At 43.1% G+C, this 65,082-nt stretch overlaps 3 protein-coding genes across 3 annotated transcripts in view; all 3 read left to right on the top strand.

Annotated features, from left to right (window-relative positions):
* The window catches only part of pgap4 (post-GPI attachment to proteins GalNAc transferase 4), a 2,577-nt gene extending 1,253 nt beyond the window's left edge, over positions 1-1,324 (top strand). Inside the window, exon 2 of the mRNA XM_063194398.1 lies at positions 49-1,324. The gene's annotated coding sequence lies outside the window, so the exon portion shown is untranslated. The remainder of the gene's footprint in view (positions 1-48) is intronic.
* Positions 1,325-6,753: 5,429 nt separating this feature from the next.
* tpcn3 (two pore segment channel 3) lies at positions 6,754-33,589 on the top strand. The gene is made up of 19 exons (XM_063187031.1): positions 6,754-7,217; positions 7,817-7,899; positions 8,010-8,127; positions 9,263-9,391; positions 10,648-10,764; positions 12,693-12,811; positions 13,326-13,427; positions 15,333-15,459; positions 16,076-16,277; positions 18,591-18,735; positions 20,385-20,570; positions 21,829-21,893; positions 22,465-22,549; positions 22,978-23,047; positions 24,956-25,175; positions 27,343-27,433; positions 28,078-28,191; positions 28,950-29,062; positions 32,678-33,589. Exons 1-19 carry the CDS (start codon positions 7,119-7,121, stop codon positions 32,797-32,799), a joined length of 2,307 nt encoding a protein of 768 aa, XP_063043101.1. The 5' UTR covers positions 6,754-7,118; the 3' UTR covers positions 32,800-33,589.
* Positions 33,590-42,451: 8,862 nt separating this feature from the next.
* Positions 42,452-57,710, top strand: ttbk1a (tau tubulin kinase 1a). The gene is made up of 13 exons (XM_063217683.1): positions 42,452-42,535; positions 43,585-43,732; positions 44,455-44,528; positions 44,940-45,080; positions 45,725-45,829; positions 46,894-46,959; positions 47,383-47,475; positions 50,674-50,799; positions 51,006-51,163; positions 52,567-52,759; positions 52,952-53,097; positions 54,357-54,918; positions 57,166-57,710. Exons 1-13 carry the CDS (start codon positions 42,467-42,469, stop codon positions 57,475-57,477), a joined length of 2,193 nt encoding a protein of 730 aa, XP_063073753.1. The 5' UTR covers positions 42,452-42,466; the 3' UTR covers positions 57,478-57,710.
* The last annotated feature ends 7,372 nt before the right edge of the window (positions 57,711-65,082 follow it).

The raw sequence follows: 65,082 nt of genomic DNA, 5'->3' as shown, positions 1-65,082 counted from the left end.
CGTGACGTCTGGGGACCAACCTTGTTCACCCCAAACTCTTACCGTGAGGTCTGGGGACCAACCCCGCACGCCCCAAACTCTTACCGTGACGTCTGGGGACCAACCCCGCACTGCACGCCCCAAACTCTGTTCGTAGATTCACCTCTTCCTGGTTCACTTTACCCATTAAAGGACCAGTTCAGTCAATTTCAATATGCTGTTGTATTGCTCACGCTATCCTTGACTTGTCAGTGCCCGGTGATGACACATTTTTCGGCTAAGCCCTTTGCGAGTTATGAGCTATTCTAATGGGGGCAGCGTTGGTTTACATTTTTTAAAAAGTTAACATAGGCCTACTTCAAATGTTTTCCCAAAAGGTACCGCTGTTTGCTAGTTGTCTGCTGATGTTGTATAACCTTTTGGATGTTATTGGGAATAAATAAAAATGTTTTTTTTAAAGGTAAACAAAGCGCTGCCCCCATTACAATGACCAAGATCTCGGAAAAGGCTGAAGAAGAAAAAGAAGAAATCTCAGGTACTGACAAGTCAAGGGTAGTGTGAGCATTACAACTGCATGTTGAAATTGACTGAACTGGTCCTTTAACCACGCTCTCTTGGATTACTCCCCTGGCCAAGCCTTTTGGAAAGCTTTGGGGTTGATTTGGTTTTATATATTACCGGTATTGGTATCACCATTCCTATAACCTTGGAAATATAGCATGTTTTGTGTGAGCATTGATAACATGTGGCTGCCCAGATGTTATGTGTGATGGGGTGAAGAATGTATTCATATAATGGTGTTATATAATCAGTGATGGGTGAGCTGAACTCATTAGTTTACAATCCAATGCTGTTCCAATGCTAGCCCCCCCCCACGCCCCCCCCCGTCATTGTGTCCTTGAGTGAGATACTTAACCCCAACTTGCTCCTGGTGGCAGAGTGGTGCCCTGCGTGGCAGGCACGGCCATCGGTGTGTGAATGTGAGTGTGAGTGGGTGAATGTGAGGCATACAATATAATGCGCTTTGAGTGCTCGAAGGAGTGGAAAGGCGCCATATAAATGCAGTCCATCTACCATCTACCATCTACCATCTATTCCAAATGACCTGCTCTAATGACCATGACCTGTTAACCAGGTGAGTATTTCAACTAAACTCAATTAAACTAATGAGACTAACGAGTGCAGCTTGCCCATCACTGTATATATAATTGGGGAACTGGCTACTGGCTTCTGGTTTGGTTTTATGTGTCTCTTCATCTGTGGGAATCCTAAGACATTTCTTCCATGATTTGCACTGTCATCACTATTTTCACATGTCACACCTGAATAAATAATATATCTCTTATATTTGTCTTTTTTGTTTAATACCCGGCCTAAAATATCTAGGCCCTACATCAATTATGGTTAAAAAAAAAATCTCAAAATGTTAAGGTACTTTTATAGTTCCTCAGTCCTTCAGAAATGAAAAAAGCGTACAGGGGACAGATGGTTTAATGATGACTGCAGAGGGGACAGTACAGGTGACAGATGGTTTAATGATGACTGCAGAGGGGACAGTACAGGAGACAGACAGCAGGTCGCGAACTACAGCAAAGAAGTCGGGCCTCGGCAGCGCGTCGTCCTCCAGCACCACCACGTTCCTCGGCCGTCTCATCTCCCAGCCTTGGCGGAGGCAGTACACGTAGTCCTGCTTCTCTCGCTCGAACGTGTTCAGCCTGGCTCTCCTGTTCGACTGCTCTCCGGCCGAGCGTCGCACCACCAGGAACTGTTTCTCCAGCAGCGCGGCGTCTTCGTTCAGCGCGGGGCTGGACTCCACGTCGCACACCAGCACCTCGGCACACGGCCGCTTCCCGCAGTCGCCGAGCAGCGCCAGGAGCTCACTCAGAGTGCATAGTCAATGTAATATGAAGTTTTCAAAATGGCAACAGTCCACCAGTAAGTGACTTGAAAGTAAGTTGCCACTGCGGATTGTGCTCACTTGTTAATGATCTCAATAGTTAAACTTTACAGTTTACACTTCACACACAATTCTCTGAACATCTCACCCATTTCCCAACTCCCCTAACCAATGTCACTGAACACTAAGCACAATTCCTTCTTTACACTCACATTTCAGTTTTAAAACACACTCTTTTCAAACCACTACACACAATTATCTGGATTACACACAATTTTCATTAAGAAAATCCCTGGTTGTCGCATTGAACACACTGTCATTCAAAACACTAAAATCAACTGCCATACTATGTTCACTTCCTCATCACATGGGCAAACTCTCTTCATACCGGTTTACAATCTGAAATCATCACCCCATAAGGACACACATTGCATGTGATATTGATGAAAACATGAGTGGATGCAGTGAGAAAACACATTTGTTTAGTTTTTGAACTCCAAAATATGTTATACAAGAGATCACTTTCATGTGGTTACCCAATATTTTACAGTGAATTAGTGTTTTTTTTTTCAATTTCAGAAAATTATGTGAAATGTATTTTTTTGCCACATATCTCTGTACTCTGAGTCTAAAAACAATATTTCATTATTTCCCTACAGAAAAATACCCTCTGTAGTTAGTAGAACACTGAAGAAAATAAGTTTCTACTGTGTGTCAAGTTGAGTATAGAGTTCTACCTTGTGCATATTAGTGTTCAATGGTTCACATAAGAGTGTATTAAAATGACTGCTTGTGTGTGTCATTTGAGAACAAAATGACCTTTTTTCTTTGTTTTGAGACAAGACGTGCATTTTTCAGAGGTAGTGAGGAGTTTTGCCCACTGTGTGTGAGGTATGGAGATTTGTGTGTAGAGTTTTGAGAATTCGAGAACTGATTCCGAAAATTGTGTGTAAGCAATCGAGAAAAACAGTAAAGGGACACTGTAGAATGTGGCCAGAATGGGTACTTCAAGTATGCTGCTCAATGTGGCTAGAATGGGTACTGCAACTATGCTGCTCATTGTGGCCAGAATGGGTACTGCAACTATGCTGCTCATTGTGGCCAGAATGGGTACTGCAACTATGCTGCTCAATATGGCCAGAATGGGTACTGCAACTATGCTGCTCATTGTGGCCAGAATGGGTACTGCAACTATGCTGCTCATTGTGGCCAGAATGGGTACTGCAACTATGCTGCTCATTGTGGCCAGAATGGGTACTGCAACTATGCTGCTCATTGTGGCCAGAATGGGTACTGCAACTATGCTGCTCATTGTGGCCAGAATGGGTACTGCAACTATGCTGCTCATTGTGGCCAGAATGGGTACTGCAACTATGCTGCTCATTGTGGCCAGAATGGGTACTGCAACTATGCCTGCTCATTGTGGCCAGAATGGGTACTGCAACTATGCTGCTCATTGTGGCCAGAATGGGTACTGCAACTATGCTGCTCATTGTGGCCAGAATGGGTACTGCAACTATGCTGCTCAATATGGCCAGAATGGGTACTGCAACTATGCTGCTCATTGTGGCCAAATGGGTACTGCAACTATGCTGCTCATTGTGGCCAGAATGGGTACTGCAACTATGCTGCTCATTGTGGCCAGAAGGGTACTGCAACTATGCTGCTCATTGTGGCCAGAATGGGTACTGCAACTATGCTGCTCATTGTGGCCAGAATGGGTACTGCAACTATGCTGCTCATTGTGGCCAGAATGGGTACTGCAACTATGCTGCTCAATATGGCCAGAATGGGTACTGCAACTATGCTGCTCATTGTGGCCAGAATGGGTACTGCAACTATGCTGCTCATTGTGGCCAGAATGGGTACTGCAACTATGCTGCTCATTGTGGCCAGAATGGGTATTGCAACTATGCTGCTCATTGTGGCCAGAATGGGTACTGCAACTATGCTGCTCATTGTGGCCAGAATGGGTACTGCAACTATGCTGCTCATTGTGGCCAGAATGGGTACTGCAACTATGCTGCTCATTGTGGCCAGAATGGGTATTGCAACTATGCTGCTCATTGAAACTGTGCTGCATATTACCAATTTGATCTTTTCCTGAATATTTACTAAATAATGAAAAATGTCTATTTCTGGAATGGCAGAAGATCCTCTTTTTCATGTATGAAAAGTGCCATTTTCCCAGTCATAATGAATACGGTACTTCAAATTTGATGGTGGTGGTAAGTATTCATGAAAAATGGGCTGCATGAATTATGGAAATAAACTACAAAAATATTACACAGTGCACCTTAAATGAAACCTCAACAACGGAACTATTAGAAAATTAGACATGCAGCTAAATCCACATTATGAACGAAAAATGAAAAACATTTTTTTTTTTAATTCAGCAATGATTTAGGTGGAATTTCAATGAGGTCTGAAATGTCTGGACAGCAGTCTCATGACGTCTCCCAAAGCAGCTCATGAGGCAGCAGCAGCCTGCACTCTGCACTGGGGTCAAAGACGTCCAGAGAGGAATTGTCATCCAGTGTAACGGACCTTCTGCCGACTGTAACTGTAAAAAAAACTTGACTTTTAAATTGTTTCAAGTGAATGGATGACAGCCGAGGCTTTCATGAATTCACTTGAAAAAAAAAAAAAAAAAAGCGTTGTGTTTTTTACAGTTACAGTCAGCAGAAGGTATCCGTTACACTGAATGACAATTTCATTTTGCACGTCTTTGACCCACTGGCAGAGGACCAATTAGAAAATGGTGCAGCAGTCAAGTCAAATGAATGGGGTGCAAGTCAGGTGAATGGGGGGGGGGGGGGGGGGGGGGGGGGGGGGGAGTCAAATGAATGGGGGTGAATGCGGCGCTTCATGGTAGTTCAGTTCATTTTATTCCATCATCCACCAGTTGAGGCATTGAGGCATTATAGTGAAGGCAACAGTACATTCGCACAGTCCAGTGACCAAACAAGTAAGTTAATGTAATAATTGCCCATAATATAATACAGCAATATATAATATGATATAATGTAATATAATATATAATGATGCTGGTCTAATTTGTGTTTTGATTTCAAAAGCTGTCAGATTCAATCCATGCAGTCGTTAGAAATAGCCTCCCAGTTCCAACCACAGCCCACAGGGGGCACCATTGAGCTAAGAGGGAGGGATGACTGTTGTGCTTAAATGAAAACTTATTCTCCATAACAGCATATTCTCCAACTCTATAGCAGGGGTGGAGAAGGGACGTCTCAAGGGACGCTTGAAGCCCTTGAGGCCATTTGAAAGCGGCCATTTTATCTGGCCCCAAATATAATTTTAATGTTATGCAGCTTCACATAAAATATGACATATTTTGTAAAGGAATCTTAGAATTTACATTTGCTGTAGACCTACAATTAAGTTATATTCAGGGGACCTAGAGAAGGTAAGGTCTGTTGTAAAGGTAGCTGCCTTCAATATAGGCCTATGGTGGAGGTGGAAGTCCTTAGTTTATAGTCATAGTATGACCCTTGGAGGACTTTTACAGCCCTTGGGGGAATTTGAAGTGGTCCCTCGAATGAAAAACGTTCCCCAGCCCTGGTCTATAAGGTTCCCCACCCCTGCACTAGAAGGTTCCCCACCCCTGTCCTAAAAGGTTCCCCACCCCTGTCCTAAAAGGTTCCCCACCCCTGTCCTAAAAGGTTCCCCACCCCTGTTCCCCAGCCCTGCACTATAAGGTTCCCCACCCCTGCACTATAAGGTTCCCCACCCCTGTTCCCCAGTCCTGCACTATAAGGTTCCCCACCCCTGGTCTATATGAAAAGGTTCCCCACCCCTGGTCTATATGAAAAGGTTCCCCACCCCTGCACTATAAGGTTCCCCAGCCCTGCACTATAAGGTTCCCCTCCACTGTTCCCCAGCCCTGCACTATAAGGTTCCCCACTCCTGTACTATAAGGTCCCCCCCCCCTGTACTAAGGTTCCCCACCCCTGTACTAAGGTTCCCCACCCCTGGTCTATAAGGTTCCCCTGCCCTGGTCTATAAGGTTCCCCACCCCTGCACTATAAGGTTCCCCAGCCCTGCACTAGAAGGTTCCCCAGCCCTGCACTATAAGGTTCCCCAGCCCTGCACTATAAGGTTCCCCACCCCTGCACTATAAGGTTCCCCACCCCTGTTCCCCAGTCCTGCACTATAAGGTTCCCCACCCCTGGTCTATAAGGTTCCCCAGCCCTGCACTATAAGGTTCCCCAGCCCTGGTCTATAAGGTTCCCCAGCCCTGGTCTATAGGGCACTGCAGGCTACATTGCATTTCTGGTCTTGGACATGCTGCATTCGACCAGGATATGCTCAGGGGTGGTTATTTTATGGGCTGAGAAATTAATTCATTAGACAGGCTACTTCCATAACCACCAAAAAGACACGAAATCAGGTGTCAGAGGTCTATCAAAAATGGTTCAAAAAGTCAGAGAATGCGCGCACATATAGCACAGGTGCTGAACCCAACATATGGTAGAGGTCCGCAACTGTTACATGCTCCCAAAATGTAATGGCACATCAAAAATAGGCCTATAGATGTGTAGGAGCTTAAGAATCCCTCCAGACGTAGGCTCCCTTTTGGGAAAGCCTATAGGCTACTTGGTTAAAGGACTGAAAACCAAACTATTTCATCATGCAGGTAGGCCTACGCATATAGCCTACCCATAATGCGCAGTAGCCTATTTGTGAAGAAGTCTATGTAGTTTCCAAAATATTGAATTAATTTCCTGCAGTATCGCAGCATTAATATAGGTCCTACTGCAGAATCGCAGACACCCCTGTGATGCTGCAGATGACCTAACAGAGCAGCAGGGTTTTTTTTTTCAAAAGGGATGTCTCAACTTTTTTTTTTTTTTTTTTTACCAACACATGCGCCCGTGCCATAAAACAGCCTATCCTTGGTCTATTCCGTTACACGTCACATGATGGAAATCACAGTTCAGCAGACGGCACAACACTACTAGACTCCCGTTTGTTTCTGCGTTTTAAAGGGATTATAGTGCGGTATGGCTGTGCTCTTTTTGCGCAAATGAGTTGCGGGACGTTTTTATTGTTTCAACTTTGAAATGCGCAACATTTGTAAGTTCGCTACAATGTAACAAATCGACAGTGCGGCCAACACCGAGAGGAATGCTCATGGATCCCATCGCTTGCAGATTTTGAGGCGTCGGCAGTCCCGTCAACTTTGAGAGGAGTTGCACTCAGAGTGCTTAGTCTAGTCTGAAGAATGTCTTCGATTGAGGAGGCCAAAAAAGTCAGCTCCGAAACTCCAGAACACCAACCCGTTAACGGTGACGCTACAGATGTCGGCTCCAAGACAAAAGATGTGAGTACACTACGATCAGAGTTACTCGCGTAGCCTAAACATAGGATATCCTGCTTTTTTGCTGTATGCGCATCTCTGTCAAAGACTCTGTTAAACTAAGACGAAGACTTTGCTAAAGTAGATGTTGATGTGCGTTACCGTTACCGTGACATCTAGTTTCCACTCTCCTTGGCAGCTCCGATTGTGTTTTAGGTCTGCTTTCCTTCAAGTGATTTCGGTGCATTCTTTTGGTTCAAATGAACTCACCTCCTAAATCTTCCTGCGCGTCCTGAAAAAGGAAACGTGCAAAATAAACAGCCAGCGTTCCATGTCGCCCAGAGTCTACTTCTTAACTTCAGCCGGTCTCTGCGATTTTAGTGTCTGCTCTCTATAATGTTCAGCATTCTCATGCCAGAGCAAGCATTTGGTGAACACAATCTGTTCATCATTAGATATGGAGATTTCCTAGACTCCTCTTGTCCCAATATGCACTGCTTTGATGATTGATAATGCAGTTGAAGTTTATCAGTAGGTGCAATAGGCCAAATATAGGCTACATCCTTGGAGTTTGTGTGCAAGTGAAGTCTGAATTCTATTTCTTGTTTCTTTGTATTTGTCAGGATTTTGACCTTGCCGCTGCATACGTCTCCGATGCCCAGTATAATCGGAACACATTCTTTGATACCTCTCCTCAAGCTGTCAGGTAGGCTATGACGCAACACCTGTAGACTACAGTTGGAAAGAGTCATTACATTGCTGTGAGTGATTATTTTATTTTATTTTATTTTATTTTGTCCCTGTGCTGTCTGTCAGACTGTACCAGCTGTACAACCACCGGGGCATGAAGCTCTTCATCTATGTCTTCATCATCGTGGATCTGGGCTTAGCTGTGTTTGAGGAGCCCGCTCTCATCCCTGATATGCCAATATGGGTAGGCCTAGCATAACTCTATCAATTACATTACATTACATTATCACATTATATTGCATTATGGGTAGGCCTAACTGTACACATCGACATTACATGACATTATATTACATTACACTGTATACATAGACATTACATTATGGGTAGGCCTAACTGTACACATCGACATTACATTATATTATATTATATTACACTGTATACATAGACATTACATTACATTACATTACCAAATATTACATTATGGGCTGGCCTAACTACATTCCATTATATTGCATTATGGGTAGGCCTAACTGTATACATTGACTTTACATTACATTGCAATGGCAACGCATAATCATAGCCAACACCACTTGCAGGTAAAAAGGTGCATTGGAAATACCTCTATAGGCCTACCTACATTGGAAATACCTATAGGCCTACCTACATTGGAAATACCTATAGGCCTACCTACATTGGAAATACCTATAGGCCTACCTACATTGGAGATATACCTATAGGCCTACCTACATTGGAGATATACCTATAGGCCTACCTACATTGGAGATATACCTATAGGCCTACCTACATTGGAAATACCTATAGGCCTACCTACATTGGAAATATACCTATAGGCCTACCTACATTGGAGATATACCTATAGGCCTACCTACATTGGAGATATACCTATAGGCCTACCTACATTGGAAATACCTATAGGCCTACCTACATTGGAGATACCTATAGGCCTACCTACATTGGAAATACCTATAGGCCTACCTACATTGGAGATACCTATAGGCCTACCTACATTGGAAATACCTATAGGCCTACCTACATTGGAAATACCTATAGGCCTACCTACATTGGAGATACCTATAGGCCTACCTACATTGGAAATACCTATAGGCCTACCTGCATTGGAGATACCTATAGGCCTACCTACATTGGAAATACCTTTATAGGAAATCCCTCTACAGAACAATAGGTGTAGATGGCCATCGGGGTTAGAACAAAACATTGAATAACACAACAACACTGAAAAGTGCATTGCATTCAATCAAATACATAAATAAAGAAGCGGTTATTTTTCTGTTTCTCAAAGCTACTTTTCTGACATTGATCTGATCTGACACCCCCCCCCCCCTCCCCCTCCCCTGCAGGCCACCGGCGTGGTGGAGCTGGTGTGCCTGATCGCCTTCACAGCGAGACTTGTTCACTACGCCAAAGTCATCCCACACGACAAGTTCTGGATGGACCCAAAGAACATTTTCATCATCGTCATCATTTCAGTAAGACAAAAAAAACCACATCACTCATATTTTACCCTTCTGTGAATATTTAAGTGTGTACATTGTTATTAAATAACATCACAATGCATAGACTTAATAATATATGAGTGAAAAGTTAGCCTAGTTGTTTTACAAGTGAATTCACAAGTTAATCTCTCTTGAAGTGCTCTGGTTTACTTTCAAAATTCTATCTCCAACAAGTGTTGTAGTTTGTTTTGACTGCTTTATTTCAGCCACTTGTACCATGAAAGAAATGAATCAAGTTATTCGAGATCCTTTTAACCATGCAACCTTGTGGAGGCAGGACAGAATATTACTCCATGGGCCCCTGGGCCAGGCAATAAGAAAGGCCCCCCCACAATGCGTGTTGCTAATTTGCACAACGATTCAGGGTTTAGTCCAGGTATGAAAGTCTATGTTGTAGGGGGGTGGGGGGTGGCGAGGGGTATCCCCTGAGAAAAGGTGAAAAAACACAGTTGTTAAAAGTGTGATCTTTACGCAATATGAGAATGGAAATCTAGAGGCTTTGGCTTCAGGGCCCGCGTGACTCTTGTGGGCCCCTGGGCCTGGGCCCGGTAGGCCTGTGCCATATTCTGCCCCTGGGTGTGAGGGCACAGGAAGTCTCAGTGCAGACAGATGAAATGTGCTGAGGAGAGCAGTGTGCTGAGGAGAGCAGTGTTGCTCATTGTTGCAAAATGAACTTCGGCCTTTTGTTTCAAGCATTCAGCATTTTCTACCAGTTTACAGGCAGAGTGGCTTGTGTTCACTAGAGGTGTGTCAGTCAGTTTGTTTGAATTTCACTCTTTTTCAGTGAATGGAGTAGCCTGATTCTCACCGACGGTGTGTGTGTGTACACAAACTACCGTCTGGTAGCACTGCCGTTAACATGCTCTTCTCGAGTCCGAAAATAAATGGTGCACTTATTGCAACTCAACACTAACAAATTCCTCTAAAAATGTTTTCTGTTCATCTCTAAAGTGCCACTATAGTCTATAATCTGCCCTGTGACTCATCAATGCGAGCTGCCGTTGATATTTAAGCAATAAATGCTCCGTTTATTTTCTACTCAAGAAGAGCATGTTAATGGCAGCGCTACCAGATGGTAGGGGGCTCCGTAGCGGCACACATGTACAGTCGATGAGAACCAGGCTATACATGGAGATGATTGGGGTTCAATATATGTATGTGTGTATATATGTATATACAGTATATATTTAATATTCCTCTTCATTTCTTTCTCTTGCTGTGCTCTCCAGCTCTCTCTGGTTGACATGATCACGTACGTGGGGCTGAAGACGGCCGGACACTTTGGAGTCCGCTGGTCCAGAGTGCTCCGACCGCTCCTATTGGTCAACATCACTGAGGGCCGACAGGTTGGGAAAATACACTGTCCTCTCGAGCAGTAATACTTGTCATGCTTGTTAAAGGAACACTGTGTGAGATTTGTAGTTGTTTAGTGAATGGGCAGCATGAATTCTGCTGCCCATTCACTAATGTTACCTTTTTCATGAACACTTACCACCACCATCAAATTCTAAGTATTCATTATGACTGGGAAAATTACACTTTTCATACATGAAAAGCGGGATCTTCTCCATGGTCCGCCATTTAGAATTTTCAAAAATAGCCATTTTTAGCTGCAAAAATGACTCTACTTAGACCATACTAGATAATATTTGTTTATTACTCAGAAAACTTTCATGTAAAGATCAAATTTGGCAAAAGGCAGCCCAGTTTCAATGAGCAGCATAGTTGCAGTACCTTTTTTGACCATTTCCTGCACAGTGTCCCTTTAAGTATTTAAAGAGTTTAGATGTAAGCCCTGTCTAAAGCCATTACAAAAATGATCCATTATAAAAAAAACCTTTTTCAAGTAGGCTAGTATTTTACCATAGCCTAGTAAACCAGCGCCTTTGGCTGGACGCCGACATTTTTCGGTTGCGAGTGGTCTAGCCATAGCCTTGCGAGCCATCCTACGTACTTCCGCCAAAGGATTGGCTCCACTACTGTAGTCTGGCCGTGCTTCTCTGTGGAGTGCCTGGAGCAGTAGAATTTTGATCGCAACGCCCCCCCCAGAAAACAGCCAATAATCGAATACGCCCCCCACGTGGGGGCGAAAGGGGGAGGACGCTCGTGACAATGACGTACACATCTGCGCCAGAGCCATTGGTCTGCGCTATGTTGTTTTTGAGTAACTGCCAGCGATTGGGTGAGAGGTGTCCAATAATTTCAAACCATAACTGAATGCAAGCTTCCTGCTTCCTACAATTGCTTCAGAGCAAACAAATGCCAGACCATAAATACGAAATGAAATGGTAGTATTATGGGATGGTCTGGACCAGGCTAGTCTAGCCACGGATCGGTCGTACATTTTGAACACATTGCCCTGAGTCTGGCAGACCAATCACAACACAATTTGTTTTGAATTTGGGTAGCGTCAGATTACGGACAATTCAGCCTGGGAGAAATGTACGTTTAGCGCTGCAAGGGTTTATTTCAGTTCTGAAGAGGGGGGCGTGGTGGCTGTTTGGGTGCGTGATCTGCCGCCATCCCCCCGCTGACAGTACGTGTCCTGCAACTGAAGGAGGAGTCTGAACCAGGCGTAAGACTAATTCCATGGCTGTGGTGTCAACTAGTGGTGTTAGACTGTTGTACCACACAGGGCCAACGGCAGCCTTGGCAGGCAGGGCCTGAAGTTCTGTTGGCCTCTTCATCAAACAGCCAAAACCAAACCCCTTCTCCTGAGGGGTGCGGAGCCAACACCCTTCTGAGGAGTGGTAATGTAGTGCATTGTAATGGCTTGGTAGCTTAACTCGATAGATAGATGGATTGATGGATAGATAGATAGATAGATGGATAGATAGATGGATAGATAGATAGATAGATAGATAGATAGATAGATAGATAGATAGATAGATAGATAGATAGATAGATAGATAGAAATGTAATGGAATCCCAATTCATGTCATGAACAGAACAGTATATTTTAAAGAGTCGAGTAGGCCTAAAGTTGTGTTGCCATATCTGGCGTGTCCTCAGCTGTAATAAGCGTTGAGTTGTGTTGTGTTGCCATATCTGGCGTGTCCTCAGCTGTAATAAGCGTTCAGTAAAGTTGTGTTGCCATATCTGGTGTGTCCTCAGCTGTAATAAGCGTTCAGTAAAGTTGTGTTGCCATATCTGGTGTGTCCTCAGCTGTAATAAGCGTTGAGTTGTGTTGTGTTGCCATATCTGGTGTGTCCTCAGCTGTAATAAGCGTTCAGTAAAGTTGTGTTGCCATATCTGGCGTGTCCTCCCCCTGCAGCTGCGCCGGGCGTTCAGGAGCATCCGCAACGCGCTGCCCCAGATCATGTACGTCTTCTTGCTCTTCATGTTCAGCGTGCTCATGTTCTCACTCATGGGCCTCAAACTCTTCGGGAAAAGGTAAGTGTGGTGCAGAATGCACACATGCAGAATTCACATGTACACACACACACACACACACACACACACACACACACACTCACACATACTCACACACACACACATACACATACACACACACACACACACACACCAGGGATGGAAATAAGCAACCGTCCACCTGCCAATGACGGGTACATTTCAGTGGTGACTGGTACATTTTTCAACCCACCAGTCACTTTAACTGGTAAGAGCAGTGCATTTTGAAATCTACCTGCCACCGTGACTGGTGGGGAAAAAACTCAAGTTCCACCCCTGACACACACACACACACACACACACACACACCTTTTTCAACTTTTCAATATAATCCATTCTGGTTTTCTTGATAACATCCCTTTCAGTATCAGCACATTCATTGCACGCATTTCTGCTTTCAAGGAGCATCACAGAAAACTAATGTATTATTATTATTATTATTATTATTATTATTATTATTATTATTATTATTATTATTATTATTTCTGCTTTCAAGGGGCCTTAAAACGGTGGAAGGAGCATCATATTTTACAAACTATTTGGAGATCGTCTTTGACCTCTACGTTCTCGTCACCACTGCCAACAGTCCGGATGTCATGTGAGTATTGAGAATCATCTTTTTAATGCATCAATGGTTCTCTACTGCAGTGGCATCAATGGTGTTCTACTGCAGTGGCATCAATGGCGCTCTACTGCAGTGGTCCCCAACCTGTGGGTCGGGACCCAACCGTAATGCATCAATGGAGCTCTACTGCAGTGGTCCCCAACCTGTGGGTCGGGACCCAACCGTAATGCATCAATGGGGCTCTACTGCAGCGGTTCCCAACCTGTTTTAATGTATCAATGGCGCTCTACTGCAGCGGTTCCCAACCTGTGGGTCGGGACCCAACCTATGGCTCTACTGCAGCGGTTCCCAACCTATGGGTCGGGACCCAACCTTAATGCATCAATGGTTCTCTACTGCAGTGGCCCCCAACCTGTGGGTGGGGACCCAACCTTAATGCATCAATGGCGCTCTACTGCTGTGGCATCAATGGAGCTCTACTGCAGTGGCATCAATGGCGCTCTACTGCAGTGGCATCAATGGAGCTCTACTGCAGTGGTCCCCAACCTGTGGGTCGGGACCCAACCTTAATGCATCAATGGTTCTCTACTGCAGTGCCCCCCAACCTGTGGGTGGGGACCCAACCTTAATGCATCAATGGCGCTCTACTGCAGTGGCATCAATGGCGCTCTACTGCTGTGGCATCAATGGTGTTCTACTGCAGTGGCATCAATGGCGCTCTACTGCAGTGGTCCCCAACCTGTGGGTCGGGACCCAACCTTAATGCATCAATGGTTCTCTACTGCAGTGGCCCCCAACCTGTGGGTGGGGACCCAACCTTAATGCATCAATGGCGCTCTACTGCTGTGGCATCAATGGAGCTCTACTGCTGTGGCATCAATGGAGCTCTACTGCTGTGGCATCAATGGAGCTCTACTGCTGTGCCCCCCAACCTTAATGCTCTACTGCAGTGGTTCCCAACCTTTTTCTTCTGGGACCCATATTTTTACCATTGTAAGCTTTGGTGACCCAATCGTGCGAGCCACATGATACTCTGTTTCCTGCGAAAACTCATTTGTTATAATTTTCTTCCTCAATTTGTCTTCGGTTACATATAGAATAGCTGTTTAATGTATCACTAACATTTTGTTGCTTCTATGCATATATCAGTTTAAATGCTTTGTCATTTATTCAACGTGGGCTATATATGATATTCAAATTAAACCCCTTAAAATCAAGAGGGCTTCGCAACCCACTGTGAATCTTTGGCAAGCCAAAGGTTGGGTCCCGACCCATAGGTTGGGAATCACTGCTCTACTGTATATCGAGACATGAACTCTAAAATCATGGCAGTGGGAGTTTTTACATGCAAAACTCATGTATAAATGTGTAAAAACTATGTATCAATACATATTGTAGCCTATATATACACAATACTATATAATAAGTGATAAGTATATGCCTTGATATAAGCACAGTGTATAATAATATGTAAAAGTGGATAGAGAATGCAAAATATTTGACATTGATAAAACCTAGTTGAATCATGTGCATTTTGATGTTGGCATCACCATTTGGTTGCTATGGCTATTGTGGTTCACACGAGACTTCAGTCAACACTGCTCTTTTTATTCATAGGATGCTATGGCTATTGTGGTTAGCACTGCTCTTTTTATTCATAGGATGCTATGGCTATTTTAGTTAGGACTGCTCTTTTTATTCATAGGATGCTATGGCTATTGTGGTTAGAGACTTCACTCAACACTGTTTTTTCACTCCATAGGATGCTATGGTTATTGTGTTTCTTCACTCATCACTCCTCTTTTCACTCCACAGGATGCTATGGCTATTGTGGTTAACTAGAGACTTCACTCAACACTGTTTTTTCACTCCATAGGATGCTATGGCTATTGTGGTTAACTAGAGACTTAACTCAACACTGCTCTTTTCACTCCACAGGATGCCAGCGTACAACTACAGCAGTTTCTTCGCCGTCTTCTTCATCGTGTACATCCTGATCAACACCTACATCTTCATGTCTGTCTTCCTCGCCGTCGTTTACAACAACTACAAAAAATATTTGAAGGTAAAAAGAACAAAACGATGTGTATTATGGCCGAGACAGTGTTAATTTTGTCAGCTTTTTAAAAATGTAATCGTAGTCTTAGTCACAATGACGAAAATCAATTTTAGTCTGTCATATTTTAGTCATTGCCTTCCCAATTTAGTCTTAGTCTTTGTCTAAATGACGAAAATCAATTTTAGTCTTTGTCAACTTTTATTCATTTTAGTCAACACTGTACATAATAGAACTTCTCCACACACTGCTTCTCTTTTTAACATATATCATTGACTGTACAGAATAAACCGTCTTCACACACTGGTTCTCTTTTTCTCTATTTCATTTAACACCAGTGTTAATTTAGTACTTTTTTAAAAAATGTTGTCGTAGTCTTGGTCACAATGACGAAAATCAATTTTAGTCTTAGTCATATTTTAGTCATTGCCTTCCCAATTTAGTCTTAGTCTTAGTCTAAATGACGAAAATCAAAAAAGGGCTTTGACGAAATATTTTAGTCACAGTCATGGTTGACGAAATTAACACTGGGCCGAGATGACATCACTTCCAGCCAGTAACTGTGGTAACTGCAGTGCTGTCTTTTAATCAATCTGCACCCTTTCCTGTGCTGGCCCTTCCCCAGGAGGAAGTTCGGCAGCTTGTGAAGGCCAAAAGGAGGAAGATGTTGCGAGCGTTTGGCGTGCTGCAGTCGGGTGCGGGGCAGGAGAGCAGCGTCAGCAAGGCCCACTGGACCCAGCTGGTGTGTCTGGTCCAGCCCGGAATCAGCAGCGGACACAGGGAGCTGCTGTGGAGCGTATCCGACGACGACAAGAAAGGCTCCATAGGTCAGTGGTCTGGAACTACGTTGTTCCTGCGCTGTGTTCACTCATTTTATGCCGAACTCAGCTAGTTGGCACTCAGCCCCCTAAACCTTACTCCCACCCGGGTCACGGCACCAGTGTAACTGAGGTGATCCTTCGCTAGTTCGCTACTTGGGACTCGAACCCACAACCTACCAGTCAACACTCCAGTTGGGGCATGGGAGGCACCGCACGATTACCGCTGAGATAGAGGGCCAGGCCAATAGCGGGGCTCTACCGATACTGTATGAGGCCTCAGGAGGGAGGTTTACTAACGTTCTATTGATACTGTATGAGGCTTCAGGAGGTTTACTAACGTTCCACTGATACTGTATGAGGCTTCAGGAGGGAGGTTTTTAACGTTCCACTGATACTGTATGAGGCTTCGGGAGGGAGGTTTACCAACCTTTTACTGATACTGTATGAGGCTTCAGGAGGTTTACTAACGTTCCACTGATACTGTATGAGGCCTCAGGAGGGAGGTTTACTAATGTTTTACTACGAGCTCTTCTAGTTGGCACCTGTTGCAAGTGCACAGGAACACTGTAGTTAGTATTTAGTACAGCCTTTGTATGTAACTTTTCACTTGGTTTGGTCATTCAGTATTCTTAAGACTATCCATGTAAAAGACCAGATCATATCGTCCATATCAAATCAGTTAATTACAATATACTGTACATATAATCGAAATCAGTTGCCCCTGATGGAGAATTGTGAAGTATGGTAAATACCAAAACAAATAAATCATGCTTACATTAGGCCTACACATGGCATTCTTGTGTGGCTTCTGCCAAAGAATTTGCGTTTAATGGTGCAAAATGATGTAGTGATTAGTAAGCCTCCCTCCCGATACCTGTATACAGATGCATTGGCGACTCAGCTGATGGCCTGGCCATTTAGCTCACAGGTTAACGTGTTTGCCTCCCGTGTCTGCCTCCCGTGTCTTCTGCCTCCCGTGTCTGTCTCTCCTACTTCTGTAGCTCGGAGATGTTTCGTTTCTCTGAAACGGACTTTGTCCATTCCAATTCTGGACCCCGTTTCTCAAAAGTGTCATTGCTAACTGTTTAGCAACTTGGTTGGTTGCCGGTGGGAAATTGCATCGCAGCTTATTTAGCTGTGGTGGAGAAACACGCCTCTGATGTGGCAACGAGGGGCAGGGGCACCGCTGATGAGGCCTGCTACACTATGCACTTCAGGAGCGAAGACTTGTCCTCTCAATGAAAGGTCTTTGAGCTGCACAAAGCTCTCTACAGCTAAATTGTTTTGACTGTGAATATTAACATACATCTTGTGGACGCACCTTACTGTAAAGGGCAGCATCATACCAACTAGCTGTTTAGCAGAGCATGGACATGATATTCTCAGTCTAATGTGGTTATTCTCACATTCATTTTCTTTTTTTTTAATCGCTGGTTGCAACAAGTGCAACTGTGGCAACCACTCAGCCCAATTTTTCGATGACGCGACTAAAAATAACTATGTGGTCAAGTTGGTCGCACTGAGTAACGCTTAAAAAAAACAAAAAATCTAGTTTCTTCCTTTTTTTCAAAGCCTGATGGAACGACTTTTGAATTTGCTTTAGATTCCAATGTGTAGCTGAGCTGCGACTCAGTTATTTTAAGTACAGGGTATTGGTGACAGTCCCTGGAGCAGTGTGGGGTTAGGTACCATGGTCAAGGACACCTCAGCCCTGGAGTGAGATAGGGAGTGGTAAGGGTGGGTTTCGAACTTGCAACCATCTCCTTAGTCACTAGGCCACAGCTGCCCCCATTGTTACTTTTTGCTTTAATCTATGGACGGAGGCCTACTGTAACATTTAGTTTAATCCAACTCCTATGACAAGAGCTCCCGCTTACTTTAAGGGTCACTTGCTTACCCTGACACACACACACACACACACACACACACACGCACACAGGGACATGAACACAACACATACACAGACTATTTTTTAAATGTTTTTTTTTTTTTTAATTACATTTTAATATCTCATAATTTATACTCAGATAACTGTTGTTTTCTGTGTTGTTTGTGTAATTTCAAAGCCATGACACACACACACACGCACGCACACGCACACACACACAAGGACAAGGACAAGGACACAGACATAGACTATTTTTAAAATGTAGTTTTTTAAAATTCAATTTTTTACATTTTAATGTCTCATAATTTATCTCACTTACTGGCATGAACATCTGCAATTACAAAACCCTTAAAATCAAGTTTGTTATTTCTTCTTCTTGTTCTTGTCATTATTCTTATTATTGTGGTTCTTTTCCATCGCCCCCTTTTTAGGCAAGATGGCGTTTGTCCAGCTCCCGGATCTATTAAACATCCAGGTGATCACCATGAAGAGTCGTCCGCACCCGTTAAAGATCTGGCTACCGGGACTCTACAACTCCGCTGGAAGCCGCCTGGTCCGCCGCATGGTGCAACACAGGTCAGGCTGCTGCTGGGACCAAAAAAACAAGAAGACATTAAAACAATAAAAATACATTGCATTGTGGGGTCAATAAATAGTACATCAGTATACAGTTCATGAAGAACAGATGGAGATAAGAATACAGGCTGTAATGAGAATGTGTGTTGTGAGTGAATGTGTCAGAGCTGCCTCATACTCATGTCACTTATGTGAGTGCCATGTTTTTGGAAAATGTGTGCAATTCACAGATCATGTACATATCATTACAGTATGTCTCTCAATGTGTAGAGATCTATAGTGCATTTGTTGAGTATACGTGAATGGTTTCATTATTGTGGTTGTGTTTGCAGGGTGTTTGTGTATATCTATGATGTTGTGTTTGCAGGGTGTTTGTGTATATCTATGGTGTTGTGTTTGCAGGGTGTTTGTGTATATCTATGGTGTTGTGGTATTGACATAGAGGTAGAAAATAACACTAGAGAGGACCCCGCCCCCCTTTTTACGGCAATCTGTAGCAGCCATTATCTGTAGGTAGATCAGAGAAATGGAAATTAACGGAGAACGAGGCTCACCTCTGTCAAAAATGGCTTAATCATGTGAAAATGTCCATCAACACACTATACAAGGACAATAGTTGAAGTGTGTTGCCAACTATGTTCATAAAATACATTATTTGATTTTTAAATGTATTTTATCGACTCATATGATTTAACTAAATATTTAGCCCGACATTTCAAATCTGGTCTTTGATTAAAGTGTTACTTCATATTTACACAGTTTTAGTCAATTTCTTGACAGGGGTGGGCGTGTTCTCCATTGACTTGCATTGCCTACACTACCTACGGAAGTTGGGAAGCTCCAGCTGCCATTTCCCAGTGCTGTCGCAAATTGCTGTGTCCTCTCTAGTGTTATTTTCTACCTCTATGGGTATTGATTTCAGGGTGTTTGTGTATATCTATGGTGTTGTGTTTGTGATTTCAGGGTGTTTGTGTATATCTATGGTGTTGTGGTATTGATTTCAGGGTGTTTGTGTATATCTATGAAGTTGTGTTTGTGATTTCAGGGTGTTTGTGTATATCTATGAAGTTGTGTTTGTGATTTCAGGGTGTTTGTGTATATCTATTATGTGGTGGTTGTGTTTGTGATTTCAGGGTGTTTGTGTATATCTATGGTGTTGTGTTTGTGATTTCAGGGTGTTTGTGTATATTATGTGGTGGTTGTGTTTGTGATTTCAGGGTGTTTGTGTATGTCTATGATGTGGTATTGATTTCAGGGTGTTTGTGTATATTTATGATGTGGTGGTTGTGTTTGTGATTTCAGGGTGTTTGTGTATATCTATGGTGTTGTGGTATTGATTTCAGGGTGTTTGTGTATGTCTATGATGTGGTGGTGTGTTTGTGATTTCAGGGTGTTTGTTTGTGTATATTATGTGGTGGTTGTGGTATTTATTTCAGGGTGTTTGTGTATATTATGTGGTGGTATTGATTTCAGGGTGTTTGTGTATGTTGTGTTTGTGATTTCAGGGTGTTTGTGTATATTATGTGGTGGTATTGATTTCAGGGTGTTTGTGTATGTTGTGTTTGTGATTTCAGGGTGTTTGTGTATATTATGTGGTATTTATTTCAGGGTGTTTGTGTATATCTTTGATGTGGTGGTATTGATTTCAGGGTGTTTGTGTATGTCTACGACGTCATCATCCTGGTGAACGCGGTCTTCATCGGGCTGGATGAGGAGAACCCGCTCATCTCCAACGCTGAGTGGATCTTCTTGGCACTCTACCTGCTGGAGATCGTGCTGAAGCTCTACACCTTCGAGCCACGAGCCTTCTTCAACAAACACGAGTTCTGGAACTGGTGAGTCGAGAGCCTTCTTCAACAAACACGAGTTCTGGAACTGGTGAGTCGAGAGCCTTCTTCAACAAACACGAGTTCTGGAACTGGTGAGTCGAGAGCCTTCTTCAACAAACACGAGTTCTGGAACTGGTGAGTCGAGAGCCTTCTTCAACAAACACGAGTTCTGGAACTGGTGAGTCGAGAGCCTTCTTCAACAAACACGAGTTCTGGAACTGGTGAGTCGAGAGCCTTCTTCAACAAACACGAGTTCTGGAACTGGTGAGTCGAGAGCCTTCTTCAACAAACACGAGTTCTGGAACTGGTGAGTCGAGAGCCTTCTTCAACAAACACGAGTTCTGGAACTGGTGAGTCATGCTACGCTATGGTGATGACGAAACGATACGATACGATAAGATATAATACGAGTTTTGGAACTGGTGAGTCTGCCTACTATACTGTATGGTGATAACGAGTTCCAGAACTGGTGAGTCTGGCTAACGAGTTCCGGAACTGGTGAGTCTGGCTACAGTATGGTAGCGGTGTCAACAATGATCGATTCGGCGGTGCAATCCAATTGCGGGGCATGGATGATCCCAGTAAAATTGGCTGTAACACAGAGAGTAGACATCTTACATTCAAATACATTTACAGTGTTTCTCTTAAGTACCATTTGGTAATATTTTCAGAATGTTTTGAGACCTAAGTGCGCGGGCTCCTGTTGATTTGATATGGAATGACACTTTTGTGGGTATAAGATTCACACCCCTAATACATACATTACACACAACCTCCATAACTTGAGGACATTACCACCATGGAGTGATTACAGTAGGCCTACATACAGTCTAAAGACTGCAGATTCAACAGAAGAATTGTTTGATGTATGAAGACATGTTTAGGTTGCTATTAAAGTTGCTGAGTAATGCAAAATTCTTGTCAAGTGAAATATTTAGTACTCTCTTTGTTTATGTAATGACAGAATTGTACATCAGCATTTAGTATTTAAGGGAAGGATGATCATTAATTCCATTTTGACCGTAGATTTGAGAAAATGTTCTGTACATGAAACATGCAGAACCCCTATCCTAGAGCTATTTCTGTTAAGAATGCTCACTAGCACAGCTCAACAAAGATGTTTTTCCAGACACAAAACAACACGCTTTATAAAGTATTCCACTATTTGATAGAGTACACAACAGCCTAACAGAAGGCATCATAGCATGTGTGGCTAATCGAGGCTAATTTCCAAAGTGCTAATGATCCTCTTTCCCCTCTTCAGGTTTGACACGATCATTGTTGTAGCCGCCCTGATCGCTACGATTGCAACCAGTGCTCTGAAGTCATGTGAGTTACTCTCCATACTCTACTCTTCTGCTGTTTTCTACAACTCATAGTATGACAGTGTAGGCCTATGCCGTGCCAAACTAACACTGTAGGCCTATGCAGTGCTGAAATAACACTGTAGGCCTATGCAGTGTTAAAGTAACATTGATCTAATGTGTATGACATTGCAGGTCTATGCAGTGTTGAAATAACATTGTAGGCCTCTTCTGCTGTTTTCTACAACTCATAGTATGACAGTGTAGGCCTATGCCGTGCCAAACTAACACTGTAGGCCTATGCAGTGCTGAAATAACACTGGTACATTGCAGGTCTATGCAGTGTTGAAATAACACTGTAGGCCTATGCAGTGCTGAAATAACACTGTAGGCCTATGCAGTGCTGAAATAACACTGTAGGCCTATGCAGTGTTAAAATAACACTGTAGGCCTATGCAGTGCTGAAATAACACTGTAGGCCTCTTCTGCTGTTTTCTACAACTCATAGTATGACAGTGTAGGCCTATGCAGTGTTAAAATAACATTGTAGGCCTATGCAGTGTTAAAGTAACATTGATCTAATGTGTGTTTTATAGCTGGATATACCAGTCGCGAGATCCTGGATATTGTATTCATCCTGCGAGTTTTCAGACTTATACGTGTAGTAGACAGCATCCAAAGGTAACGTAAAGACATGTTGCATTAAATCATTACCGTTATTGCATTTTAACCTTCACTCCTACATCCAAAATGAAGGCTGTTAAATGTGTCATGTTTATGTGCAAAAACCATTATAAACCATTTATACAAAATACAAGATGAATAAGCACAGTATGATAGGGTTGGAAGCGTAAACCTTTTGCACATTTTGTAAGTTTCTCACTCAAATTTTAGATGAATCGATATAACTGTTAATAGTCTCTAGAAGCCTGGTAGCTCTGTAGCCCTTTCAGAACATTTAGTAGCTTGCTTACTCTACTTGTTTACACTAGTGTATTAGAGTATTGAATTAATCATGTGATTTTACGACTTTATTAAGAAAGGATTGAGGTTTTGCAAACACTCATGTGTTATATCTGGTCTGTATTATATATTTTGTTCTCTTCTAGATTTCGAGCTATTATTAATACCCTCATCAAGATTTGGCCGACTATTCTGACATTTGGTCAGCTGATTTTGGTAAGTATTTCATCTTCACAACATGTGTTAGAGATACACTTGGTAACCAAAAGTAAAACTTTTGTTTAAACTGTAGCAGGTAGCATTACTCATTTCAAATAATGAAGACATAGTAGGGCTGATAACAGAATGAATAACATAACGACATGGCTAGTTCCAGAATGAATGGCATAACAACATGACACATTCCACACCTGTACGGTGATCTTCATATTTTACAACAGCTCGGAATGCAATTCAGCCAACCGCCGTAAAATAACTAAACAAGCGGTTTTATTACACGGCCGGCTGTTTTATTACACGGTAGGCGACACGGGTAGCAGACGTATCCATGACTCTGATGGCATTGCTTTCACCACGCCACTTGCAACCACACCACTTGTATCCACGCCACTTGTATCCACGCCACTTGTATCCACGCCACTTGTATCCACGACTCTGATGCCACCTGCATTGCTCTCACCACGCCACCAGTGTTGCCAGATTGGGCTGTTTCCACGCCACTTGCACTTAATTCTCAGCACCTCGCATACCGCATCTACACTACTTCACATGACCACTTGATTACACTTCTTTTGGTGTGCATGTGCGTGCGTGCGTGCGTGCGTGCATGATTGTCAATGTGTTATGTATATGTTTAGTCTAACTGCACATTGGAGACTGGTCATACACAATTTCTTCTGTAATTACCTTGTTACATAGGCTTTTGTCAATAAAGTACACTTTACTTGGCTTGACTTGACTTGAATCAAGAAATGTAATTTCAAATTCTTTGTATGACCAGTGCATGTAAAGAAATTGACAATGAAACCTATTTGACTTGGCTTGACTTGACTTGAATCGCGTTTCAAGCCGTAGTAAAACGAAGATCACACAGGCCTACAGGTTGCCCTGATAATATTTCATCTCAAAAGTAAATGTAAGTTAATTATTCATATCGTTTACAACTTGAGCTATTCATTTTTGAAATAGCCGTTTCACTTGCACTTCCTGTGGTTGTGGATGAAAGCCGCTGTAAATGGAGCATAAACACCTAGTCCACAGCCATGAAGTCAAACGGCAATTTCAGAAATGAATAGCTCAAGTTATAATGTGCACAACCACTTCCCCTTAAAGTAGCCTGGGGTTTCTCAACGGGGTGTCTGCGGCCCCTTGGGGGGGAGGTATAGAGCCTTTGGGGGGCGTGGTAACATGACCGCAGAAGGGGAGGGGCATAGCCATATTTAACATGGCAGTGGAAGTCTATTTTACCAAATAAATTATCAAATATACTTATGAAGGTTACGCCCTGATGAAGACCCAGTTTGGGTTGAAACCGGTTGGCGGTTTTACCAGTGTTAACATGCCCCAGATAAAATAAAGGGTTTTTAATTATAACTTCCTTGTCGACCTGTGAAATCCTTCTTCTTCCATACTTGTGAAGCACTTTAAAATGAATGTAAAATTCACCAGAGTGCAAAACGGTTATTTAATTCTGCCCAGTGATAACTTGCGGCTTGATGATAATGACACAATTTACTTCCAATGATCATGATAGTCTATGTGAATAATGTCAAGGACTGAACAGAGAGGAACATGATATGCACATTACTTGGAAATATGTGAACATCGAAAAAGGCTGGACTGTTCCTTTAAGTGTGGGGTTGCAGGTATGACATCACGTTGGGGGAACTCCCCCAGGATTCTAAGGTTCTACATAGACTCCTATGAGCCTGCGGAACCCCCAACGTGATGTCATAATGGTACATTTTCTAAAAATGGTTAACCTGCCACACCACCTTTAAGGGTTAACTTATTTGTTGGCAGAAAAATACTTGTCTGTTTATTTCTATAAAAAATGTAAACACTTTTCAAGGCCAGAAGTGGATGTTGTTGTTGTTTGAAAACTTCCCATGCTCCTCTCCACAGGTGGTGTACTATATCTTTGCCATGGTGGGTATGGAGCTGTTCAAGAATAAAATCCAGTTTTACGGCCCCAACTCCACCAACCCACATAAAGACTACTGTGGGAATCCGCTGCTACAAGGCACCGCCTTCGCGAAGAACAACTATTGCAAGAATAACTTTAACGACGTGGCCTCGTCCTTCGTCCTGCTGCTGGAGCTCACCGTTGTCAACCAGTGGCACGATATCCTTTGCTGAGTCCCATTAACATCTATTGTATTGGCACGATATCCTTGTTTGAGTCATGTTTTTAATAGCCTGGTTCTCATCGACGGTGTGTTTGTTTAGTTCCGGAGCCCCCTGGTGGTGCGGAGCTGCACAGACTAGCGTCTGGTAGCGCTGCCATTAACACGCTCTTCTCGAGTAGAAAATAATCTGAGCATTTATTGCTTAAATATCAAGGGCTGCTCGCATTGATGAGTCAGAGGACAGAGTCTAGACTATATTGACTCTTTAGAGATGAACAGAAACGTTTTTGGAGGAATTTGTTGGTGGTGAGTTGCAATAAATGCACCATTTATTTTCTGACTCGAGAAGAGCATGTTAACGGCAGTGCTACCAGACGGTAGTTTGTGTACACACACGCACCGTCAGTGACAATCAGGCTATGTTTTCTTTTTTAATTTTTTTGTTTTTTATTTTAGGCTTTCAATGAAAGGATTACATGCCGGTATGTTGTAGATTTTACTGGTGAGGCCTCACAATGGAAAGACAATGAATGATTGTATTGAGAAACCATTCGGTAAGACAAGGCTGCCATATACAAACCCCAACTCCGATGAAGTTGGGACGTTTGGTAAACAGTGAATAAAATCGAAATGCTATCATTTTCAAAACATTCAATCTATTCATTAGATGGAGAATAGTGAAAAGACAACATATTAAGTGTTAAAACCGAGAAAAAATATTGTTTTGGGGGACATATGTACTCATTTCTAATTTGATAAATCCAACACGTCTCAAATAAGTTGGGACGGGGATCAATGGAATTTAGGAAACATCCAAATAAGATCAAACAACACAGAAGAACATTTCAAAATGAATTGTACTGACGGACAATATAGGTGTCCAGGTATAAGATCATCACAGAGAGGCTGAGTCACTCAGAATTAAAGATGCAAAGGGAATAATTACCATAGTTATTGCATACATTTTTGAATTCCCTTTGATTTACCACGATTGAGTGTATATAAGACATATTTTCCTTACTAAAACCATTGTATAGGTTCATGACACCATGAAATATATATTGGCTGTAGTCTCACTCTAATTCCTGGAGTGCTAGAGCTATTGAAAATTGACCATATTAAGAATGCTTAATGCGTGCAAATGATACAGGGGTGTAACATTCTCCTAAGCACCTGAGCTCACTTGAAATAAACCCAGAAGACATGGGAAACTGTCCTTTGCTTACAGAAGTCAGCAGAAGTTGTAGAAGTCCATTCTTTTTGACAATAATAGAGCATTGCACATCCTGTGCTACAGTGAAAATGGACCATCCAACTTGTGTTAGTGCTAACTTCAAAGGTCAGCCTCCATGATGGCATGCTGGTGCAGTAGTGCATTGGTTAAGATGTTCTCACTCATCTGTAGAGTTAAATACAGTGCTGAATGGTATAAATGGGTTTTAAACAGCATGAAAAGCCACTCATGCATTATATTTTGAAGGGAGATCTTCGATTACTGCCACATAGTAAGGTCAAATTGCATTCTCTACTATGTTTTAACAGTTTGGCTCCATCATAAGGACCAGCAGGTGATAAAATGTTGGGCTTTTGGTCAAGACCTGTCACACTGTAAGCACTACAGAAAGGAAAACATTGCAAAACATGACAAGGAATACACCCACCATTTAAGATGGTGAAATCATGTCCAAGATAGGAATTAACACTGTTTTTTTTTATACCAAATCATCTCATTGGTCAATGTATTTAACTGTTAAGTGTTGTCTTTTGTTTTGCTGCCATTTATTGTCCCCGTCCCCGTCCCCGTCCCAACTCTTTTGAGACGTGTTGGATTTATCAAATTAGAAATGAGTACATATGTCCCCCAAAACAATATTTTTTCTCGGTTTTAACACTTAATATGTTGTCTTTTCACTATTCTCCATCTATTGAATAGATTGAATGTTTTGAAAATGATAGCATTTTAATTTTATTCACTGTTTACCAAAAGTCCCAACTTCATCGGAGTTGGGGTTTGTAGTACAAGATGAATCCCTTTTCTAGAACCTGTTTATACACATGTATGAGGAGAGGGGTTATCAAGAACAACAAGAATGCCACTGTTAGCTGCTGAAATGAGAGAAGAGTTCTGGTGTTGGGAATTGACCTTCTTTAACACGTTCATACTTCTGGCGAGTGGCTTCACGAGTGTGACTCACATGTCCGCACGCATCTTCTTTGTGCTGTTCCACATCGTGGTCGTCATCATAATCATCAAGTACGTGAAATACAGAGTTTCCGGTAACTCTTTATTTTAGGGATACATCTATAAGCACTAATACATACAATGTTAATGCCTGCATAAGTAACTTGTAATGCATGTACTAAGCAAACGCTAAGGCCTACTAGGTCCTTACTAAGGTTAAATTGGTAATAAATCCCTTATTGTGCATGAACAAGACATTTGCGATTACATGCCTAACAAATGTTTGATTTTGCTTTGTACATGCCTTACAAGTTACTTATACAGGCACATTGTATGTATTAGTGCTAATGGATGTATCCCTAAAATAAAGTGTTACCGAGTTTCTTTATAAACACCCACTGATATGTTTCAAAAGGAAAAAACGTTTACCTCACACTTGTTTGACTTTATGTTCTTTTATTCAGAGCGAACAACGCGTTTCGCCTCATCAGGTTCGCTCAGGCATGCCGCACAGAGGTGAAACGCGCTGTTCGCTCTGGATGAAACGGCATTAAGTCAAACAAGTCTGCGGTAAACTTTTTCTTTTGAAATATTGCATATTCCTGCGTCTACCAGCACCTAGAAGCTGTGCAAGGATCTTTGAACTTTTTCACCCACTGATGTGTTGTCAAGTTATGTGCTGATTTGAGAATCTAATACATGCTTTTCTTTTGTAGCATTTTTGTGGCTTTTATTCTGGAAGCCTTTTTTGTCGAGTACACGTTGGACAAAAGTGACTTACAGACGTCCTTGGAGAAGAAGATTGAGGAGCTGGAGCTGAACTTTACATTGTGAGTCTCTCGCCGTGACATACTGTACTATGTACCTACCTACGATACACCCAGGCGGCCCCTCGGGGCCCTGCTATGAAGCTGCTTGTTTTCCCTCCGTAAGCTCCACCCACTGTATGTAGTCGCTAATCAATATGTCTAATGACTGGCTGTGATTGGCACCGCACGACCAGCGGGTGGAGCATTTAGTGCAGCACCTAACTGCCAAAATAACCCAGAATAGTTCACTTTGGTATGCAAGGATGGACATTGGCACAGATGTTCATTGGAATGTACAAAGTACATGCAGCTTCATGGGCGGGCCAGAGGTGCCGACTAGCCCTGTGTGTCAGATGGCACACTTATGGCAGTGCACTGACTGTTAGTGCATAGTGCTCACAGTGCACTGGGGGTCTTTAGTGCATCGTGTTGTGAAAAGTCTGTCAGTTAGATTAGCATTAGCTCGCCAATATTTTTTCGAGCTAATGCTAATCATGGCAGTTACTTCCTGTGAGGGCACAGTGCATAGTGCTCAAACTCTCCCACGACACTATGCACTAAAGACCTCAGACCTGTGTGAATTATGCATTAACCGTCAGTCCACTATCAAAAGTGTGCCATTTGAGATTATTGAGTTGATAGATTGCATTGATTGTGTTTTGGTTGCTGGTGTGTGTGTGTGTGTGTGTGTGTGTGTGTGTGTGTGTGTGTGTGTGTGTGTGTGTGTGTGTGTGTGTGTGTGTGTGTGTGTGTGTGTGTGTGTGTGTTGTAATTAATAGGGATGAAACCGAGGGCAACTTGGTGGATGCCATGGAAACGAATCATGATGACTTGGGACCGTCACAGGCACCAAAGGAGAAGCCTTCCCTGGTGTTTAAAATCGCTTCAAGAAGTGAGTCGTGCCAATTCACCATTTGGACACAAATGTCCCATCCATGAAAAATTCTACTTTTTGAAAAGTTCATTCCAGATTCATTCAACTTGTAATCGCATGCATATTTGAATGGTTATCATCCTCGCATTTTGCATTTTTATTGTTCGGTGCTGATCATGAAATAGTCAAACCATCTCAGAGCCATGTGGGCATTTTATCATTTTCTTTATGGTTGGCCTTGGCGCTGCCTGTCAGTAAAGGAGGCATCCCTTTCCCCTGGTCCTTCTGGAAAATCCTTGGTCGCCGTTATGAATCTTTGCATCGTCCATTTAATTATATGTACTGCAACTATGCTGCTCATTGAAACTGGGTTGGCTATCACCAAAATTGATATTTACATGAAAGTTTACTAAGTAATAAGCAAATATTTTCTAGTATGGTCCAAATAGAGTCATTTTTGCAGCTAAAAATGGCAATTTCAGAAAATTCAAAATGGCGGACCATGGAGAAGATCCCCCTTTTCATGTATGAAAAGTGCAATTTTTCCAGTCATAATGAATACTTAGAATTTGATGGTGGTGGTAAGTAGGCCTATTCATGAAAAAGGTAACATTAGTGAATGGGCAGCATGAATTCTGGATATAAACAACTGACAATCTCACACAGTGTCCCTTTTAATTATATGAAGAAGCCTACATTGAACCCTGCTCATGTCGAAAACTACAGACCTGTCTCACTGCTTCCCTTCCTATCCAAGACGCTAGAAAGGGCAGTTGCAAAGCAAGTCACCAACTTCCTAAACCAGAACGGATTACTTGACCCAAAACAATCTGGTTTCAGAAGTGGACATTCAACTGAAACTGCGTTACTCTCAGTGACTGAAGCTCTAAGGACTGCAAGAACGGAAGGACTATCCTCGGTCCTCATACTACTAGACCTATCTGCAGCCTTTGACACAGTCAACCACAAGATCCTCCTGAGGATACTCACAGCCATGGGAATCACAGGCGTTGTCCACTCATGGTTCAACTCCTACCTCTCTGGACGCACCTTCAGTGTGTCATGGCAAGGGAAGCTGTCTACGACTCACACCCTCTCCACAGGCGTACCCCAAGGATCAGTGCTGGGACCCCTTCTGTTTGCAATATACACGTCCTCCCTGGGACGTGTCATTCAAACACATGGGTTCTCCTACCACTGCTATGCTGATGACACCCAGATGTACCTGTCGTTCCGTCCAGAGGACACCACGGTTTCGGAACGCATCTCTGCCTGCCTCACCGACTTGTCAACATGGATGAAGGACCACCACCTACAGCTGAACCTGGCCAAGACAGAGCTCCTGGTGATCCCAGCAAAAGAGCCGCTCAGTCACAACATCAACCTCAAGATAGGCTCCACCATCGTGACCCCAAGCAAAGTCGCCAAAAACCTTGGCGTCATGATTGATGATGAGCTGTCATGCTCCAACTACATCAACTCAGTCACCCGGACCTGTCGAATCCAGATGTCCAACGTACGGAATATCAGACCTGTGCTGACACAATATTCTACACAACGACTGGTCCAGGCCACGGTCCTGTCCCGCGTTGACTACTGCAACTCACTCATGACAGGTCTACCTGCTTGTGCGCTAAAGCCTCTGCAGATGATCCAGAATGCGGCGGCACGGTTGATCTTCAATCAACCCAAAAGAACCCATGTTACTCCTCTATTTATTGAGTTGCACTGGTTACCGATCGCCGCCCGGATCAAGCACAAGGCATTGACCCTCGCCTACAAAACCATCACAGGAACGGCCCCAGCTTATCTGAAGGACCTACTAACGCCTTATGTTACTGGAAGAGATCTGCGCTCATCCAGCACAAGCCGTCTGGCTCTGCCATCCAGTCGCTCTAGGTACTCCCAGTCAAGATTGTTCTCCGTGGTGGTTCCCAAGTGGTGGAACAGTCTCCCAGAGGCAGCAAGACTAAGCACCTCTCTTGCAGCCTTCAAGAAACAACTAAAGACATTCCTCTTTCGAGAGAATCTACTAGACTAATGATTGAACTGGCCTTGCCCCAGGGCAGAATCCTGACATTATGTTTAGTTTAGTTTAGTTTGTGAGTGTGTGTTTGTGTGTGTGTGTTCTCATTACTTCCTCTTTATAAAAAAAAAAAAAAAAAAAAAAAAAAAAAAAAAAAAAACTAACCCCTCTTTGTAATTGCACTTGTTGTTCTGTATATCTCCTGTGCACTTTGTATTTGCTTGTGATGTTGGCTTGATTATGTCCTCTTCTGAAAGTCGCTTTGGTTATAAAGCGTCTGCCAAATGCAATGTAATGTAATGTAATAATATATGAATGTTTCCAAGTGTGTTGTGATGGTGGGCAGCATTGCATTGCCTTGCATCCCATTTAGCAGAGCCATGGAATTCAGAGTTGTGACAACTTTGGAACTATTTGAATCTACTGTATGGAACTATTTGAATCTACTGTATGTGACTCATGTCACGAACCAACTTCCTGTACCCGCCAGAGGCTTTCTTTCTTTTCGCTAGAGACTAACACAGAACAACTACATAACCAGCAAAGATGACATAAAAATGAATTACATTTACATTTCCTGCACTTCCTGGAACTATTTTGGAACTATGTCAATGGAAGGTGAAAAAGCGGATTTCACTCGGGTTCTTCTTTTCTTCTTTTTTATTTTTTATTATTTACATAGCGGCAGAAGTGTAGACAAGCACAAGTGGAGACAGTCATGGCAACAGCCGAAACATTTGTCTACACTTCTGCTGCTATGTAAATAATACAAAATAAAAAAGAAGAAAAGAAGAACCCGAGTGCGATCCACTTTTTCACCTTCCAAGTTATTCAACTGGAGACGCACCACACGGAAGAGCGCGGCGTATCTGAACTACTACTTCTGGAACTGTCGATGGCAATTGGTGTGTAAAAGGCTCTGTGAGCTTCCGTATTTGTGTAAAAAGGAAACATGGAGGTCAATGGGATCCGCATAACTCTTACTTTCATGGCTCTGAGTTGTGGTAGCACGTAGCAGGGCTGCTGACCGCTTTAGCCGGGCTCGGGACAAAGTCATTTGAAGTGGCACCCCAACCAAAACATATTTGCTCGCATTTGAAGTGATACTGTCCCATTTTTGGAAATAAGCTCATATTACACCTCCCCTTAAGTTAAATGATTGAGTTTTTCCTTTCTCCTGTGCTTCCAACCGTTCTCTTATGGCAGTATAAATTTTACCTCCATGCTAGCAGTTAACTGAGTTCCATGAGACCAGCTAGCCGCCAGATGGTCTCATAGGACTCGGTGGTAATTGCTAGTTTGGAGGTAAAATGTGCACTGCTATATTCAGAGAACGCCAGGAAGCACAGGAGAAAGGAAAAACTCAATCATTTAACTTATTCGGGGGTGTAATATGAGCTTATTTTCAAAAATGGTGCAGCATCACTTTAAAGGCTTTATTTTGTTTTCTTTTGGAGGACTTGGTTTTCTCTTCTTGGTGTCAAAAAGGTGTTGCCAACGATGGTGCTTAGTGCCAACGAGGCAGAAATCATCGTTTTAGTGTCTGCTGTTTTAATCGCTATTATTGTTTTTATTTGTCATAATTGTCGTCATTTGTGTTTCCGTAGGATACAAAACGGTGGACGGGCTTTTGCAGCGCATGTTCGAAGCGGACCTCAGTCTAGAAGACATCGATGAGGAGGACGAAGAAAACCCCAACTTTCCAAATCCAGTCTTTGGGGCCGTATAACCAGGGCGGGAAAAAAGTCTTAAAGCGCTTTAATTATCTCAGAAGTAAATCCTATATTTTTGCACCATATTTTTTATGCATTTGGTGAATGTGCAACATGTAAACAAGATGTTAACCACTATATACCTCCTCTTTTCAACTATTTGTATGTGTAAGAAAAGGCAGTCATGATGTAAATACTGTGTAACCGCACAAATACACCTAGCGCGACAAGAGCGAGGCGAGCGACGGATGTAATTGACTTTGTATTGAGTCGCGCGACAAAAGCGATTCTGGAGACTAGAGGTGATTCGCACGCCGAGAGCGACAGTTTGAAGTTGAAATCCGTTCAACTTTCTATGACTCGGTTCGGCGACCAGCTGCGACAGCCAATGACTGTATAGTAGAGGTCAGTGACCACAGCCAATGGGAATGTTTGAATGCTTTGCCTTCTGCTTGTATTAACGGACACACTGTAGTCGCTTCAATCGCTCGTATCACTCTTGCTGCACAGATGCGATTCTCTGTCGCTTCAATCGCGTCGCGCTAGGCGTATTTGTGTGGTAAGGCAGTAGTGATATAAATGGTTTGCTGATGTGTTGATATTCTCCTGCCTGTGTGGCACCAGTCTGGCTGTTTTGAAATGACATGTTTCTCCCTATAGGAGTTGACGTCAGAAATATTGTTAATAGCTCAAGTGTCTGTTGTTTGTGGTATACATTTGAACTGCACTATTGATATAAAAAAGTATGATGCATGTAGATGTCTTTCAATTTCTCTGGATGAAATACAGTTCATGGCATACTTTTCAGATCTGGCCTGCTGCATTGTTATTATTTGAATGTGTGGTCACATGGTATCTCTACATAGTGAGTGAAGAATTTTTGCACACCTCCTTGGTCAGGTGCGTAGGAGTGGAACCCCTAGGTCACCAACGTTAAAGCAAAGAAAGCTCCCGCACACTGTTCACATTTGCATGGTTTAATGCAACGGTCTACTGACCTTCTTCAAGCAATTCCTTCGTCGATGGTCATTGCTTGAAGAAGGTCAGCAGACCGAAATGTTGCATTAAACCATGCAAATGTGAACAGTGTGCAGGATCTGTACGTAGTGACCAACCCAATAGGCTATGAGGAAGACATCTGAAGACGGCTTTCCAACTCTATCTGCACTGTAGAAAATAGCTCTGCTAAAGCCACTTGTGAAAATGAATGACGTTTAATATTTCCTGTTGTCATAGTTTTGAGAAAATGACACCACACACACACACAGACACACACACACACGATATACATATCCACACAGACCTAGATTAACCTAGGTCTGTACATATCCACATGTTATACAAGAGACATCACAGGGAGCGTGAGTAGCCCGCCATGCTATCAGTGGCCCACTGTGCCCTCTAGTGGGCGCCCAAGAGAACTGCAAAGCTCATTGGCTAAAATGAGAACCAATGAGTGAGGCTTCTCCTCTATTCTAATTTCTCTGCTATTGCCCATATTGCTCTTGTTAACGGGGGTTGTCAAGTCAAGTCCGCTTTTATTGTCACTTTCTTCATATGCACAAGACATACAAAGAAAAAATGAAATTACGTTTTCTCTCTATACCATGCCAGGACAAGACATACAAGACTGACATTTTACAGACTGACATAAAGTGCAGGACAGGACAGGTAACAGTGATGGACTGGTAAGAATAAGTGATCAATTATAAATGCAGTACAAATTAACATTTAACATTTAACATTCAACATTTAACAAAATACATGAAAAGTGTTTGTTGTTGTTTTTGTGATGACCGTTTTGTTTATTTGTGGTTACCAAAAGACTTAAAATAAAAAGTTAATCTCCACAATATGAAGTCAAAACCAGGGAGGAGAAGAGAGAGGAGGAGGAGGAGAAGAAGAGAGATGTCTGGTATGACGTCACAACACACCAGGGTGCCATTCCAAGAACATTAGGTGTGCGTTACAATATGCAACCTTGCCTCCTCCACTTGTGCTTGTCTCCTCGCGCCGCCTCCTGGCCCCTCCTCCGCGGAGAAAACGATTAAGTTTCCCAGCTGTCAGCCTCGCCACAACAACTTTTGAGGGACTGTTTTTCATTCACCATCCCAATTGCAAGTGAGAAAAAGACTTTACAATTGAGCTTTTGCAAGATACTGAAATATAATGGTGTTGTTAGTGATGTCATCGTGACATATTACTTCCTGGTACGAGGAAACAAGCTCAAGTGGAGGAGGCGAGGTTGCATATTGGAACGCACTCCAGGGTGCCATTCCAAGAACATGGTGAGGTGATGAGCCAACTACAGGAAGTGTCAAACCTGCTAATAAACTACAGGAAGTGTCAAACCTGCTAATAAACTACAGGAAGTGTCAAACCTGCTAATAAACTACAGGAAGTGGCAAACCTGCTAATAAACTACAGGAAGTGTCAAACCTGCTAATAAATAGCCCACATGTGTCATTAAGGGTTTTTTATTTATTTTTCAAATGAGGACTCTGGGCTCTTCTATTAGACGATTTACTACAGCCTCAAGGTGAACTTCACCTGCAGAGTCAAGTTATTGGCAAACAGCCTCAAGGTGAACTTCACCTGCAGAGTCAAGTTATTGGCACACAGCCTCAAGGTGAACTTCACCTGCAGAGTCAAGTTATTGGCACACAGCCTCAAGGTGAACTTCACCTGCAGAGTCAAGTTATTGGCACACAGCCTCAAGGTGAACTTCACCTGCAGAGTCAAGTTATTGGCACACAGCCTGAAGGTGAACTTCACCTGCAGAGTCAAGTTATTGGCATACAGCCTGAAGGTGAACTTCACCTGCAGAGTCAAGTTATTGGCAAACAGCCTCAAGGTGAACTTCACCTGCAGAGTCAAGTTATTGGCAAACAGCCTCAAGGTGAACTTCACCTGCAGAGTCAAGTTATTGGCAAACCCAGAGGCGCATCTTGCCACCAGGCAAGGCAGGCAGCCGCTTGGGGCCCCGAAGCCTCTAGATAGTTAATAACAGCCCACACTTTACCACAGTAGTGGCGATTTTGGTTCAAATGTTCATTCTTTTGCATTTTCGCTTGGGGCCCCATCTGACCCTAGAATCGCCTCTGGGCAAACCCCCCAGACGTCCTGCAACATGCGTAGCGTTACATAACGTGGGCCAACATGAACACAACTAGAGTAGGACTGTTAGTGTTACAGAAGATATTTTATTTATTGATTGATGATGACAATCCTCTTCTCTGTGTACACAAACAACATTGTGTGTCACAGGAAAGGTGTGGCACTTTTTAAAACGATGCTGATGACATTGCCTTAGTGGCACATACTATGTCTGACCCTTATGCTCCAATTCGCTACCAGGAACAAAACTGAGCCAAACTTTCATAGAACTTTCCTTATAGAGCTGGATGTTTCAAAGACAAAGGAGCTATGCTGTGGGAGCAGAGACAAGACATCAAGTCTGTTCCAGCAACTCTCCATCCAAGGGAAGACAGAGGAGCTAGTGGAAGTTTTTACTTCGCCCTGTCTTACTCACAGCACAGCAACGCCTTTTCCTCACCCCTTATGCCACCAGGGGCCGCATCTGGGTGCCCAAATTCAGTGTGACTATCTATGACTTATGATAGGCCCAGCCACTATGAACCTTACGCATCTAAGAATCCTGGTCCTAACATACGTTGACCTTATGACTCTACAATCTCTATCTATCTCTTCTTCCTCTGCCTTCCTGCTATTTCTGCCTCTCCTCTCTACCTCTCCTTTTAAATCCATCTCTAACAATTATGTTTTTTTCCCATTTGTTAAGCACTTTGAGTTGCATGCCTTGTATGATACAGTGCTATACAAATACAATTATTATTATTATCATTATTATTATTATTATTATTACCTACTCAGGAAACTCATTCCAAGTCAGCAAAGGACATTCTGACATTAGTCTACCGCTCTCTCATAGACTCAGTCCTTACCTTCAGTACATCCTCCTGGTAGACCTCAACTTGATTGGCGTTGAGTAAAAGAACACAGTTGACCTGATCATACAGTGGAAGACCCCTCTCACCAACTCCCATACTCCTTCCAAGCCTAACTTGTAATTATGACACAGCACACAAGTGAACAAACACTGCACGGAACAAAATTGAATTTATGCCTCACCCGTGCAAGGGAGCAGTGCGGCGGGACGGTATCATGCTCAGTACCTCAGTCATGGAGGAGTATGGGAGAGAGCACTGGTTAATCACTCCCCCCACCAACCTGGCGTGTCGGAAGTCGAACCGGCAACATTTGGGCTACAAGTCTGACGCCCTAACCGCTCACCCATGACTGCCCTTCCAACTGCTTTCGTCAGGTCAACACTACAATGTCCGAATAGCACACAAAAACAGATATAATCCCTCTGCTGTAACCCTACTCAACAAGAGATGAACAATGACCAGATATCCAGTCTGATGAAGAGCGACTAGCTCGAAAGCGCTCACTTGGGAACAAAAAAAGCAACACGGGAGCAGTGTGCGGACATTCGTCTTTATTTATACAGATATCCAGCCTCAGCATAGCCTGTATTCTCTTGTCTTGTCTTGTTATGTCGTGTTTTGTCTTGTCTTGTCTTGTCTAATGTCTGAGAATGACTGGAGCCACACCAAAAGGCAATGTTCTGTTTCATGTGTAACAGACAAAGTTTAATCTAATCTAATAATAATAATAATAATAATAATAATAATAATAATAAATAATGTATGGCATCTCGCTGGATCTATTTGATCTAAAAAAAAAAAAAAAGACTTCTAATAATCTAGTAATTCATGGGTGTGCACCAAATGAAGAGATGATTCTGGATTTATTATTGTTATTATTTTATAGCAGGGGTTCCCAACCTTTTTCAACTTGGGGCCCACTCGAAATTGTCAAAAATGTTCGGGCGGGGCCCACCTCTGACCCAATTAAGAATAAAACTCAAATAAATCAACAACTACACACGCCAAAATGAGATTATTATTTTTGGAAAATTATTTCAAGGCCCACTTGGAATACCTTCAGGGCCCACCAGTGGGCCCCGGCCCATAGGTTGGGAATTACTGGGCTACACAGTGGGGCAATGCTGGGCGAGGCCCCTCCTATCGTGAGTCACCTTAAACAGAGGCCAACAAAGCGGGTTGAGGACACCACTCGAAATAAATAGCTTACTTTTTTTTTTTTTTTTAAGTTAAGCCTATTGATGTTATTTACCGTGCGTAAAAGAATACGCACCCAATTGCTGGAGAATAGCTTTCTAGCCTATAGACCGCCTACGCGAATCTAGGATTTTGGATCAAGTTTGAAGTGACTGTGTGACCATCACTAGAGCAGCCTTCTGGTCTTATGACAACAGCAGAATACAGTAGCCTACATCATCTAAAGAAGCAGCTTGTGTTTTGTTATTTTCTAATGGGCGCCACCTGTCGTTCGGTGGAAGATGCGCGCCGCTGCAGGTGTTGGTGAGGAGAGGAGAGGAGAGGAGTCAACAGCGCACTGCACTGCGGACAAAGCGATGCCATGGCAGTGTTGAGATGGGAATTTGAAGGTATAAGACTCGTTTACCTTAAAACGTAGAATGCGCAGTTGTAGGCTACTCCTCAGTAGTGAATGCCTGCTTTCTATTCACTGGTATGGGGATGGAGTCGCCACGATTTGAGTAGTTACAGGACAGCCTGCTGGTGAACGCTGCTGGTCCGAAGCCTACTTTGGCTACGTCCGCTTATGATAACCGATGCTCTATGCTGCACTGACATGTGATTTGAGCTGTTTATTTAGCTGTAGAGCCAGGCAGTAGCGGCATTCGTGCAGTAGGCTACTGTCCCGCTCTGACATAATAGACTTGTGTTCAGAAAAGCTGTACCCGGTTAGGTTTGGACATCTGACAGAAATGGTGATGATTTTTGCAGCGCACCTATCCCAAGCGAAACATACGAAGCTGGAATGATCTGTGCACCGATACCGTTAGGTGGATGCGGGATGCCGTAGCCGTGGCCGTCTTGAAGGACGCACCACGACCGCTTCTCTTTGGATTCCTCCCGAGAATGCCCCGAAGTGTCTCGTGCCACCAAGACCCAAATGAAGATTAGAAAGAGACGAAAACAGATGACTGGTAGTCTCTTTATAAGGTAACGTGAAGCATGAAGCGATATTGCATGCGTGCGGAAGAGATGGCTTTCCTGTGAGTGTTTTTTTGCTGATAAGCAGCAGGCCTAGTCAAGTCTCCGCTGATGTGCCGCTGGTTTAGCCTATGCGCGCGCGGTCCCGACAGCAAAACAAGAGAAATATTGTGGCTGTTACCGAATTCTTCTACATAGTCCTCCTATGTTTTAATTCCACGTGACATGATAACAGGGCAATAGTATTTTCATTCTAATTATTCTTTTTTGTTTATTTTGTTTTGGGGTGGCTAAACGCCTCACCTTGGAATGTGATGGTAGGCTATGATTTATACATACCTATACGCCCTTCTGTAATGTTGTTCATTTATTTTGATTAGATGTAGCCTACCATCTCGAGAAAGGATTTCTGCCTTTCTGTTTTTTTTGTATATTGTATATCAGTGATTTCTCAGGTTATGTGTGTCATCCCAGGATTCTAGATTGAGGAGGTAGGTGTTGGCGAGCCAAATTAACAAGGGCAGTTTAAGATAACTAATGTTTGTGTTCTGTGATGTCATGCCTTTTTTATTGACATAGAAAACACGTTTTGCACTATTGGTGAAATTGACAATGTGCCAGTGGATGTTTAGCAGGTTCTTTGTAAGTATATGAGGCATAACATCACAAGAGACACATTTCAGCCGACCACAATTGAGTTCAATACTTCATGCAGTGTATGAATGCAGCCATCCTGTTTGTTAAGTGAACCGACATTGTAGAGCTATTGTAGGAATGTTATACTTGAATGTCAAGTGGATAAAGAAGTGTTTGCATCGTAACATCATCCTTTTTTCTGTTTTGTGTATTTTTTTTATATTTATTTCCTTGGATTGTAGGCTATCAAAAGAAGGTTTTGGCATCGACTAAATTGGCCAAGTTCAGGAAAAAAAATTCAGAGCCGTAAGGTTTTTGAAGAGGTTGTTAAATATGGTGAGAGGAGTTTCCTTACTGCTGCTCTCCCTGTTGTCAAGATCTGGCTGTTGGCACATTCACACTTTACAGCAGTTTGATCACGTAATGGCTGCCACAGCTTCCCCCTTTCCTGGAATTCAAAAGAATTGTCAAAGTTCTGCTCAATCACACCAGGAAAACTGTATGCAACCACCCCTCTCCCCTCTCCTCTCTCCCCTCTCCCTCTCCCTCCTCCCCCCTCCTTGCTTCTTGCCGACAAACCCCACGCCATCCCAAAAATAATTCACAGATGAGATTCGTCACATTAACAAGCCTTGATTTTGTTTTGTCAAGGCTTCTTACACAGTTTTCCCATATCATCTAATGCATTTTGAGGTTGTACGAGAAATAATTATGCTATGGTGGCCATCGGCTGTTTCTCAAAGTCAAGGATCCTGGCCTTGCTAGGACGTAAAAACGCCCAGTGATTGGATACTCCGCAGAGTTCACCAAATAGTAGCCAATCACTGGGCGCTTCACGTCTTAGCAAGGCCAGGATCATAGAGGTAGTGTTATTTTCTACCTCTATGGCCAGGATCATAGAGGTAGTGTTATTTTCTACCTCTATGGCCAGGATCCTTGACTGAGAAATAGCCAGCGTGTCTCAAGAAAGATACTTCACATTTAATAATATAAAAAGACACATTTTACAGATGGCCCTTTTCACAAATCTCAAGACCACACAAACACACACAAACACACACAAACACAGGTACATGACACACACACATTCCACAAACCCCCACTGGCACACACATCACACCACCCCCCACTGTGAAGAAAAGGTCCCTCATTCCCCATCACCTGCATGGCAGGAGACGAGAGCGTAAAATGCAAACTGTGAATGAAATAATGAATGATGTTTAAAGAACTGTATGAACCATCCAGATATAAGAGAATATTCGGTAACACTTTACTTTAGGCATACATCTGTTAGCACTAATACATACAATGTTCCTGTGTAAGTAACTTGTAAGGTATGTACAAAGCAAAATCAAACACTTGTTAGGCATGTATTCGCAAATGTCTTGTTCATGCACAATAAGGGATTTATTACCAATTTAACCTCAGTAAGGACCTAGTAGGCCTAAGTGTCTGCTTAGTACATGTCTTACCAGTTACTTATGCAGGCGTTAACATTGTATGTATTAGTGCTTATAGATGTATCCCTAAAATAAAGTGTTAGCGAATCTCCTTCATGCTGCTCGCTACTGTGCTACTACACATTGCCATGCCAGTGCTTTAGCAGCTGACGACATGGAAGGTCTGAACTGCGTGTTTCTTCTCCATCATGACGACGCTGCCAAGTCATGTGGACAAAGAGCACTTACTGACATTATCGGGAAATAACGACCCCACCCAAAGCTTTGTAGCAGTCACTGCATCACGATTGGCCATTTTCACTTGTTTTCACGTTTGTTTATTTGTTTGCAATCCTTGTGGCTCAGCCCAGTGCAGTGGGAGCCTTTAAGAGTCGGCCATGAGAGCCGTTAGCTCACCTGTTGTCAGTTTAGACTTGCTCCGTGGACACACGTATGCACATTATTTGACTGACTGTACTCTCAGTCTTTACACTTGAGAGAACAGCCACAGGGATGTGATGTCATGCGATGATGACCTGTGACCTCTGAACTCCACCCCTAGCATGCGTCTGGATTGATCGAATGGCCAAGCAAGCTTAGCTCCGCATGTTGAACTAACAGACGATGATGATGACGGGACGACTGCATGCTAATTAGCATGTCTTTTAGTTTGGAAGTCCTGACTTGCTTCATGTCTCATTGCCTTGTCTGCTGAACTTCACCCGAATAAAAAATCATCTTTTGGGAATTATCTAAAGATATATATATATACAGTATAAAAAAAACTGGCAAGAATGTGTTTTTGAAAAATGCTGGAGAAAAAAAATCAAAGCTAATCTGTGCTGTGTGTATATATGCCTCACAGGATGTGAGTGTAAAGTCATTCTTGTCTTAAAGTGATACTGTCCCATTTTTTGAAATAAGCTTATTTTACACCTCCCTTTGAGTTAAATGATAAGGTTTTACCGTTCTCCTGTACTTTCAACCGTTCTCTGGGTATGGCAGTGCAAATTTTACCTCCAAGCTAGCAGTTAACATTGAGTCCTATGAGACCGGTTAGCCGCCAGCTGGTCTCATAGGACTCAATGTTAACTGCTAGCTTGGAGGTAAAATTTGCACTGCCGTACTCAGAGAACGGTTGAAACTACAGGAGAAAGGTAAAACTCAATTATTCAACTCAAGGGGAGGTGTAATATGAGCTTATTTCCAAAAATGGGACAGTATCACTTTAATAGAGATATGACTGATACTCATTTGTAGTGACCCTAGGGTGTTCCTAGCATTAAGATGTTAGTATTAGTCGACTTGTATCGATTGCAACCTACATGGTCGTTAATATAACAGAGCTCTTTTTTGTTTTGTGTTTGTATTTTTTCATTTTGTTTTTTGTGCAGATAAATGGCTCATTTAAGTTGGGAGCAGCGCGGGTCCTGTCGGGCTGGCAGCAGTGCATAGCGCCCGCACTGCAAGACCAGGCCAACATGAACGGCACCAGCGAGCAAGTCGACATCTTGCCTCCCAATTGTATGGTGAAAGACCGATGGAAAGTGGTAAGAAATAACATGTGTACATACTGTATTAATTTCATTATGTCCAACTGTTTAACTTAAACACTTAGTGTTTTCTTTTGCCTTAAGACATGTAAAAGTTTTTATCTTTTACCTAGGTAAAAACTTTTACATGTCTTATGGCAAAAGAAAACACCAAGTGTTTATACCTACATACTCTTCTGCTATTGTTTTGTTTTGTTTTAATCAAAAGTTTATTGAGAAATGAGATATGCACCTACTGGATGTATTTCTTTCTGAGTTGTTGGGCGCTGTGGATCTGAGGGGAGCTGGAGCCGGAGCCGGAGCGTTAAGAAGAAGTTACTGTCAGTGGCTACGTTTCCATGAGATATTTAATTCTGAATTAACTGACTTTAATTCTGAATAATGCTTAATTCTGATTTGAAAATGTCATGTAAACACCTTTTAATTCGGAATTAAAGTAAAGATCAAAGTAAACTCGACAGAACTACTTAATTCTGAAGGATTTATTCTGAATTAAAAACATCATGTAAACGTAGTGGATGTTGCAACTGTACACTGCACCTTGATGTCTTGTTTAATTTCTGCTACTTTTTTAATGCATCGTCCTCTTCTTTACTCTGTGTAGGACAATGCTATCAGTGTTGCAACTGTACACTGTGCCTTACCCTGTTCTTGTTTAAATTGCTCCTTGTAAGTCGCTTTGAACAAAGGCGTCTGCTAAATGCTAATGTAATGTAAATGATGTAAAAGAAGACAGCGTGTTAGCAATGTGCAATAGCTTGGGATGAGAACATTTACACTGTATCTTTGAATTCTTGCAACAGTATCAAATTATTTCCGCAGGAGACGGACAGCCGGTGTGATCCGCCAGTGCCAGTGTCATGTGCTGCTGTGCCTGTAACGTCTCCTGCGGCTCAGTTGACTTTCTCTGCGACGGAGGAGACTTTATATCTTATATCTCCTGTGTGTATGTGTGTGTGTGTGTGTGTGTGTGTGTGCGTGTGTGTGTGTGTGTGTGTGTGTTTGTGTGTGTGCGTGTGTGTGTGTGCGTGCGTGCGTGTCCCCAGACAAAGAAGATTGGCGGCGGGGGGTTTGGGGAGATCTACGAGGCGCTGGATCAGCTGACCAGAGAGAACGTGGCGCTCAAGGTGGAGTCGGCACAGCAGCCAAAACAGGTGCTGAAGATGGAGGTGGCCGTCCTCAAGAAACTACAAGGTGAACTACTGTGCGTGTGACGGAGGTCATCTTGCACCTGTTCACCCCCCTCGGGGATCGAACGTGCGACCTCGTCAACTACAACGGTCTGGCAATGGGAGACACAGGACAATACCGCTGGGCCAAGAGACCAGTCTCACAGCCCAACGGCACGAGACTGTATGAGGCTTTCGGAGGGAGGTTTTACCAAACGTTCCACGCCAACTCTGCTAGTTAGCCTCCGTTACATGCGCTATATTTAATTCCTGGTGTGATGTGGTTAACACGTCACCAATAGTTTGCATACTAACTATTGATGTACCTTTTTGGTAAAATAGCATGTGTGGTAACTTGGCTTACGGCCAGGGTTGAACAACTGTCCTTGAACAGTGTTGCCAAATGTGTCTGACCAAATCCCACCCAAAAGCTTCTCAAAAGACGCCAAATTGTGCTAAATTCCGTCCAAATTCAACAAATTACATTGACTTCTATGGGCCCAAAAAGGCTAAAAAAAAACGGTAAATGGCCAATTTTTCCCGTTTTTACCCCTCAGATGCTCATCCCAAGTAGCCCAATTGGGTACCCGCAAAATCTGGCAGCACTGTCCTTGAATCTGTGACTAAGGAATGGTCTGAAATTTGGCCAATTTTTGACTTTGGCATCCACAGTGTCGTTGTGATTTTACTCAAAACACTCTCACATACTGTATGTCCCTTTGTTTTGTATGTTTTTTTTTTTTTTAGGAAAAAATCACGTGTGTAAATTTATTGGCTGTGGAAGGAATGATAAATTCAACTACGTTGTTATGCAACTTCAGGTGAGTGAGGCAAATCTATAACATATACAGCATATAACTGAAATCAAGTGCATGAAATGTGCCTCTTTTATGAACACTTTTACATCAGTAGAAACCTGTGGTGACTTGATTGCTAATACATTAGCCTTTTCCACAGTGATGTCAGACAAGTTCTGTTTTGAAGCGAAGCAGCTACAGTATACATACGATGTACTAACAGGTTCAGGCAAGAAATACTGGCGTCTTTACGTGGCGTGTATTGTCACACCAGTGTGACGGGAATGTTTGTCTCATAGTGACGTCCTGTGTCTCGTAATGACGTCCTGTGTCCCATGATGACGTCCTCATAGTGACGTCCTGTGTCTCATGATGACGTCCTGTGTCTCGTAATGACGTCCTGTGTCTCGTAATGACGTCCTGTGTCTCTTCCAGGGACGTAACTTGGCGGAACTCAGGAGGAGCCAGCCGCGTGGCACATTCACCATGAGCACAACACTCCGCCTCGGAAAACAAATACTGGAATCTATTGAAGCCATTCACTCTGTAGGCTTCTTACATCGAGATATCAAACCTGTACGTTCCCTTTTCTTATTTTACTGAACAGTGCTTTATCACTGCGTTATTCAGCTGATGATCACTTCTCCCAGCTCTTCTCCCAGCTTGGCTTACGCCACCGCAAGTCTCTTCCAAGTTATAGTCTGGCCAGCCAATCCATCTACAACATTTCTTAGCGGGAGATGCAAAAGGCCTCTTTTCCACTGCCAGTTTTCTGGTAGGCCTACAGCTATTTGCTTTTCGAATAGGCATGACACAGCTCAATCGGAATGCAAAAAGTGGGGTCGGAGTCACACTGTGTAGAGCTGTAGGCCTACTAGAAAACCGTCCTTTGAAAAAAAAACATAAGATACTTGTAGCCATGCAGGTCAGGCTGGTATTCTCTCATCTGGACGTGCTCATAATGAAGAGGACATGCCTGATATAGTAGCTTTCCATATCAACTATTTTGTCTTTCTCTTTCATGATTGAAATCATGGAGAATATTGAAATATCTAAAACCTGACTGTTAGCACTGACATGGAATTTTGATCACAAGGTAGAACACAGCCTTTAGATCGTTAGCTTTGATAGATCATGTATGAGTCAGAAATACTTACTCAAAACTTAGGCTAATTGTTGTGCAGATGATTTTTGTTAATAACTGACCTGTTCTTTTTCAGTCAAATTTCGCCATGGGGCGGTTGCCTTCAACATATAGGAAATGTTACATGCTGGACTTCGGGCTTGCACGACAGTACACAAACACCACCGGAGAGGTCCGACCAGTAAGTAATTCATTTTCACACTCATCATTGTATGTGTTTGTGATGGAGTGACCATCACTACGGTTGTGGGTGTGTTCTGACTAACATGCCAAGACCCTAGCGCTTTGGTGTAGTTGTCAGAGCCCCAATTTACTACCCCAGAAGGTCTGGGTTCGAGTCCCAGCTGGGCAACTCTACTCCCCTTCGCTACAAATGGTGTCAGAAGTGGGATGGTACCGTGAGGCCATCGGAAGCATACCCATTGTGTGTGAGCCGTAATTCCATGTGAGGGACCCCCAGGATTGGTGACCCTGGTGTGAGGGACCCCAGTGATGGGTGAAGCATTGATGACGGGGCACACTGGATGGGAGAAGCATGATGGGCAGTTGCGTGAGGGACACCATGAGTGTGTGAAGAGCACGGGTGCGCTTCCCGAAGGGGAAGGCAGTGTGATGGAGTGACCATCACTAGGGTTGTGGGTGTGTTCTGACTAACATGCCAACGAGCCTGGCTCTTTGGTATAGCGATCAGAGCCCCAGTTTACTACCCCAGAAGGCCTGGGTTCGAGTCCCAGCTGGGAAACTCTACTCCCCTTCGCTACAGTGTTATATTACTGTTTACCAATGAAACACTTGTTTCCTGTTTTATCAATGGAGCACTGTCAACATAAAAGGTGGAATTCCAATCAATGTTAATTTTACCAGCAGTCAGTCCATATTACAAACAGAGACCAGGACAAATTGATTGAAACTGGTTTAGAACCGTTCCAACTGGTTTGGACACTTTTATATTGAGGTCTTTAAAACACAATTTAGATAGCCTGTGAAGGCAACATTCTTCCACTGTGTCCGACCTAAACAAACCGTACGAGGCCGCTTGGATGGGCCGTTCACTGCTCATTTTCAATCAATCTCTCCAGAATGGTTTTTTTAACTGTGCGCTCATCTCCTCCATTCGAAAATATTTTCATTATGTCAATGCAAAACGATCCTGAAGCAATGTTAAAAACAAAAGACTGGGTAAAGGGGCTCCCATAAAAATGTGTATGTTGGAATGATAATGTCTGTTTTTTTATCCCATAACAGCCCAGAACAGTTGCAGGGTTCCGAGGAACTGTGAGATACGCTTCAGTCAACGCACATAAAAACAAGGTCAGCTGTACTCCTGCCTCATCTCATCCAACTTCATGAAAACATGTTTGATTATGACTGCTGCCTGTTGCTACAAGTTACAATGTATTCCGTCTGTCCAGTTAGTCTGATTAAGTTTCAACAGGTGAATGGATGTTGCTAAATTGTGGATGCTATTATTACTCTTTATACTTTGCACAGCACATCACTGGAATACACATTGCCATATTATGTCCATGTATCTGGACATGTCCATGCTTAATAAAGACTGTATCAGTATCTGGACATGTCCACGCTTAATAAAGACTGCCATGTATGGACATGTCCATGCTTAATAAAGACTGCATGTATATGTCCACGCTTAATAAAGACTGTATCTGTATCTGGATATGTCCATGCTTAATAAAGACTGCCAGCTCATTGTTTTGTGTTGACATTTTACAGGAAATGGGTCGCCATGACGACCTGTGGTCTTTATTTTACATGCTGGTGGAGTTTGCTGTTGGCCAGTTACCATGGAGAAAAATCAAAGACAAGGTAATGGAGTGTATCAAGCTGGAACTTAAACAGTGACATATGTGATGTGATGTGATTTTATGTTATGTTATGTTATGTTATGTTATGTTATGTTATGTTATGTTATGTTATGTTATGTTATGTTATGTTATGTGATGTTATGTTTAGACATTAACATGTTAATTTCAATTAATTAATCACACGATTCGATTAATTAATTAACGCGATTTAAAAAATGTATCGCAGTATAATATAGCTACATAGTTCTGGAGTAGACCAATGGAGGGCAGTATTACGCCTGATGGTGAACAGCCTGCTGAAATTGAGAAGAGTTCTCTCTTCTTTTAAAAATGAATAATATTTTTAGATTAAGCTTATTTATTGTAATTATTCAAAATCCATGTAAAAGAATATATCTTTCACTGCTCTCAAGTCACATATTTAAATGGGATTAAAATGTGATTCATTCGATTAATTAATTCCAAAGCCTACAGATTAATTCGATTAAATTTTTTAATCGAGTCCCAGCCCTAGTTATGTAATGTTATGTACCAGGGGTGGGCGATACGGCAAAAATGTCATATCACGATTCATGATTTGATATCGTCATATCTGACTACTTGTATTGCCTCATCATGACTGATGAAACCTTTGCTTTGCTTTCAGTAGAAATGTAATGCATTGCAATGCATCGTAGAATCGAATCGAATCAAATTGCTACCTCCCGAATCGTTATCGAATCGAATCGTGAGGGCAGTACCAATGCACACCACTACTATCCACCAGCTGCAGTGGGAGCCGTTTATATTCTCCATGTGCATACCATGCATTCCAATATGCAGACTCCTGTCCTCCCTTGCTCACTTGCTCATGATGAGGTCACTGATGACAGAAAATGAATTAAATATCTTGCCAAAGCACAATTCTAATGTCATTTTCTCATATGCACTCGGGAAAGAGAATGAAAAACCGCCCAAAAGTTGTTGTGGCTAGGTTGATGGTTGGAAAACTTTATTGTTTTCTTCTAGGAGGCTAGGCCAGGAGGCAGGGCGAGGCCACAAGCACAAGTGGAGGATGGGAATCTGCATATTGGAATAGTGTTGGAAATTTCGGGCCTTTTTGCCCTTCCCTGCGTGTTCTTTATTCGAGGTAAAAAAGGCAAACAACTCAGTATTCAAGTATAATAAAAATCCAATGATTTAATTCCGAAAAAAGTATAAGTACAAAAAGTAGTAATTTGTCAAAGTTTAGACAACGAGTAGTAGAAGCATAACAGAGCTCTGGAGTTTCCTAGTCTTGACTGATCCCTGACCAATAACAGTATTCTCTCAGCCCAAGATTTGGAAACTGACCTGACTTTCCCTAAGTGTGTCTTATAAAGGAGTTCTCTGTGTGTGTGTGCCTATGTGTTTACTTGTCATTTCATGGGTGTGTGTGTAGGAGTGTGTGTGTGTGTGTGTATGTGTGTAGGAGTGTGTGTGTGTGTGTGTGTGTGTGTGTGTGTGTGTGTGTGTGTGTGTGTGTGTGTGTGTGTGTGTGTGTGTGTGTGTGTGTGTGTGTGTGTGTGTGTGTGTGTGTGTGTGTGTGTCTATAGGAGTGTGTGTGTCTGTTCATGGACCAGACACTAATGGGTAGACAACAGATAGAGGGACAGAGAGGGTTGAGAGGTCAGAGGGGAGGTCAATGAGAGGGGAGAGGGGACAGTGGGAGAGGGGGAGAGGGGAATGAAGTGACAAATCTTATTCCCTGTAACATATGGATCATATAATCAACTAAACTTACAGACATCCTGACTCCTAAAAGATCAGGGGTCAACTCTGGCCTGGAAAATTAAGAAATGGTGAAGGAGGGGGACAGAGCTGTATTAGGGGAAGAGGGTCTGTGACCTATCAGAGATGTAATGTTGAAACAAGTGTCTATGTGTTCTTATGTGCCTAGCAACAAGTGTGTGCACGGCGTCTTCCGGTCCAGCCATCTCCCTCTCGTCCATCCTGGTCCTCCTGTCATTACTTCGGGTGGGCTGGTATTGGGCATTGTTTTCCTGTTTAAGAGAGAAACCAACAGAGAACACAGAGCAGATACACAGGCCTGCTGATATTCATTGACTAGACCCATAAGTCAGGGGTACTGACATTTCCTGGTGCCTACTCCCAGACCCTGACCCATCCTTCAGGTCAGAGACAACGAGGAGTGTGACCGGTTTATGGCCATCCCTGAAATTTAGATTAGGTTAAAAGCTGCTGCCGGACCCTGCTCCTAAACAGACAGCAAATGGTTTTAAAATAAGGTTAGAAGCTCAAACGGGTCAAACCAACTCCACATGGACCAAAAGTTCCACCAGGCCTGTCACAAACACAAATGGTTACTCACCAGTTTATTAGTTGAAACCACATAGGATTATATTTCCAATATAATGATGCACACAAATATGAACACTGATTTCTATTTATAAACTAATGCACATACTATAAGCATTCTCTAATTACTAACAACTAAACTGATTTGATAAAAAGGAAATAGGTTAAAAAAGGATATTTAAAAACGATATTTCTCTCAATGCACACAATGTGACTGTCTTTCAGGGTGTTTCCAGCTGGACACCGCAAGGACCAGTCGTGGTGGTACTAGCATTGGCGGATAGAGATAAATAACAAAGTGTGAATCAAAGCTAAAAAGTATGTTGTATGTATGTATGTATGTTGCAGGTTGGTAACTAGCAATTGTGGTGCTGTCACGTAAACATGGCCCAAGACCAGCGGCTCCTGCTGCACAGTCACATTTCCAGATAATCACGTTTGTCTCTTCTGCTAACACATGAGGAGGCCATATTTGTAGTCCAGTAGTCGTGTCTTATAATGGTTTTCAATGGGTGAAAAGACTACAAATAATGACGTTTGTCTCTTCTGTTATCAGGAGCAAGTTGGTCAGATTAAGGAGAGGTACGACCACCGCATGCTGCTGAAACACATGAGGAGGCCATATTTGTAGTTCAGTAGTCGTGTCTTATAATGGTTTTCAATGGGTGAAAAGACTACAAATAGTGTTGTTTGTCTCTTCTGTTATCAGGAGCAAGCTGGGCAGATTAGGGAGCGCTATTACTACCACATGCTGCTGAAACACATGAGGAGGCCATATTTGTAGTTCAGCAGTCGTGTCTTATAATGGTTTTCAATGGGTGAAAAGACTACAAATAATGACGTTTGTCTCTTCTGTTATCAGGAGCAAGTTGGGCAGATAAAGGAGCGCTATGACCACCGCATGCTGCTGAAACACATGCCTTCGGAGTTCAACGTCTTCTTAGAACACGTTCTGGCCCTGGATTACTACACCAAACCAGACTATCAGGTAGGCTTCTGCTTTCGTAAAAAAAAGAGAAATTGAGGCACTATTTTTTTTTTAATCTTTTACAAATCTGCCCAAGGGGAAAGGGCTTATTTGAACTTTGCATGCAGAAAATGTCACATATTCAGTAAAACGTTCGGCTGAGTCATAACAATAGCAAATGTGAAAAAAAAATGTGACAAACTAACTGAGTGTTTTGAACTTGACAGCTCTTGATGTCAGTATTTGACAACAGTATAAAAGACCGAATCATAGCTGAGAATGAGCCGTACGACTGGGAGCGCGGTGGCAGCGAGTCTCTGATCTCCACCAACAGCACGTCCACCGCAGGACAGAACAACACGCGGCAGACGGCCGCCATGATGGGGTAAGACGACAGCACTGCTGCATCCAGGACATTTAAAACATACTGTATACTACAGAATACCGCTATGATGGGGTAAGACGACAGGACATTTAAAACATACTGAATACTACACTACATTTAAAACATACTGAATACTACACTACATTTAAAACATACTGCATACTACAGGACATACCAGGGCATTTAGAACATACTGTATACTACACTACATTTAGAACATACGGTATACTACACTACATTTAGAACATACGGTATACTACACTACATTTAAAACATACTGTATACTACACTACATTTAGAACATACGGTATACTACATGACAGAATAACACCATGATGGGGTAAGAAAGACGACAGGACATTTAAAACATACTACAGAACAGAATAGCACCAGGCAGACGGCCGCCATGATGGGATAAGACGTCAGGACTGCCACATCCTGTGTGTGTGTGCGTGTGCGTGTGTGTATGTGCCCGCACTTTCTCATGTGAACGTGTGAATGAGTGTATTTGAAAGCAATTTCTCTATGGTCTCATATCTGGCTGCAGCAGGGTGGTGGTGACCATGACCTCATCACGGTATCAGCAAATGTGTAACAGGGGCCATGTGTTAAGAGGTTAAAGCTCCCAAATGTGTAACAGGGGCCATGTGTTAAGAGGTTAAAGCTCCCAAATGCTAATACCTGTGAATGCTGTATCGACCAAATGCTAATACCTGTGAATGCTGTAAAGCTCCCAAATGCTAATACCTGTGAATGCTGTAAAGCTCCCAAATGCTAATACCTGTGAATGCTGTATCGACCAAATGCTAATACCTGTGAATGCCAAATGCTAATACCTGTGATGCTAATACCTTGTGTAGGTTATCAAGGAAAACAAAGAAGACGCTGCTCACTCTGCTCCATGTTTTATTAGGAGGCCAGGTGGCTGAAACGCCACTTTTGTAAAATATGGAGCATCTGCTAAAAAATAGACTGATTGACAAGTGGTCAGCACCTCCAAAAGGCTTTATTGGTGTGATGTGACGCCTTCTTTTTTTTCTGCTGCAGGGTGGTGAGCCCCGGTCACTAGCCTCTTGTTACCTATTCAATAGTGTGTCTTATCTGGTTGATGTCAGGTGGTTAACATGACCCTGGTCCCCGGTGTGTGTGTGTGTGTGTGTGTGTTTGTGTGTGTGTGTGCGTGCTTGCATGTGTGTGTGTGTGTGTGAACGTGCATGTGTGCGTGCGTGTGTGTGAGTGTGTGTGTGCGTGCTTGCGTTTGTGTGTGTGTGTGTGTGTGTGTGCGTGCTTGCGTGTGTGTGTGTGTGTGTGTGTGTGTGTGTGTGTGTGTGTGTGTGCGTGCGTGTGTGTGTGTGTGTGTGTGTATGTGTGTGTGTGTGTGTGTGTGTGTGTGTATTGTGCAGCGTGGTGAACATGACCCAGGTGCAAGGTGAGCTTCATGCTCGTGAGAACACGGACGACGTCCTGCAGGACGAGCACCTGAGCGACCAAGAGAACGCTCCGCCCATCATGCCGTCACGGCAACCGGCCACCGAGGGAGACGGCTGGGAAGACACCGATGTCAACCGCAATAAACTCAGGATTAACCTCGCCAAGGTGAGTACTGTACACAATAAACTCAGGATTAACCTCGCCAAGGTGAGTACCGTACCCAATAAACTCAGAATTAACCTTGCCAAGGTGAGTACTGTACACAATAAACTCAGGATTAACCTCGCCAAGGTGAGAGAAGACCTCTCCGTATCAAGGTCGAGGAGGAGAGTAATCGAGGGGTGTGTTTGTTCTCAGGGCGGGGCCGAGGAGGAGAATAATCGAGGGGTGTGTCCTGAGTCCCCCGGTGGCCAGGTGCGATCACTTCGATACCGACGGATCAACAGCCCTGAATCCGACCGCCTGTCTGCTGCGGAAGGGAAAGACGGCTATGGAGGACAGAGGTGGGTGATCTGTTACCAGGCAAACACACATACTATTATTATTATTATTAGTAGTAGTAGTAGTAGTAGTAGTATTAGTAATATTATTATTGTTATTAGTAGTAGTATTTGTTAGCCTCGCGAGCCATCCTACGTACTTCCGCCAAAGGATTGGCTCCACTACTGTAGTCTGGCCGTGCTTCTCTGTGGAGTGCCTGGAGCAGTAGAATTTTGATCGCAACACCCCCCCAGAAAACAGCCAATAATCGAATACGCCCCCCACGTGGGGGCGAAAAGGGGAGGACGCTCGTGACAATGACGTACACATCTGCGCCAGAGCCATTGGTCTGCGCTATGTTGTTGTTGAGTAACTGCCAGCGATTGGGTGAGAGGTGTCCAATAATTTCAAACCATAACTGACTGCAAACTTCCTGCTTCCTACAATCGCTTCAGAGCAAACAAAGTCCAGACCATAAATACGAAATGAAATGGTAGTATTATGGGATGGTCAGGACCAGGCTAAGTATTAGTAATATTATTATTGTTATTGTTATTTTTGTTATTATTACGGGTCAGCCGGTTATGGTCAGAGGTGGGTGGTGCCAGAGGAAGTAGAATAGAGGAGAAGCTGCACTCTGATTGGATATGGTCAGAGGTGGGTGGTGCCAGAGGAAGTAGAATAGAGGAGAAGCTGCACTCTGATTGGATATGGTCAGAGGTGGGTGGTGTCGGAGGAAGTAGAATAGAGTTGAAGCTGCAGTCTGATTATGTTGTGTGTTATGTTGGTCCAGGTCCTGCATGGTCATCCATAGCTATTTATTTGTGTGTGTTATGTTGCGTGTGTAATGAATGGTAACGCAGGTCCCGCATGGACATCCTGGGCTCTCCATAACTATGTACTTGTGTGTGTTATGTTGCGTGTTATGTATGTGTGTTATGAATGTGTGTGTTATGTTTCGCGTGTAATGACTGGTAACGCAGGTCCCGCATGGACATCCATAACTATGTACTTGTGTGTGTCATGTTGCGTGTGTGTGTTATGAATGTGTGTGTCATGTTGCGTGTGTAATGAATGGTACCGCAGGTCCCGCATGGACATTCTGGGCTCTCCATAACTATGTACTTGTGTGTGTTATGTTGCGTGTTATGTATGTGTGTTATGTATGTGTGTGTTATGTTGCGTGGTAACGCAGGTCCCGCATGGACATCCATAACTATGTACTTGTGTGTGTTATGTATGTGTGTTATGTATGTGTGTGTTATGTTGCGTGGTAACGCAGGTCCCGCATGGACATCCTGGGCTCTCCGTCGCGACACCTCTACTCCTCCCAGCCGGCACAGATGCTGTCCATCGATTGCCGTGGCAACCCGCTGGCCAGTGGGCGTGCGGACGGCTCGGCGTCGGTGGACCAGGAAGCGCACAGCAACGCCTTCATCGGGTCCGTCCCGCTGGCGGAGGAGGAGGACTTCGACAGCAAGGAGTGGGTGATGATCGACAAGGAGACGGAGCTGCGCGACTTCCACCTGCTCGGGGCCGAGCCCACTACCTCGGGCACCACCGACGACGACCCCGAGGAGCTCCGCCCCCTCGAGGACCCGGAGGAGCGCCGCAGGCTGCGAGGGGCGTACGCCATGGGGGGCGGAGGTGGGGACCCCACCGTGAGACCCAAAATGAGTTGGGTGGGGGGCGGTGACAGGAGGGCCATGATGCCCGTGGCAGAGGAGGGTTCCAGGAGGAGCGGAGTGATGTCACGAGGAGGAGGAGCAGAGAGTCCCGCGCAGTCGCCCTCGCACCTGACGCCACGACGCAGGGAGTCGGACCCGTCCGGGCCTCACAGACCGGTAAGAGAATCATTTCACATAAGGGACGCCTTAGAACTGTAGGATCGGGAAAGGATCTGCACACTGCTTGCAAAAGACTTAACCCCTTAAGACGCGGCTTTATACATTTGTTGTTACCAGTATGGTAATGACCAAGTTGTGGTGCATTACTAAAGGGCCTGTGTTGTGTCATAGTATTGTAGTGCTGAGGTAGTTACATTTCAATGAGTATTACAGCGTGCCACTGGAGTAACGGCACGCTTTAAGGGGTTAATTTTATTTGGAGCAACGTTTCGATCATAGATCTTCTTCAGGCTCCAATGCCGGCTCCAAATAAATTAAGTCTTTTGCAAGCAGTGTGCAGATCCTTTCCCGCTCCTACATGTGACAGGTTTTTGATTTGGCACCTGCTGATGCTTTTTTTGCTGGATGTGCACGCGTTCCACGATACTAAGATTTAGAACTGACCATTACATCAAAAGTTTCATCGCAAAATGACCTGTATCCATTTTAGAACATTTTGGGAAATTAACATTTTTGTATTGGGCATTGCATTGCCTTGCGTTGTAAAATGCATTTCATATTAATTACGTTTTTAAAAATGTGAATGGCAAAAGTTGAATGGCAAGGAATATAATGCAAAAGTCAAAAACGGCCCATCATTTGGCAACAACATTCTTCACATATTCTGACATATTGTGTCTGGAATGGAATCTCTGATGACTGGTGCTAACGGCTGTAAACAAAGCAATCGATAGCCAAGTCTCCTTCTGTACCAAGTAAACCCATTAAGACCTAATCGGACCCAACAAAAAACAAAATTGCCAAAGCTGTTAAAGGAAAATACACATGGATTATACAGTCGGTCTGAAAGTTACAGTATATACCCACAGATACGTTCCCCAGTCTTAATGGGGAGAGGCAGAGGTGTCAAAGGCAGAAGTAAAAGTAAATTCATGGTGTAAGTACAACACTAGCACATGCCATTACATAGCTGTTACACCATTTAGTTAGTGAGATAGAGAGACTGTTGTTACCGAAAAACACTACAAACCTAACAAGGACCCACCACAAATGTGATCCAACCAATGCAGTCAGATGATTGTAAGACAAGTACATAGTAGGTCTACTGGTTACTCAGATACGTTATCTGTGTTGGAAAGAAAGTTACCTGTGTTGTTTCTTTTTTTTACTTTTACTTTTGACACCTCTGCGTAAAGGATACTGACAGCAAAGCACCAGTAAGGACTGAGATTGTGATATCACAGTATAATGTGAACTGTGTCATAGTTTCTGCCCAACTTTGAAAGCTGGAACACTCTTGCTGTGACTGGTGCTTTCCTCCTGTAATCAGCACTCGCAGCACTTCTCTCCTCATGCACACCGACTGCCTCTTCCAGAGTGCCTCTTCCAGAGCGCTTCTTCTCACACCCTCCTCGTCCTCTGCTTCTCACGTTACCACGGCAACTGTTTGACCTGTTCTGTTCAAAAGTAGAGAAGTTTATTTCACCCAATCAGAAACGAGACGTTTATTTCACCCAATCAGAAACGTGCAAGGCAGCAGCAAAATGAGAGAGAGAGGCCCTGCTGTAGCCCAATGGTAGGGCACTGGGTTACTACACTGGCGACCCGGGTTCCATTCTCTCTCTCTCTCTCTCTCTCTCTCTCTATCTATATATATCTCTCTCTCTCTCTCTCTCTCTCTCTCTCTCTCTCTCTCTCTCTCTCAATGTTTTTAGGTTTAGGCAATCTTCCTGCGCTAGTAGGCTAAGTCTTTTTATTGTTATGAATTTCAACGATGTTGTGATTGCTTCCTGAGTGCTGTTGTTTTAGGATTATTATTACTGTGTTTGAATGTGGGAATGTGTATGTATCTGAAATTGCTAAATCAATACACACGCTATATAAATACATTTGCTGTATAAATACATGTGCTATGTAAATACATCCAGTATATAAATACATCCACTATATAAATACATATTAATATATTATATTGTATTGTAATGTAATGTATTGTATGTTAAACTGGTCCACAAGACTAACATATCGACCCCGCCCTCTTTTATGGTCTCTCCCATGTGCTCTGTAAGTACATGTTGTATTGTATGGGATGTGAACCTGGTCCACAAGGCTAACATGCTGTATTGCAATGTATTGTATTGTATTGTAATGTATTGTCTTGTGTTGTATTGTATTGTATATTAAGCTGTTGTATGTTAAACTAACATACTGACCCCGCCCTCTTGTATGATCCCTGTCTCCCAGTTGGACGAGGACCGGCTGCACGGCCCGCGGCCCAATCAGCTGCGGCGGCTCGCCTCCTACGTCTTCTCCTCGTCCACGCTGGAGACGGAACAGTACCCTCACGCCTCCAACAGCTCCTTCATCCAGCGCAGCCGCTCGGCCGAGAGCAGTCCGGCACACGCCGCGCAGGGAGGAGCTCGTTGGGGAGGCTCTCGCCGCCACGCCCCGCTGCAGACGCCCGGCAGTCCGCGCAGCCGACACTCCATGTTCAACGTGTCGCGCTCCCAGTTGCAGCAGATGCTGGCAAAACTAGTCAACAAGAACGCCAGCTAAGGCACCTCAGAGGCTGGCCAAACTAGTCAACAACAACGCCAGCTAAGGCTAAGACCTCATCTCTGTTTGTTTTATTTTGTTTGTTTGTTTGTTTGTTTGTTTGTCACTATTGTAGGCCTCACGTCCACCACGCACACTCTACCATAGACCTACAAAACTCCCAACGCTCCCCTCCCCCACAGAAATGAATATGCACATATTTCAAATCAGGCGTACAACACAAGCCTATCTTAACACATCACACAGTAAATAAAGAAAGAGCTCAAAACATGAAAAGTGGAGGACCTAGTAAATACCTAATGTAATAAAAGTGGAGGACATAGTAAATACCTAATGTAATAAAAGTGGAGGACATAGTAAATACCTAATGTAATAAAAGTGGAGGACCTAGTAAATACCTAATGTAATAAAAGTGGAGGACATAGTAAATACCTAATGTAATAAAAGTGGAGGACCTAGTAAATACCTAATGTAATAAAAGTGGAGGACATAGTAAATACCTAATGTAATAAAAGTGTATTTGCAAGGACGAATATGAGTGTTGGTCAGGAGGTTATATCTCTTTATTAGCTGGGCTCTAAACGAAGGGACTTCCTGCTCTTCTTTATTAGCTGGGCACCAATGCCGGGAGCCCACTCACTAAGGGACTTCCTGCTCTTCTTTATTAGCTGGGCACCAATGCCGGGAGCCCACTTCATGCCCACTATAGGGCTTCATGCTCTTCTTTTAGCGGCTGGCTGTGTTTTATTTCAAATTCCAGCAGTTGAATAATACACTAGCTTGAGTACTTGTATTTATGACTTAAAGAACCTTGCACTGAAATGAACTTGCAAGCAAAATGCCAAGAAGCCATTGACAGAAAACGTTTGTGAATTTATTAATGATAAAAAAAACTCACTAAAATGTAAAACATCGAACCGATTTGATGCACTAGCATACCAGTTTATTTGATTCCATGAAGCTCCACAAAGTACAAGCCAAACTATATAGAAATAATTACTTTTGTGACATCTTAACATTACCTTCTGAAAAACATGTATATTAACTAAATTTATCTTTTCAAAATAGTGCTTTTCAAAAATCAGTTCCACTGGTACCTTATTTCTGAAGGTCAGATAACCTCACCACATTCAGGTTTATTCTGCAAGTTGTCAGCTATAGGGGAATGCAAAGCTCATTTTGGTCTTGAAAATACTACTAACGGGTCAAAGACGTCTTTGTCATTCAGTGTTATGGACACCTTCCGCCGACTGTAACTGCAAAAAAACTGTGATTTTTAAATAGCTTCAAGTGAATGGATGACAGCCGAGGCTTTCATGAATTCCCTGTAACAATAAATAAAAAGAGTCATGTTTTTTACAGTTACAGTCAGCAGAAGGCATCCGTTACACTGAATGACAATGCCATTTTGCACGTTTTTGACCCTAACATACCTAAATACAGTATGTGTATAAAAACAAGGTATGTTACTATGATCCGTTGTCTTACAAATACAGAAAATGGTCATGGAAGAGGGCTGTTCAAATTGCTGCATGCCAGTGTTGTCACAATGAACTGAACAGACAATGAAATGTCCGACTCCAGCCTCTTGTATCCTCTTAAGGGAACTCGTAACTCCAGCCTCTTGTATCCTCTTAAGGGAACTCGTAACTCCGGCCTCTTGTATCCTCTTAAGGGAACTCGTAACTCCGGCCTCTTGTATCCTCTTAAGGGAACTCGTAACTCCGGCCTCTTGTATCCTCTTAAGGGAACTCGTAACTCCGGCCTCTTGTATCCTCTTAAGGGAACTCGTAACTCCGGCCTCTTGTATCCTCTTAAGGGAAATGTCCGACTCCGGCCTCCTGTATCCTCTTAAGGGAACTCGTAACTCCGGCCTCCGGCCTCTTGTATCCTCTTAAGGGAACTCGTAACTCCGGCCTCTTGTATCCTCTTAAGGGAACTCGTAACTCCGGCCTCTTGTATCCTCTTAAGGGAACTCGTAACTCCGGCCTCTTGTATCCTCTTAAGGGATCTCGTAACTCCGGCCTCCTGTATCCTCTTAAGGGAACTCCGGCCTCTTGTATCCTCTTAAGGGAACTCGCATTAGGAGACAGATGTAAAGGAATGGGAAACGAAAGCCAAGACCTACATTCTGTCTGCATAGTTTACAAAGCATATTGATTACAAAGCATATTGATTACAATAGTAGTTGAGTAATTGATTACAGTATCGTAGTTAGACTTCCTTCTTCCATTCATCTTTTACAATATCTCCCAGTGACCAGCTGGGCAACATTTGAAAGTCTGCAGTGTGTGACCATTGTGAAGGCAGGGTCTGTTGCCTTGCGTGTATACTAGGACCGTCAAAAAGATGAGGCGCACACAAGGCTTGCAGGTTCAAAAAGTGTACGTATTGTGGCCGACAAAGACAAATTAACAAAAGAAGTCAACGGAAAATATCTGGAGCTACAAACGTCTCTGACCTAGTCCATTATCAATGTCTCCAGTCTGGAGAGTTTGTAGCTCCAGATATTTTCCGTTGACCTCTTTTGTTAATTTGTCGGCCACAATTCACTTTTTGAACCTGCAAGCCTTGTGTGCGCCTCATCTTTTTGACTGTCCTAGTACGTTTTACGTGTTTGTTTTGCACATTTTGAGTAACAGGCAAATCATTCGGCTCCTTTGTTGTCTCTGCTGCCACTGTAGCTGCAGTTTAGAGGTTTCTTTAAATGTCGTCATGAAATGGTGTACAGGAGGTTGGGGAGTGAGTGTCAACGAGAGAGAGTGAGTGTCAAACTAGGAAAAAATATTGTCCGAGATGGATATTACGTTTCTTGGATGATTTGATGAATGAATGTTGTTTGGTCCATGGCCTGAAGGTCGTGTCTACTTGTGGTCCATGGCCTGAAGGTCGTGTCTACTTGTCCTGTTGAGTACTGTACATCACAGTTGCACTTTACCCCGAAGAGAGAGAGACAGAGTGGCGAGAGAGTTGTGGTCATAGCCATTAGGGGTGTAAATCACAGCTTCCATGACGATAGGATTCAATATCGATAACTTATTATCCGATGCGATACCATTCGATTATTTTCAATACTTAAGAATGCCCCACGATACGATACGATTCGATTCGATTCGATTTTTCCCCAATTACTGTTCCACCTCTATTATGTTATTGGACAGGGGCCAGCGATTCGATTATTTTTGATACTTAAGAATGCCCCACGATACGATGCGATTCCAATAAATCATCAGACTATATCGCGATATATCGATACATTTCAATATCATTTACACCCCTAATAGCCATGGCCTTATCAACAGAGTTGTGGTCATAGCGATGGCCTTCTGAAGAGAGTTGTCGTCATAGCGATGGCCTTCTCAGACAGTGATGCAACGTAATAAATGTAATAATAAAGGCAATAACGTCGAGGAAAATCCATCTACTGTACATTAATCAGAGGTGTCAAAAGTAAAACTACATGTTTGGTGTAAATACAACACTAGCACATTATATTAGGCCTACATAGCTGTTACATAATTACGCCATTGTACCTAATAAGATAGACTGTGTTGCTACTGAAAAACGCTAAAAACCTAACAAGAACCCACTGCAAATTTGATCCAAAACAGTGCACATGTCTACTGGTTAATCGGATAAGTTACCTGTGTTGGAAGAAAAAATTGTTTTCTTTTTTAACTTTTACTTTTGACACCTCTGTCATTAATGCACCAAGGGCAGATCATATCACTTGAGGCAGGTTGATCTGCAGTTTTCAACATGTTTTCAATCTCATCATGCCTTACAGGGTTTCGCTGGCTATGATTTTGCTTTACATTTACAGTTTTGCCAGATAACATGAAGCACCAACACAGTCATGAAGAAACCTCATAGAAACTTCCCAAGTGTGAGTGAGTTTGCGGTGGAGTAGCCTACTGCTTGAAGGTGAAAACATTGCAGTTGCTGTCTCTAGTTCTCCTAAATGACTTGTTGAAATGGTCTTGTGCTTCGTGTGAATATGTTTTGCCACACAGGAAGCGCAATGTGAGGCCAGTAGAACTGGATTCATTCATTTGTTCACATCAGTTGCAGTGGAACGCGGGACTCGGCCATTGACAAGCCGTCACTACTGCACCAGAGTATTTACACGACTGCTACACTACACAGAAGCTTTAGCAATACATTAGGACGTGGTCATTGCCATTCTGGTAACAGCAAGTTTATAACACGGGCCATGTCTTAAAGAGTTTTGTAATGAAGGGCTGCGATGGGAAAGGCATGCACCACTATGGACTTGAGGATGTTCTGCTCTTCACCTCCGCTTCGCTAGTGTTCAGCTTCCTGATTGCACATGTAAATATGCAAATACAGTATGTGTGACTATTTATTTGCATACTGAAGAAAGTACTGCTTTATTGAACTACTAATGGCCCGTGTACATCAGGCGCTACCTACGCGACCCAGGTAGCTGGGGTGGTTGAAGAAGTTTCGCCATGAATTTGTTTTATTCGCTCTGGACGCTGCACTGACATGTTTGATTCAGCTAATCACATAACGGCTCTGTCTTGACAGCCTGGGACATTCGTCGATATGAACGTTCCAATTGGTTTTCGCCGAACCACGTCATAGCGAATTCGCTTAAGAGTAGCTTGAGTTTAATCGGCAAAATTCGCTCTGGTTCGCTCCCGGCGAATTCGCTCTGGTAGCTTTATTCGCCTTCCCTCCATAGAGAAACAATGACTTCCGCTGCGCAGGTCGTTTAGTTCGCCTTCGATGTACACGGGGCTTAAAGGGGGGGTGGGGGGTAGTATCTCACAAACTGACTTCTACTGTTTATAATATCCATTTAAGCTTTAACGATTCAAACGTCTTCCTCATGTTACTCTTGTGTTCAATCTCAGTTCCAATAAACATGTTCTCATTGGTCTATTACTCTGACCTCAAATACAGCTCTAATATGCCCCCATGACCAAACTAGTACACAGGCTTGTTTTTTGTCTCTCTTTGATTGTACAATAAGTGAGCATCGGTGAATTGGCAGTTGAGGTCAGCACAGTGAATAGCTATTGTTAATTATACTGATTGATGCTGACATTCTTTTGCCCAATATGTAACTTTACATACAATTTCATAGTGTACATGTGCATACATTGCATAAAGAGCATACAACACAAAGGACTAACAGAGATGTAAAAACAATAGAATCCAACGTCCTGAATAGTGTATAATGTCATTTTTTCAAAATGGAGGAAGAGAGAGACCACATAGAGCTTTGCATGGCAATAGAAACTGATCTCAGTCATTCACGGATACCAAAGTGCCCTTTGAAGCTCTGGAGGGATCTGACAGGACATGAGGAATACTTGGGGAGTACTCGAGGAATATTTGGGGAATACTTGTGGAATATTTGGGGAATACTTGAGGAATACTTGGGGAATACTTAAGGAATACTTGGGGAATAGTTGGGGAATACTTGGGGAATACTTGAGGAATACCTGGACGCACCTGTAAGTGTAAGTTAATGTAGGATCATGTATTTGAGTATGATGAAATGATAGAGTACTAGTCACCATGTCATTGTATTACACATCAATAAGGCTGACCCTGTATCTTGTCACATGACGTTTCCTTTGAATTGTTTCACGGGCTTTACTTTGTGCGAAGATGAATAGTTCTCGCTGTTTCCGATAACGACTGTTTATTGTAACACGCCACTACAGCAGTGAGATCGAAGAAAAAAACGTACTGCTTTGATGAGCATCACTTGTTGCCATGGTTACCAGGTAAAAAAACGTACTGCTTTGATGACCATAATTTGTTGCCATGGTTACCAGGTGAAAAACGTACTGCTTTGATGACCATAATTTGTTGCCATGGTTACCAGGTGAAAAACGCACTGCTTTGATGACCATAATTTGTTGCTATGGTTACCAGGTGAATGTAATAAGTAATGCACACGGTCAAGCTGCTAAACTTTTCACTCATTTTGCACATCTACTGTATACATCTACTGTATGGACGAGAACAAAACTGGACACGCAGAATTAAGACATGAACGACTAGACTGGTTGCTTTGTTCTTGGAAATGTTCTTTGTTCTCAGAAAAAAAATTTTTTTTTATTTATTTATTTTTTAAAGAATATGAATGCAATTAAAGAAATGTTTATCTTGATTTGACCTGCATGTCATATGCAGCAGAAACATTGATGTCCGATGTCAGACTGGCGTGTATGAGTCCTGTATGTCTATAAACAATATCAAGGGATGTGCAGAAAGTTCATCTTTTGGATTTCTTATGCAAAACGCCTCATATGTCCTCTCCTCTACATACTGTAAATTATATCTGCTTAAAAATGACATCTGGTGGCACGGGCGGACTCGGGACATTATGCCGCCGTGGCATTGGCTGATGGACATATTGAGGTTGGGTAAGCCAGACCTAGTGGAACTACACTACACATCAGCTAGTCCATCAAGTCATCTGGGCCTAAACCCAGACCTAGTAGAACGCTGTATGTCACCCTCATCTGGCCCTAAACCGCTATCACACTGTATGTCACCCAGTGTTGCCAGAGTGGGCAACTACAACACTACACATCAGCTAGTCCATCAAGTCATCTGGGCCTAAACCGCCATCACATCGCATGTCACCCTCAGCTGGCCCTAAACCGCTATCATATGTACCGTATGTCACCCTCAGCTGGCCCTAAACCGCTATCATATGTACCGTATGTCACTGCGATCATATGTACCGTATGTCACTGCTATCATATGTACCGCATGTCACTGCGATCATATGTACCGTATGTCACTGCTATCATATGTACCGTATGTCACTCCGTAATGCTGGGACTCGCTCTTGGCCTGCCTGGCAGTGCTAACCCTTTGTTCCACATCTGTTTCTAATAACTTTGCTTTTATTTGGAATTAAATTCACGAATTGGAACAAAATATAGTGTTACATGAATACATCAATATCTTATGTATCTTCCGATGAAACGGAAATGACCAGAGAATAGTGACGATAGTGAATTCCTCCATTGCCATCTCACCTGTGCATGACGAGGGGAATGCGTCTATAATGGCGGAGTAGGTCACCATTATAATGGCGTACTAGGTGTGATGGGGGTAATGTTATTGTACTGTACTGCAGTGGTTCCCAACCTTTTTCTTAAGGGACCCATGTTTTTACTATTGTAAGCTTTGGTGACCCAACCACGCGAGCGCCCGCACGAGACAGAGTCACAAGATGCCCTCTGTTTCCTGGGAAAATTAATTTTAGTTATTTTATTCCTCAATTCGTCTTTGGTCAAATATAGAATACATGTTTAATGTAGCACTTACAATTTGCTGCTTCTATGCATGTATTAGTTAAATGCTTTGTCATTTAGGCTAATCATCATGGGCTATATATTTCAAATGAAACCCCTTAAAATCAAGAGGGCTCCGTGACCCCCTGTGAATCTTTTGTGACCCATAAATTGGGTCCCGACCCATATGTTGGGAACCACTGCTGTAATGTACCCAGGTAGCAAAAACCGTTAAGAACAGTCGGCCTGATCTTGGCAGAATGTCGGCACTGTCGGCTGAGAGTCGGCTCGGCTGGAACACTGGTTACCGTGACTC

Source organism: Engraulis encrasicolus, chromosome 1 (genome assembly GCF_034702125.1).
Source record: "Engraulis encrasicolus isolate BLACKSEA-1 chromosome 1, IST_EnEncr_1.0, whole genome shotgun sequence".
Classification (NCBI taxonomy): domain Eukaryota; kingdom Metazoa; phylum Chordata; class Actinopteri; order Clupeiformes; family Engraulidae; genus Engraulis; species Engraulis encrasicolus.
The sequence above is the reverse complement of the archived record's forward strand: the minus strand, read 5'-3'. Positions and strand labels throughout refer to the sequence as shown.

Bases quoted from the DNA above. Each gene is read 5' to 3' on its own strand.
- tpcn3 (XM_063187031.1), top strand. From the start codon at position 7,119: ATGTCTTCGATTGAGGAGGCCAAAAAAGTCAGCTCCGAAACTCCAGAA. The intron at 7,900-8,009 runs GTAGGCTATGAC...GCTGTCTGTCAG, and splicing joins ACCTCTCCTCAAGCTGTCAG to ACTGTACCAGCTGTACAACC. The intron at 28,192-28,949 runs GTGAGTCTCTCG...TGTAATTAATAG, and splicing joins CTGGAGCTGAACTTTACATT to GGATGAAACCGAGGGCAACT.
- ttbk1a (XM_063217683.1), top strand. From the start codon at position 42,467: ATGAACGGCACCAGCGAGCAAGTCGACATCTTGCCTCCCAATTGTATG. The intron at 43,733-44,454 runs GTGAACTACTGT...TTTTTTTTTTAG, and splicing joins CGTCCTCAAGAAACTACAAG to GAAAAAATCACGTGTGTAAA. The intron at 51,164-52,566 runs GTAAGACGACAG...TGTATTGTGCAG, and splicing joins CAGACGGCCGCCATGATGGG to CGTGGTGAACATGACCCAGG.